At 39.3% G+C, this 72,089-nt stretch overlaps 3 protein-coding genes across 6 annotated transcripts; 2 read left to right on the top strand and 1 right to left on the bottom strand.

The window, feature by feature from the left end:
• Positions 1 to 23,776: 23,776 nt before the first annotated feature.
• LOC115742052 (aspartyl protease family protein At5g10770-like) lies at positions 23,777 to 26,235 on the top strand. The gene is made up of 3 exons (XM_030676136.2): positions 23,777 to 23,992; positions 24,721 to 25,137; positions 25,262 to 26,235. The coding sequence occupies exons 1-3, from the start codon at positions 23,812 to 23,814 to the stop codon at positions 26,083 to 26,085; spliced, it is 1,422 nt and encodes a 473-aa protein (XP_030531996.1). The 5' UTR covers positions 23,777 to 23,811; the 3' UTR covers positions 26,086 to 26,235.
• Positions 26,236 to 62,511: 36,276 nt separating this feature from the next.
• On the top strand, positions 62,512 to 66,388 carry LOC115742019 (probable ribosome-binding factor A, chloroplastic). Of its 4 annotated transcripts, none has more exons than XR_004015514.2 (4): positions 62,512 to 62,901; positions 64,072 to 64,245; positions 64,826 to 65,032; positions 66,072 to 66,388. XR_004015514.2 is itself a non-coding variant. In XM_048279004.1 (4 exons), exons 1-3 carry the CDS (start codon positions 62,545 to 62,547, stop codon positions 64,970 to 64,972), a joined length of 678 nt encoding a protein of 225 aa, XP_048134961.1. In that variant the 5' UTR covers positions 62,512 to 62,544; the 3' UTR covers positions 66,037 to 66,388. The 4 variants fall into 4 exon arrangements, 2 of the variants coding, with proteins under 2 accessions (XP_048134961.1, XP_030531949.1); XR_004015513.2 differs by having other exon boundaries at positions 66,037 to 66,388; XM_048279004.1 differs by having other exon boundaries at positions 64,826 to 64,972; positions 66,037 to 66,388.
• Positions 66,389 to 67,466: 1,078 nt separating this feature from the next.
• LOC115742020 lies at positions 67,467 to 70,244 on the bottom strand. Its single transcript, XM_030676090.2, has 3 exons — positions 70,062 to 70,244; positions 69,847 to 69,912; positions 67,467 to 67,841 (listed from the first exon to the last, which is right to left on the bottom strand). Exons 1-3 carry the CDS (start codon positions 70,107 to 70,109, stop codon positions 67,794 to 67,796), a joined length of 162 nt encoding a protein of 53 aa, XP_030531950.1. The 5' UTR covers positions 70,110 to 70,244; the 3' UTR covers positions 67,467 to 67,793.
• Between the last annotated feature and the right edge of the window lie 1,845 nt (positions 70,245 to 72,089).

The raw sequence follows: 72,089 nt of genomic DNA, 5'->3' as shown, positions 1-72,089 counted from the left end.
CTCTTGGTGTCCAAACTGCCCATGTACGAACGCACCTATTCATGTCCGAAACATCGCACCTATTCATGTCCGAAACATTACCATTCGGACATGACTGTTCGTGAGTGATAACAATCATTCGAACACAACCGTTCGTAAGTGACAACCGCCATTCGGACGCAATTGTTCATGTCCGAACAGTCATGATTAATAATATAGAATATAAATATTAAAATAAAATTGATTTCGAAAAGGAAAAAATAATAATTAAGGTTTATTTCCGTCCGCGGCGCGCAAAGTGCTAAGTGCGTCTAATAATCGCGTCAAAATCGCGCAATCACACGCGCACCCGCACGCGGGTATAGTGGGGTCTAGCCCACTTGCCCATTTCTTTATTCCGAAAGATTATTGTGGCCTTCTAACTAATAAATAGACTTGCACCCTTCTTTCTATCCTATGTGGGATTAAAAAAGGCAGCTTTTGTTTTAACAAACAAACTTCAACAGTTGAAGTACCTCGCTCTCTTTTCGATTTAAGAATCTTACATCATGGGGATTTATGATTTGTCATGTCACTTCTTAGTTAAGTGTATTTTAGAAAAGAGGAATTTCAAAGTAGGAAATGGAATATACAAAATTAAGAAATTAATTTTTAACTAACAAGATTTTGCTTATCCAATTTATTTTCAATTTCACTCTTTACATTTAGCAATGGGAACAAAGGGGACAGGACAACATAACAATAAAGAAGTCTTATATGAAAAACGATGTGTCTCTTGTATTTTTGCTTCAATCCTTTTTCTATCTTTAAGAGAAAAAACCACCAAAAAAATTCCAAACTATGCACACTATTACATATTTACCCTAATTTTTTCTTGTGATACTAAAAGCCCCCATCTATGCACTACTACATATTTACCCAAACTTTTTTTGTGACACCAAAACACTAAACTTATACATGGGTGACGAATGTACCCTCCGTTATGCTTCCATAAAAAATTACCTTTAAAAATCCTGCGTGGCCGCTGACTTGGACAATAGACTTCAAACGGCGTCGACATGGGGCCGACGTGGATTAAGTGAATGAAAACAACCTTACTTTTTATTTGACGTAGCTGAAATATTAAGAGAATATTGCTCATAAAGTTTGCACATACGCTCCTCGGCATTTATCACTTTATTGTACGTCTCATCAATTTCTCACTATCATCACGGCTAGAACAATACTTCACAAAATGCAACCTTTTTCTAAGATCCAAGGCAACCACAATCAACATTATCATATTTACATTTTCTAAACTCTTAACAATATTTGTGAAATATCTCTTTCATTCATATCCATATATTTAAGCTTATAAATCGAATCATTAGCCATATCTATCAACATATTCGTACACAAAAGCTATCATCCCCAAAATAATGAATTGACGTAATATACAAGGTGGCGCACATCCGATTGGTGGTATCGTAAAACCTTTTCAGAAATTTTGAAAATATAGTAAAATCTTCCCGATCTTCATTTTTAGGATTATCAAAGTGAAGCTTATTTAAGAAAGAAAAATAATTTCCTTCCATCATTTTAAATCTTTTTTTTTTTTCACTTTATGGCATCGTGTAACATGAGGTAAGGAAAGTCCTATCTAATGGTGACATGAAGACACATCAAGCCCTTATAAGTGATCTTCTCACTATCAATGCAAGATTCAATTGTTTTACCTCTTAAGGGAAAACCCCTCACATACCTGACCTCATTTTGAAAACGTATTATAAAACCACGTGTTAGGGATATCATCAATGTGGTGATTGTTGGAAAATCCCTTATATTGTTTTGATGATAACAAAGATAATTAAAGGCTACTAATGTGTTTATTGATTGAGTTATACCAGGTGATATATGCACAAGCTGAAATTCATATGATGTCATAAACAACACTAGATGAGGAGTGCTCTCCACTATTTGGAGTGCTCGGTAGATATATAGGGAACGCTGCCGAAATCTAAGGAGAATAATATTAGGCATTGAAGATGTTTATAAGTTGGAAGGATCTTTAGATAATGCGAACATCCGGAAGGGCCTTGATTGAGGGTGAACAAGTCGAGAAGAATGAGGATGTTCATGATAGCTTGGAGATACAAAGATCGGGTGAATAGAGCCATATTGGCGGTTCCTATCTTCCGGAAAGCAGCACCAACGGATCTCTAACGGCTAGTTGATCATCTAAAGCATCTTCAACAAGAAGATTGACGATGGTTACATGATGGAAGACCTTTTAGACCAAAATGTTAGAGAGCACAATGTAGAATCCAAATATTTGCTTCGAGCTGCTTTCCTTGTTGATTTTTTTTTTATTCTCTTGAAAGATCGCAACTGTAGTGATCTTTCTGTAGAGTAATTGTGTGAAAGCTAAAATGTATAAGAGTAAGAGCAGTACCTAAGTCCTGATAGTGTGATCTATCTTGTGATAGGATCATTGCTTGCTAGTTATAACTTGTGGAGCATATTACTATTGCAATCCAGCCCGATGTATGGCTATTAATTTTGAGAGTGGATGTAAGCTTTGGGATAAAGCCGAACTACTATATATTGGTGTGTGCTCTTGTTTCTCATGATACACTTCAGGGCACAATCAACTCACGTATTTCAAACATCTGCTTGACCTGATTTCTATTTATCATTTCTCCCAATGTTTGAAGCTAAACTTGTTATATTCTGCAAATATTTTTTTATAGTTCTTAAACAATCTATTCACCCCCTTTAGGTTATATTATTAGCCCCAACAATTGATATTAGAGCCTCTTTGTTTGTTTTTGAAATTTTGTTCTTCTAAGCATAAAGATCTTGTTATGGCTAACTTTACAAGAAGTAGTTTTGATTTTGCAAATCTCTATTTGTTGTTGATGCATTCTTTCAACTCAATCTTTGTGGAATTACTTTTGTTGCTTTTAAGGATTTCATTGTTCTAAATCAAAGTTTTTTAGGTTTGCATTTTACTAAAGCATCTTTGATATTGTCAAATTTTACGAACTCTTCTTCTTGGCATTGAAAGATTTTTGTTGATTATTTTGATTAAGTTCTTTGGAAAGAAGATTATCCAGATTCAAATGAGCCATCCTACTTTTTGGTAGTGAAGCTTATGTTGATTTTTCTAAACAAATGAATTTGTTTTATCTCGGAGTTCTAAGATTCTCTTGTTCGTTTCTCACCCTGCACAAACTTTTGACAATCGAGAGAAAAGACAACCTAATTTCTTGCTAACACATGTGTTCATCTATGACAATTAGTACATCAATGAAAGATGCAACAAAGGCAATGGTTGTGATGGATAAACATATGGTTCACGTGATGGAACATGGAATAGCAACTCAAACATCAGCAAAACCTCTTGTTCAAGTATTTGGAGAAGAACAACTACTAGTTCCACCAACTCTTACTCTTAAAGAGATTTGGAATCAACTCCAAAGTCACGTTTGAAAGAATCAATGGAGAAAGGAAAATGAAGAGGAACATTCTACTTGATGATCTTGAGATTTCAAGATGGAGCCACATGAAGATATCAAAGAAATGGTCATGTGCTACAACAATTTAATGAGTGGACTTGCTGAACATGTCAAGATCTGCACAAACGAACAACACGAAATCAAGATTCTTTGAGCATTACCACAAGAATGAGTTCACACAAAAATCGTTAATCCGTGAAACTCAAAGATCTCGACACTTGACATTGAATGAGTTTATTGAAACTCTCATGACTTACGAAATCAAATCTAGCAATGAGCAAGAAATTCCAAAGGCAAAAAGTCTATTGCATATGAAGTTAACACTTTTATGCATATTCTGAAGGATATATATTTGGAAAGAAAAAGTTTCAAGCGAATCGGATTGGAAACTAACTGATATCAACAATCAACTCGTATATCATCAAAAGTAGGTATTAGCACTACCAGGATTTGCAGATGATCACCGAATCTAATCCGAATTCTATGAACACGGGACTTCAAATAAGGTTTGATAAATCATTATATTCAAATGTATGGTATTTATTAAACTTCTATCTTGGATAAGAGTACCAAAGTTTCATGATTATCATCTAACTTGCCTTGCAAATTTTTAGATGGATTTATGATGATTCTTGATTCAGTTGTTGTTGATTATACATGATTCATATCTATGATATTTCTTGTCATAAGTATAAGGCATTACATGGATTTATTGTAAAATATGACAGGTGTAATTCTTGTGTAGGGTAGAAGCATCAACATCTCATTTTGCAAATGATGCTAGTGCTAGATGACATATTGCCATTGCATATGAGACTCTTCATGCTAAAGTAAAGTCCCCTGGATGTCGAAAGAAACCATTGTGTGCTTTTTTTTATTCCATTGCAAGTGTTATATAATGAGAATATTGATGATAGTTTGGTAAGTTTGAATGAAAGGCTCATAAATATATGCTTCTTGATTATTTTATTTCTAACAAAGCATACCATGTATCTAACAAAGTTCTGCAAAAAGTGAAAACAGGCTTGAAGATAAGTTAAAAGGTGCACAAGCTGATGATAATGAAGAAATCATACAAATATATGCATCAGCTTGGTAATGAAGAAATTATACAAATATTTGATAGTTTGGTAAGTTTGAATGAAAGGCTCATAAATGTATGCTTCTTGATTATTCTATTTCTAACAAAGCATACCATGTATCTAAGAAAGTTCTGCAAAAAGTGAAAATAGGCTTGAAGATAAGTTAAAAGGTGCACAAGCTGATGATAATGAAGAAATCATACAAATATCCGCATCAGTTGATGACAAACAACATCTACAACAACTAAATGTTGATTCTTCAACTCAAATGCATATTGCTAAGGACTGAAAATTCAAATCAAGTCATGCTAAGGGTCGTGACCTAAATTTAGGCTAATGGATTATCGGGTTAATTAAATTAACTAACCTAATTCGAACCCTCCCAAGTTCTACCAAATCGCAATTTAGGTTCAATTCATGAAAAAATTATTCAATTGGAGCTGCCACTAATCATTTATGAAAGGTTGATTAGACACCCTAATAAAATAGTGGAAGATCTATTTTATTTTTGCGAACCAGAGAAAATGAGTTCACTTGGTTACATTAATTGAAAAAATTAATGCTCTTTCGGTACCAATCTCATGAACAATCCCTTTTCAATTGATTGATGTGAATTGATTTTTGATTTAAAAAGAATGTGACACGGGGACCATATATTACGGGCCCAAAAGATGATTTTTTTTTTGTATTTTTTGGATTAAATAAAGCACTAAAAAAAATAAAAAATTTGAACAAAAATAAACAAAAACGCCCATAATATACCTTTAAATTCCTAATTTCCGAAAAAATGCTCTCATTCCCATAGATCTAGGCTAGAGCTAAATTTTATCTGCTACATCCTCAAATATTCAAGCCGGTATGTGAATAAGTGTATAGAATAACATTATCCCTTTTGCCAAAGGACGGAGCGTGAAATTCTATACTAAATCACCGTCTCATTCCATGAGATCATGGCTAAGGCATGTGATTTATTTTTCAGACACGAAAAGGTACATAGGGGAGCATATATTATGGGCATGTTTGTTTAAAATTGTGCAAACTTTGTAACAAATCAAAAGCAAACAAAAATGACAATTAAATTTGAAATTTTTGAAAATATAGAGGGGTGGCCGAAAATATGAGATTAGGGATCCATTGTTCCTCATCCAAAGCTCAATTTATTTTTGAGAAAATTATCCTTAAGGATCAGAAAATTTAATTTAGATATTTTTCAAAAATTTCGGATATTGCCCACCTCCATCAAATCTTATCCTCAAGCCAAATATCACCATGAAATCACAATAGATAAGATAATTCAATCATAGATGTGCATGAAATAACCATCCAAAGCCCCAAAGATTATCCATGATAAATTCGATGATATCCAATTCAATCATTCCCACAAGATAGACAAAGTTCAACTAAAACCATGGCATGAGATAATCATCAAACAATCATAAGATAGGATCAATTCAACCAATCAAGGTAGGAATCAAAGTAAGGGATCATCCATGTCATATGTCATATTTGGCTAAAGAAGTGAGAGTGCCGAAAATCCACTTTAATTCACCAAAAGTCCAATCTTTTCCAATTTACGTATCTTAATCTCAGAAATTGCCGAACAAGTTTTTTCAGAAAAAAACATTTCCAATTAATCTCATCAACTCTCAGAAAATTCAATTAGATTCGTCCAATTTCATGATCAAATTAAGTTCACTAGAAAAATCAGAATTTTTATGTCACGACAATCCAATTTTCGGTTTTAACATATATTGATAGAAAAAGTTTAATTTCTGCAACTTTGATCACAAATCGACATACATTCATCAATACATGAACATATATGCATGTTACCAATCAAACAAGCATAGATTGATGATTAAAAGTTGAGAAAAAAAAAAAACTTTTTCTGAGCAAATTCAAGCATGCACGCAAGCTGTGAATCACGCCCAAAACCACCCTTTTTGAGCTTGATTCGTCACCAGTTGATCTAACACGCGTAACCACAATGTTAGATCTTCAAGTAATGAGAAAATAAAGGCTAATCAACCTCAAACCAGCACCAAACAATAGCAGTCTTGTGACGAGATCGAGCCAGGGCGGGGGGTTCTTTGGCTGGCGGTTGGAGCCGAGGACGTTGGGGCTAGATGGCGGGCTGTGGTGGCATGAGGCCGAGTCGATGATGATGCCAAGATGCCAGTGGACCTTGGATAGCCGCTGTGGTGGACGACACACGTACGGAGGAGGATTTCGACAAGCTTGAGAGTGGCGCACGGTGGAGGTCTCAGATCGTTAGGAAATTGAGGAGGACTGTTTTGATCGGTGGGAGACAATCAAACTCTCTCGCTCTCAATCTCACTCTTGACCCTTTACTCTATGTGCCAAGAAATTTATGTGCTGCTCCTCATGCGCGATTGTAAAGGGTTGAATGTATAGAGTTCAATCCGACTTGTGACATCCTGAATTCCGACCCACTTTCGAAGCTTTGAATAAATGAAAGGTCTCATTGATGTATTTCAGTCTAATCTCACTCGGAGTTGATCCCTCTCGAGCAGACTAACCAAATGGGAATGGCTAGCTAGGAAAATCAAGTACGTGGACCTAAGAACTTGATCCTGGATTGACTCTTTGGCCATGAAAATTGTCGAGGGAATATTCCGGACCAATATAGGCCGATCCTAGAATGATTAAGGAACGATTTGGATAATACCCTACGCTTGGATCACGGGTGATTCCGTTTGACCTCGTATGGGTTCCGAACGTCCCTAAATTATTTTCTAACGATCGTGTCCATCGGGACTAGTGATTGATCCTCGCAATTGAATGACAACTAAAGTCGTCATGGCTCGAGAAATTCTTAAACGTGGTTTCAATCATGGGTCGATACGCGTAACTCCTAAAAGCCGCCCGTTAGTTTGAGATACGCTGAAAATTCTATTGATCGAGATTGATCGCGAATCGAGCTTCAAAATTTGACGTCGGACCTTCGGGGTTTCAATAAATAAATTTTTGGACGTTTCCTCATCCTGTGTGAAATTCCTTCGCGGTTCGTCCCAAAGAGGTTCAGGAAAAGTATATTTGGACTGGATATGGGAAAGGACCCATTTGCCCTCGAAAAATACCCTATTTTTCACTTGGAACGAAGGGTATTTTGGTCATTTCCCCTTTTGGCCGAGATTGACTAGTCAATGAGAGGAGATAATTATTTTTTCTCTTGATTTTGTGGGCATAATTAATTATTATTAACCTATATTAATTATTATATTGGCATCTTCTTCTTCATTATCCAAAGACTCTCTCTCTCTCTCTAGCTCACTTTCTCTCTCTTGCTCACTCCCTCTCTTGGCCGAACCACCATTGTTGTCTCTCTCACTCTCACCGAAAATTTTTCTAAGCTTCCGCCGGTGTCGCCTTGAACCGCCGGAGCTCTATTCTCTACCGTGAACCGCCTAGAATCACCGGAGTAGCTTGAGCTTTGGCCGACCAAGAGGAGTCGCCGGAGCCGCCATATTGGAACCAATTTTTTCTCGGTTTCTCGCCAGAAAACTTGCTAAAATAGTGGTAAGTTGGTCCCTAACCTTATATTAGGTATCTAGGATGCTAATGGACTTGAGATTTGGTAGATTTGGGTGAAAAATTGGTTGTTTTTGGCCATTTTTATGCCTTGGCCGAGAATGAATATTTGGAGGAGAGAGAAAGCTTGTTCTTGCATGAATAGTAAAGTCAAGAAGATAATAGTGGTCAAAGTTTAACTATGGTTACTTTATGCCCTAACTAGAGTTACTTTATGCTATTGTTTAACCATGGTTAGGTTAGTATTTGACCCTAGTTAATTTTTGAACCATGGTTAGTTAATATATTAACTAGGGTTACTTTTATGTGACATAAAGTCGTTATGCCACGGTGCTAATTAAATGTGACATTATTATAGTATAGTACTATAGTTGTGAATTAGTTATGTGTTAGAAAATTATTATTGTTCGCCCGTGATGAATTTCTACGTTAGTATAATTTTAGTGGCGCGTGATTTATAAATTGTTACGTTAGCATAATATGGACGCATGGCGTGGATTGGATATTATGGTAGTATTAATTGATCGGGTAGTCTGAATTAATATTTGGATTAGTGTGGATTAATCGGGTGATCCCGAATTATTAATTCTCTAACGTGAGTGAATCACGTGGTCCCGAACTATTCTAAGAAAATGATAAGGTCGTATTCAATCAAGTCGTCCGAGGCCAGAGTGAGCCGTATTCGTCCGATTGTCCGAGACCGAGGAAATGTGAGGGTCGTATTCAATCAAGTCGTCTGAGGCCAAAGTGAGCCGTATTCGTCTGATTGTCCGAGACCGAGAAAGTAAGAAAGTCGTGTTCAATTAAGTCGTCCGAGACCAAAGTGAGTCGTGTTCGACTAATTGTCCGAGACTTGATCCGGTCGTGTTCCTATGTGTCCGAGACCGAGATTTGTGGGTCGTATTCCTTTGTGTCCGAGACCCTGGAATATATATATATAAGTAGAGCCGTGTTCTATAAAGGTCCGAGGCTCATTGTTATGAACTTGTATGATGGCGATGGAGTAACGTGGAATATTCTGGAGTAACGTGGAATATTCTGGAGTAGTGTGGAATATTTTCGGAGTAACGTGGAATATTCTGGAGTAACGTAGAATATTTTGGAGTAACGTGGAATATTTTGGAGGAACGTGGAATATTTTGGAGTAACGTGGAATATTCTGAAGTGACGTGGAATATTTATGGAGTAACGTGGAATATTCTGGAGTGACGTGGAATATTTCTGGAGTGACGTGGAATATTTTCGGAGTAACGTAACAATTTTCGGAGTAATGTGGATATTTATATTATGGTCCGATGTGGTTAAAACGTGCCCTGGAGCACGTAGAATATTTTATTGTCGGACCGAGGCGTGGAACGCAGAGAGGGGAGTAACGTAGAATATTTGAGAAGGTGTGAGAATTTTCGGAGAAAGAGTGGAATTTTCTGGAATTGAATTGGGGAATTTTTTGGGTAAGAAAGAAAGAGTTGTTGGAAATTGTTGCTCGCCTAGATTGTGTCTCGGAGGCACTAGCGACCTGATCTAGGGTTAGAGATTTTCCTACTGAGATTTTATCTCACCCCGTCGTGGGTTCGTTGTTTATTTCGGACCCTCCGCCGCAAGCATGAATGATCTGCCCAGGAGATTCGGTATTCCCCGAGGTCATGGTACCGGGAAAAGATGGGAAGGTTGTAGAGCCATCGGATTCGAAACAGCCACTTGAGCTTGACGAGGATGAGTTGGAGGCGAGAGATGATATAGTACCGGATAGCGAGGACGAGGCCTAGGGTAGTTGGCCTATTGACTTTTGTTGGTTGTTTTATTTTGGATGTATAATAGGCTTCGACCACGTAATCGTTTTGTTTTAGTGGTCATAGGCTTGTACAGTGGCCTCCGAAGCCGTAGGTTTGGAAAATTGTATAGAACATGTGGATATGTATATAAGTTTGTTTTTTTTTTTTACCGTCCCAAGTCATCATGATGTTAATTGTTTCTGTACGGGGATTTGTTTTTGCTTCCGCATGAATTTGTTGGCCTTTGGATCCTGGAGAACTGTACATAATCATGGCCAGGTGGGATGTTAACGAGCTCGCAGGATTCGGGTCGTGACATCCCCGTTTGGAGTGGTATCAGAGCAAGGTCCGCTCGATCGAATGAGATTGAGACTTGGAGTAATAAGGAGTGATGGCTTGGGGACGATTAGATACTGGGACCCTTAGGATAAGGCATTGATTTCTAAATCTTGAGGATTATAGGCTTAAACTTGTATTGTATTCTAATGGTTCTAGTATCGTTTTGTTTTATTGGTAAACTTGGGTGATGATATTATTGAGGTTTATAAGTGAGCAAACATGAAATTGAGGAGCCATAAGTATGGATTTTGAGGTTGTACATGTGGTTGAGGCTAATAGAGGATTGCTTTTGAGTGAAGGGTCAGTTGGATTATATGACTATGATTATGGTTTGTCAACGACTCAACTTGAAGAATATGCTAGAACATAGGCAATTGATCTTTGAGACGTGACAGTCGTTGGTGGAATTAGAGATCTTTTGTGGATAAGAATTGATCCGGAAGCGACTATGGTATGTCGAGTAACGAGGATAATCATGCAATACATGTGTTTGTGGCATTAAAACGAAAGTTGATGAATGTGCATGCATGAGCTTATCACGATTGGACTTAATAAACTCTCGCTTGGTATGGGACAAGTGACGGGATACCTATAAACCGTAATGAAGCATGATATGGGTCGTGTGAAACGGGACTCTCTCCATAGAAATATGGCTTAGGACAACCTGCAACGACCAGGTCCGATGAGGGCGAGGAGTGATCGCCGAGACAAAAAGGTCCGGACAAAGAGCGGCTCCCGGCGGGCTTCTAAGATAGCAAGGAGGCGGGAATGACCCAAGTCATAATTTGAAAGTGAGAGTCTAGGTATCGGGTTGAGTCCGATTTTGGTTAAGAGATGTAGTGTACGGAGTTGATCCTCACATTGAATTTTGTAGTGGCTTGACATTTGTAAGGGTGCCTGTGATTGGCGTGATTATGAGTTTTGTATTTGGCGGCGGGAGCCGTTAGAGAAGAAAATTGATGCTTGTGATTGGCATTGGCTAAGCTAAGGCTTGCCTCGTATATAACTGTTAATTGAGAAACTACCTAGTTGAGGCTGGCTTGTTATGTGGTTAATGTTTGAGGATGATTTGGGATCGTTAGACAATGGGCAATTAGTTGAGAGTTGCCTAAGAACCACCGGATGGTTGATTGCTAGTGATAGATAATGAGATGAGCAGCCTGAAACTGCTAGACTCGAGTAGATGACTTAAGTCTTTAATTCCTAGAGGGAATTGTAGTGGTTCAAGTGACATGAGAACCTAATGAGGTTGATCGACCAAAGTACGGTCGCTAGAGGAGCACTTGGCTCGTTTATGTGAGATATGAAAAGATCCAAGAACTGAGATGGATTATGAGAATTGAGTAAAGATAAGCGACTGGAGTATAAGTACTATAAGTGAGTATGGCTCGATTTGTTAATTATGTGAGACCCAAGTGTAATAAGGGGTCGTGAGAATTTTAAATGGAAATGAGAAAAATTGATGGGTAGGCAAGCTCGAGGAGGAGCTGCCATTGTGCCTAAGTCACTATGGTGACAAATATTAGTGCTGATGAGCTAAGTGATGGAAGTCACGAGACAGGTGACTATGAGTTACTCATTTCTGAATTGAATGTGTGGGAAGAACCACGAGGGCTTTGAATAGCTTGTAAGGTGGATCATGAGGCTGAGGTCAACTAATGTTCGATAGAGAAAGTGAATTTGAAACTGTCTCCCTCCGGATTGAGGGTTTCGTGAGAAAACCTTAGAAGTTTTGGGTGCACTAAAGAAAGAAAGTGACCCTAGCAGTTATTAGCCTTAAGAGGCTGTTGATGACCGCCTTCATTGAGTTGTTTAATGGAAGTACTTTCCTGGGATTGCATGAGAGCAAAGATTGTGTAGATCCTAATAATCTTGTAAGGATCTGCAGATGATCGACCAGTGTGAGACAGAGTTCTCAAAGTCGTTTAAGCATATGTTAAATGTGGTCAAGGATCCTTTGAATAAAACATGAAGTCCCCGAGTAGATTTGAATTTGGAAGCCTTATGGCTAGTTGTTATTCTTGAGTCTAAGGAATTGTAAAGGATTTTAATGAAGGGAGCGGATGATTAGAAGACATATGAATAAGAGAACCCTTGCTCATGGATTTCGAGCAAATAAATGTTCATTATGGAACATGGACCGTGCCTGCGAGAAACAGCTATTGCCTTGGTGTAAGACTCGTAATGAGAGATTGATGTTTTGTTTCTTCCGTCGTGAGGAAAATCAAGGAAGAAGTTATGTCAATTGTTTGATCTTGTCAGATAAAATAGGATTGATTGAGGATGAATCGGGACCACTAGAAGTGACATTGTGTGTTATTACCCCTAAAGAGTAGGATGTCATTCTTAAAGGGCGATCGGACCATAAAATGGTCGTTGAGGGAAAGGAAAGCGAATGGACTTGATAGTCCTGGTTGTTTGTAATTCTATTGAATGGTTGAGTAAGCGAAAAGAGTGTCTAGAGTGTAATTATAAAGTGACTTGGGGAAGTCAAATTGCACGTTCAAGTGTGGATTTATGGTGATTAAGGAGGAACCTCGATTCCTTGAAACCATGTCACCCGAGGTGACCGAGTCTCTGGAAGAAGAATGTCGAATATGGTGGCATTTAAATCCTGGAGTGCAGACTCTGCAGTTGACATAGACTCTAAGATTGATGTCCTATGGAATGGGAAAGATGAGGGGGATTCGGAGTAAGAGAATGCCACTGAAGTGTATAGTTTCCTTCATGGGGAAAGAGATCTAGTGTGGAAGGAAGATAAAATACTAACTGTCTTAATATTAAGATTGAGTGTCAGAACCGAGAAAGAGGACACAAAACTTGGATGATTCCTAAAAGTGAAGTCCGAGAAACTGTTTGTGGATGGCATTGAATCTCGGGACATGTGGATGTCTAGTTGAATGAATGAAATCAAGATAGGGTTGCATTAGTTGGTTGTGGAACCAAGAGATTGAGGCACTGATGCTTCCCGAGGAAAGAGTGATAAAAAAATGAACAAAGTGTGGCATGGTCTAACTGGAAATCTATAAAGAAAGAGAGCCAAAGTATAAGCTATCAAGTGGATGGTACGAATGACGGTTTAAACGAATCGACACCTGGTCGCAAGAGCTAACAATAGTCGGATTGTGTATCCAAAGAATAATTGAATTAATCGTTACCGTCTTTAGAGACGATGATCAGACTCGTTTAAGGAGTCATGAGAAGCATGACCCCGAGGAAACAATCATTGTATGCTAAGTGTGAAGAGTACGTGTTTTGAGTCCGATAAGGTGAAATTCATTAGTCGTGTGAAGTCCAAGAGAGGGGATCCCTATGAATCCTTCGGGAGTAAAAAAGTGATGATGGATCGACTAAGGTCGATGTGAGTTATTGAAATTTGAAGTTTCCTGAAATTGATGGATTGTCATAGACGGATCGTAGGAAGATTCCCCACAAGAATTATTCCATTGATGAAAAGGACTAAGGACGAGACGTAGCGCGAATGGATGAAACCGTTTATGAAAATGAGAGCGTTGCTTGTGCAAGGAATGACCTCGCAACTATATGAACTACAAGAGTTAGAAATATTGACTGCACCAAAGGGAACTGAAGGAAAAGTCATGATTGCGATGCTCTTATCGCTAAGGAATGGTGAATTAGGTAGCAGAGGTATACAATTGAAAATTGAGCATCTTGCATTTGGCAACGAAAGGACAGACCTCACCTCGAGGAATAAGAGATTCAACTTCTAAATTGGAAGTTTACCAATTGACTAGTTTGATGGCTACTTGAAGCATCAAGCCCGAATGTCAGAAAGGAATTGAGATGTGGCGATGAATGGACCCGGACTTCTAAGGGTCGTGGAAACGAATAGAATAAGGAGGAAATCCAGACTTCTGAGTACTTGGAAAAGAAATCTCGAAGTTGAGGATAGAAACCTTGAAGTTCAATAGATGAGTGTACGAGTTCAATAGTGGAGAGGAATCTAAAGATATGACCTCATCGAAATTTGAGGGGAGAATTACGGTGTCCAATGGAATGGACTGAATGTTGGATCGATCTTACATGTGGTCAAGGATGAGACATGCCGGCCGGGAAGAGGCATAACCTTGAAAATCGAAAGATTACTATGATCGTTGAAGGTTTTCAAATGGAATTAAGAGCAGATTACTATGAAAGTAATCTTGAACTTGCTTAAAGAGTCGAGAAGGTTACGACTCGATTTGGATAATAGAGGGCAAGTTGATAAAGGCCATGAGTCTTATGCAATGCTTTGGAAAGACCTTTAGTCCAGAATTAGAAAAGATGGATTGTAGTAAGGTATGCATGTTATTCTTGGACCAATAGACAATTGAAGAGGTGATTTGAATACTTGAGGGCATGCTACCAACAGATTTTGCGAATGTCAAAAGGGAAGAGGAAGGTGAACACAGTGGAGGACCAAAGAAAACAAGTTTTCAAGGATGAAAACCATTGCTGTTAAGGACGTTATCGAAGTGTCAAGTGACGACAAGAACTACTTTGGGAAGCGAAGTAGTGATGAGGCGTCGCACCCCCATAAGACGAGATGATTGGAGGATTGCAAATTTCGAGGACGAAATTTTTGTAAGGGGGAAAGAATTGTGACATCCTGAATTCCGACCCACTTTCGAAGCTTTGAATAAATGAAAGGTCTCATTGATGTATTTCAGTCTAATCTCACTCGGAGTTGATCCCTCTCGAGCAGACTAACCAAATGGGAATGGCTAGCTAGGAAAATCAAGTACGTGGACCTAAGAACTTGATCCTGGATTGACTCTTTGGCCATGAAAATTGTCGAGGGAATATTCCGGACCAATATAGGCCGATCCTAGAATGATTAAGGAACGATTTGGATAATACCCTACGCTTGGATCACGGGTGATTCCGTTTGACCTCGTATGGGTTCCGAACGTCCCTAAATTATTTTCTAACGATCGTGTCCATCGGGACTAGTGATTGATCCTCGCAATTGAATGACAACTAAAGTCGTCATGGCTCGAGAAATTCTTAAACGTGGTTTCAATCATGGGTCGATACGCGTAACTCCTAAAAGCCGCCCGTTAGTTTGAGATACGCTGAAAATTCTATTGATCGAGATTGATCGCGAATCGAGCTTCAAAATTTGACGTCGGACCTTCAGGGGTTTCAATAAATAAATTTTTGGACGTTTCCTCATCCTGTGTGAAATTCCTTCGCGGTTCGTCCCAAAGAGGTTCAGGAAAAGTATATTTGGACTGGATATGGGAAAGGACCCATTTGCCCTCGAAAAATACCCTATTTTTCACTTGGAACGAAGGGTATTTTGGTCATTTCCCCTTTTGGCCGAGATTGACTAGTCAATGAGAGGAGATAATTATTTTTTCTCTTGATTTTGTGGGCATAATTAATTATTATTAACCTATATTAATTATTATATTGGCATCTTCTTCTTCATTATCCAAAGACTCTCTCTCTCTCTCTAGCTCACTTTCTCTCTCTTGCTCACTCCCTCTCTTGGCCGAACCACCATTGTTGTCTCTCTCACTCTCACCGAAAATTTTTCTAAGCTTCCGCCGGTGTCGCCTTGAACCGCCGGAGCTCTATTCTCTACCGTGAACCGCCTAGAATCACCGGAGTAGCTTGAGCTTTGGCCGACCAAGAGGAGTCGCCGGAGCCGCCATATTGGAACCAATTTTTTTCTCGGTTTCTCGCCAGAAAACTTGCTAAAATAGTGGTAAGTTGGTCCCTAACCTTATATTAGGTATCTAGGATGCTAATGGACTTGAGATTTGGTAGATTTGGGTGAAAAATTGGTTGTTTTTGGCCATTTTTATGCCTTGGCCGAGAATGAATATTTGGAGGAGAGAGAAAGCTTGTTCTTGCATGAATAGTAAAGTCAAGAAGATAATAGTGGTCAAAGTTTAACTATGGTTACTTTATGCCCTAACTAGAGTTACTTTATGCTATTGTTTAACCATGGTTAGGTTAGTATTTGACCCTAGTTAATTTTTGAACCATGGTTAGTTAATATATTAACTAGGGTTACTTTTATGTGACATAAAGTCGTTATGCCACGGTGCTAATTAAATGTGACATTATTATAGTATAGTACTATAGTTGTGAATTAGTTATGTGTTAGAAAATTATTATTGTTCGCCCGTGATGAATTTCTACGTTAGTATAATTTTAGTGGCGCGTGATTTATAAATTGTTACGTTAGCATAATATGGACGCATGGCGTGGATTGGATATTATGGTAGTATTAATTGATCGGGTAGTCTGAATTAATATTTGGATTAGTGTGGATTAATCGGGTGATCCCGAATTATTAATTCTCTAACGTGAGTGAATCACGTGGTCCCGAACTATTCTAAGAAAATGATAAGGTCGTATTCAATCAAGTCGTGCTCGAGGCCGCAGTGAGCCGTATTCGTCCGATTGTCCGAGACCGAGGAAATGTGAGGGTCGTATTCAATCAAGTCGTCCGAGGCCAAAGTGAGCCGTATTCGTCCTGATTGTCCGAGACCGAGAAAGTAAGAAAGTCGTGTTCAATTAAGTCGTCCGAGACCAAAGTGAGTCGTGTTCGACTAATTGTCCGAGACTTGATCCGGTCGTGTTCCTATGTGTCCGAGACCGAGATTTGTGGGTCGTATTCCTTTGTGTCCGAGACCCTGGAATATATATATATAAGTAGAGCCGTGTTCTATAAAGGTCCGAGGCTCATTGTTATGAACTTGTATGATGGCGATGGAGTAACGTGGAATATTCTGGAGTAACGTGGAATATTCTGGAGTAGTGTGGAATATTTTCGGAGTAACGTGGAATATTCTGGAGTAACGTAGAATATTTTGGAGTAACGTGGAATATTTTGGAGGAACGTGGAATATTTTGGAGTAACGTGGAATATTCTGAAGTGACGTGGAATATTTATGGAGTAACGTGGAATATTCTGGAGTGACGTGGAATATTTCTGGAGTGACGTGGAATATTTTCGGAGTAACGTAACAATTTTCGGAGTAATGTGGATATTTATATTATGGTCTGATGTGGTTAAAACGTGCCCTGGAGCACGTAGAATATTTTATTGTCAGACTGAGGCGTGGAACGCAGAGAGGGGAGTAACGTAGAATATTTGAGAAGGTGTGAGAATTTTCGGAGAAAGAGTGGAATTTTCTGGAATTGAATTGGGGAATTTTTTGGGTAAGAAAGAAAGAGTTGTTGGAAATTGTTGCTCGCCTAGATTGTGTCTGGAGGCACTAGCGACCTGATCTAGGGTTAGAGATTTTCCTACTGAGATTTTATCTCACCCCGTCGTGGGTTCGTTGTTTATTTCAGACCCTCCGCCGCAAGCATGAATGATCTGCCCAGGAGATTCGGTATTCCCCGAGGTCATGGTACCGGGAAAAGATGGGAAGGTTGTAGAGCCATCGGATTCGAAACAGCCACTTGAGCTTGACGAGGATGAGTTGGAGGCGAGAGATGATATAGTACCGGATAGCGAGGACGAGGCCTAGGGTAGTTGGCCTATTGACTTTTGTTGGTTGTTTTATTTTGGATGTATAATAGGCTTCGACCACGTAATCGTTTTGTTTTAGTGGTCATAGGCTTGTACAGTGGCCTCCGAAGCCGTAGGTTTGGAAAATTGTATAGAACATGTGGATATGTATATAAGTTTGTTTTTTTTTTTACCGTCCCAAGTCATCATGATGTTAATTGTTTCTGTACGGGGATTTGTTTTTGCTTCCGCATGAATTTGTTGGCCTTTGGATCCTGGAGAACTGTACATAATCATGGCCAGGTGGGATGTTAACGAGCTCGCAGGATTCGGGTCGTGACACGACTAGTCCTAGTGGGAGCAGGAGTCGTCGTAGGCCGTCGGATTAAGAGTCCTAACCAAAGTGGGATCTATTGTAAGTCCTTAGATTAGAGGAGCCTTAATCCATCAAAATTCTCTGTTATTTGCTGCACAATGGTTGAGTTTTAATTTCTCAGACCACCTACTAAGATAAAACCTTCTAACTTAAAAATTCTGAATCCGATCTGAAAATTTGAGAGTCCAACTCAACTAGGACTCTAGCAATTTTCGGCCAAATGGATTAGGAGGATGGGATGGCCGAATTCTCCATGTCTCGTGGGCTCGTGACGACATCTCGGGCCTAGTCGGGCTCTAATTAATTGAATGACTAATTAACTAAGGGCCTTCCATAATTTAAACGATCAAAATGAGCTGAATTGTCATCAAATTAAGGTCCAAACCCATGTGATTTTTCAGCACACTCACCATCCAAGCTCTGGCCGATTTCTGCTAATCAAATTGTAGGCTTATTCCAAATTTCTGAGCTCAATCAAGGCTCTTTCTTAAATATTTAAACTGTTAATAAAAAAATTCTCCAAAAAAAAAAATAGTTAATCACAAAGCATTAATTAAATAATTAAGCTTGAAGGAGCTGAAATGAATTCAAAAGTAAGTCCAATTGTCTTTAGTAAACTTGGCACACCCCCCCACCCCGTGGTTTTAGTCGAAAATCTTAGAAAATCTCATAACTTTAGGTCTTGTCACAATTTTACCGTCCAATATCAATTTTACCATAAATTTTTTGCGGTCTCATAAAAGCACATATATATTTTGCTTGAGTCACAAATCTGTTCATTGACCCTCCATCCAAAATTTTTCGTTGACAATCGAGAAATGAAAAACTCCCAAGCATAAGCTATTCAAGTGTCCTGAGCTCGAGCTCTCTGATTGCGAAAGATGGAGCATTCTCAAGCACGAGAGATTGAAGATCGAGCGCAAATCACTTAGGACAATTTTAACGGAGGGTTGATTGAGGTAGATTTAAGACTCAAGTAAAAGTTGATGATCTTTTATGAAACAAAAAAAATTAGAGTAAAAGAAAAATTGGACCAAAAGTTGGGATTTCTTTTACGAGACAAAATAAAGTTTAGGGCAGTATTGGTACTAGACCTAAATTTGAGGATTTTTTATGCGATAAAAAAAATTTAGGGTAGAATTGAGGTTGAATCTAAAGTTGGGGGTTTTTAATGGGACAAGAAAATGTTTAGGGCAGAATTGAGACTGCACCTAAAGTAGGCCTTTTTAATTTGATGAAATTGAAAAATCCATTTTCTGAAATTTCGTTTATTGCTTGGTTATGAAATTACTCGTGACCGATCAATTGAAGAAAATTCTTTTGGCCAAGATTTCTCTTGTAAGTTTGAGTCTTTTGAGTTTCTTGACTTACCTCGCAATAAAAATGCTAATACAAACCTTACCCAAAAAAAAAAAAAAATTGCTAATACAATACTGAAAGTTGGGAAATTTATGCCTAATTCTTGAACTGTTACATATGCTTGACAAAATCGACTATAATTACATAGGTAGACAACTGGAACTTAGTTGACGGGTCATTGATTTTAGGTGCCGGTGGGGCTTTCTCAATTAATCGAGCTTATTCTCAAAACTAAGATTGATGTTGAAAAATTGACCAAGAATTTCATCGGTTTCGCAAAAAATAATTGATTTGAAAAAAAATTTAAAAATGATCGTTTAAAATAACTAGCCAATAAAAAAAAAGTTTCCATTCTAGACAATAATTTATTTTTAACTATTTTCGTTCACGAAAATATTTATTTTTCATGACCAAATTATCTCGACCGATCATTATTCTGAAAATGCTTTTCAATTTATCCATTTGTCGCTGAGCATTGATGAAGAACTTGGGAGAAATATTTAAACATGAAATAACAAGAAGAAATAAGATAAGGGATGTGAACCAAGGGGGAAGGTTCCAAAGTTCATGTCAAGGAAAAGTCATTTGCGACGACCGACGTAGAGACTCCGTCCGATTTGTCACCGAACGTATCCTAAGGGCTGAACGTCGGTCTCTCGCGTGACGGCATGTAATTGGTCATATCAATCAGGACAAGTTGATTAAAGTGTTTGAGCCCCACATGTCTTATGCTTTTGACTTGAACAGTATTCCACGTTTGGCCCACAAAGAAACTCCGGGTAAACGCCAGTCTCGTGGACTGGATGTGGTCTTGCTTTGCGTGCAAAATGGTCCATAGAAGTGTCAATATGAGTCATTGATATATATTTTAACTTATTTTTATATACTTATATTATATATAGATTCATTAAATTTAAAAAAATAAATTAAATATGGATCTCAGATTACAAAGCCTATTCAAATATAAATTTTAGTGGGTTTTAGCTCAACTCATTTTCGATTTATTTTTTATCCATGGACTATAGCTTTCCAAGCCCTCGCCGGGCCCACCACCACCCACCCACCACCGCCCGCCATCGCCTCCATTGTGTTCCAGTCGTGTGACCCAAGCTACTCTCGATTGCTGCTCGACAGAGCCGTTAAGGTACGTCCCCGTCTCACTGAATTTAGACTCAGTCACACTCTGTTTTCTCTATTTCATTGAGGAAATACATAAGACGACGGAAAATCAAAATGCGTCGAGCTTTTTCTTGGTTTTGATTGGGTGATTTCTGTTTTACTTTATCTTTCATTAAGATGGGAACGTAACGATGTGATGTGGTTGGAAAAAAGGTCGTCGTCGCCTCTGCAAATGATTTCTTTTTTTCATTTTCTTTAGCACACTGCACGAGTTTGTTCAGGATTACGGTAATAACATAGATTACGCCGATGGACGTTTAGAATTTTCGTAAACTCGTAATTATCGGTGAACTTGGTCATCATTTGCTTATGACAAAACAAGAATGTTTACCGGGCATCACCCATTGTTCCGCAGTAGCCCAACATTCTTTAACACTTAAAAGTTTTCATTTTGCTGCATCATCATTTGAATATCGTGAGAAAGAAAGTTGCTGACAATTACGAAATTAGGGCAAAAGAATACTTTTCCTAACAAGCACTTGAATATATTTGCTAAGTAATTAAGTAAGCAAAAGTTGCACTTTTTTAAAATGCGGGTTTTGATATTTTTTTGTGTAGTGTTGCTGCTCTGCAAAATTAAGTCATTATAATTGGGTAAGTGAAACATTACTCGAGAAGCTACTTGACAAGGTTGAAAGGGACCAACAACGTTACCAGATCAGAAACATTCATCGCAAACAAAAACAAAAGAAGAAACGAAAAAGAAAATATTGAGTGACTCGCGTGGGTAGGCAATGCTCACGGTGGGCAAGCGGGCGGCGAGTAGGCGGTGGCAGCAGCAGGGGTGGCGGCGAAGAAGGGTGAGAGGTGTTAATATTGGTTAGGTCAGCTAAGGGTTAAGTGTGGGCCGAATTGGGTGTGGGTCATTGAATATTCATTGCATGAATATGAGTCAAAACAGGTTAAATGGGTTAATATGGGCCGGACCATATTCGACCCTACCCAAACTCGACCCAACCCATCAATTTGACACCTCTAATGGTCCAATAATATCTATATTTGTGTATGACACTTACTTTGGTGTTGATATTTTTTGCCGGTTCACTTAAGTGCCAACGACAAGAAATTCGACAAAATAAATACATGTTATTTATTTTTATTTTTTTAACATTACGTGACTTTTTTTGAAAAAAGGCCATGTGGACTTTCAAACTTAAAAATAAGTTTAAAAATTAAAATTAAACAAAAAATAAAGCTAAAAAAAAAAAAAAAAAAGTTGCGGTGCCGCCGCCGTCACCCCACCACTGCTGGCAATGGCCGGCAAGGGTGGGGAATGACCGAAGTGGCTCCTCGGGCCTCAACGACCCCTGTCAAGGCCTCACAAACCAAGGGCGAGGCCAACCTCGCCTAGTGGCTACTCGGTGAGGTTAACCTTGTCATAGGTCTAAGGGGCCTCGGCCATACCTTGTCGAGCTTGGCAAGGCCTTGATAGGGGTCAATGGGGCTCAGCAACCCTTTTCAGCCATCCCCCACCCTTGTCGGCAATGGTGGGGCGGTGACGGTGAGGGCTGTCCAGGCCCTCACTGCTGCAACTTTTTTTTTAGCTTATTTTTAGTTTTTTAAATAAAGTGATTTTTTTTAATTTTTTTAATTTTTTTATTGCTGATTGAAATCTTCCGGCAACCCACATAGATGCTACATATGATTCCGGTGAAACTCGTTGGAGTTTGCATTGAAATAACCATTTTTCGAAAAAAAAATTGGCTCTTTAGTAATTCAAAAACCAATTTGGCATCAAAGTGAGTGTCGTACACAAATATTGATACTTGAGATATTCTTACGCCTTGATAAAAGAGTGGAGTATACAGTTCTTTCCCTTTATTTTTGTTTAGTGTAATGTTTTCTTAGAACTCTAATTGAGGAAACTCCCTCAAATTATATCGTTGATCGGTGGGTTACTAGTGTGGCCATCATTAATGAGTAACTTTGGCTAAGTTTGCATTAGAATTATTAGTGACTCACCAACCAGCTGTACGATCGGACTCCCTCCCACCGGGTCGGAGAAAAAAAGAGTTTTTTCTCTCTTCAAAGTTTTGAAGGCTTAATACTTTAAAATATCCTCAACTATAAATCCATCCTAATTCTACCCCAAACTTTTTTTGTCCGATGAAAAATCCCTAACTTTAGATCCAATCCCAACTCTAACCTAAAGTTTTTTATTTGTATGAAAACTCTCAACATCATGTCATGTCCTAATTCTGCCAGTCAATGCAATTCTGCCTTAAAATTTTTTTAGTCTCATAAAAAAACTAACAACTTTTACTTGAGTCATAAATCTACCCACGTTTACCTTCCGTCCAAAATTTCTCGTTAACAATTGAGAGGTGGAAAGCTCTCAAGCACGAGCTATTCGAGTGTCTTGAGCTGAGTGTTTCAAGCACAAACTCTTCGACTACGTGAGATGGAAAACCCCCGAGCATGAGACATTCAAGACCAAACGCAAAATCGAAGATTCAAGAGCAAGATAGAAGGACGACCCTATAAGAGCAATTGAACAAAACCAACCATCATTGCTTTAGTTTTTACTAAATTTAAGATCCAGGAGGACATCGTTTGGACTGATAGGGAAATTCGTCTCCGAAAGACATCTTGTTGGATATGATATTTGGGGAAAAACTATAGCAATGACCTAGAAATGCCACCACTAAGGGAGATTTTGGATGAATAGTTTATGAGGGCAGATTTGTAACTCAAGTAAAAGTTAATGATTTTCTATGAGACAAAAAGTTACTGTTAAAATGGAAATTGTCCTAAAGCTAGGGTATTTTTATGAGACAAAAATACAAGGTAAAATTGGGATTAGACCTAAAATTTGAGGTTGTTTATGAGATAAAACAAAAGTTGAGGGTAGAATTAGGACTGAACCTAAAGTTGGAGACTCTTTATGAGAAAAAAAAAGTTTAGGGCGGAGTTGAGACGGTAGTTAAAGTTGGGGTTTCTCGGTCAACAAAATTGAATTTGAGCGGAGGAAAGCGTCCAATGCCAACTGGTGGCTCGTTCCTCCAATAACTAATTAGTACAAAATAAAAAAAAAAATGACCGAATTTACGGAATGATGTAATAAATCTTAAGAAGGACGACGCGTATGGCTTTGTAATCTGATGCCCTATTGCCGGCCGAAAATCCTATATAAAAGGCTGAACGAGAGAGCATTAGCGGCAATAACTTGGCAAAGCAATTCATTTCTTTCTCTTTCATATTGATGGAGAGCTCCTATTTCTGCGCGTTCAAGGGGGCTCGCCTCTTTCTCTCTCTCCAGATCCTCATGATCTGCTTCATGCCCAAAGGCCATACATATGGAGTGGAAGGGAAGATTGCAAGCCACACTGCATCAATCAGCTCTCTATTGCCTTCTCCTTCTTGCTCGTCTTCCACTAGCAAAGGTCTCTCTCTCTCTCTCCACGGAATTGTTCGTTGTTTGATTTATCGGTAATGCATGGATGTGTGTTGTACTTATGTTCGGCGGGAAAGTGATGTCTCGGATCATGAATGAACTTGAACATGAACGAGATTGGTTAAATTTGGCGCTGGTGATAATCATCGAACATGAATCATAGGAAAGGAGGGAAGGTGTACTGCTCTCCACTGAGTCCTAAAGAGTCATGCTTTGCACCTGTGAGTGACTACGGATTCTTCCTATTTAACATAGTGTTTTTTTTAGTTTCAATCCAGCTCGGCTTAGCTCCCCGACCTTGGGAGAGCTCGTCCCTTGCATGTGGTCGGTCGCTGGTAATCGCTGTTGCAGGCCGCCCTCAAGGAAAAAGAAAAAGCAAAAATTAAGAAAAGAAAAATAAAAAGTAAAAAATATCAAAAATTGAACTTTTTTTTTTTGGTAAGGTCAAAAAAAAAAATTGAACTTTTTTTACTTAGATAAATTTATAAATTTAAAATTATTTTTCAAATAAGATCTAAACACAGGAACGCGTTTTTGTCATATATTCAAAAAGCTAAGTCTTTTGCTACATTTAGTGGACGACTTGGTCCCCAGTCAACTTTCATCCCAATTATTTAAGAGTTGTCCGGAAAAGTAGAAGGATCTTTTCTTTTACCAACGCGTTATCATCTTACGGTTTCACATGATCTCTTACCCTCACGTTACGTGCTTTTTTAGCTAGCGACCGAAAGTCGACCTTGGAAGTAATTCACAAGCATGGCCCATGCTCTCACCTTGTTCAAGGCCCCAGTCCTCTAAATCACACTAAACTCCTGCTCCAAGATGAATCAAGAGTCAACTGGATTCAGTCCCAGTCCTCCAACGGCAGTGACGGCCTAGAAGATTCGGCCGCAGCCAGACTTCCTGCGAGGTCCGGCATCACCATCGGCACTGGCAATTACGTGGTGACAATAGGCCTCGGCACGCCCAAAAAGAACCTCACTCTCGCATTCGACACCGGCAGCCCCCTCACTTGGACCCAGTGCGAGCCATGCGTCAGATCATGCTACAATCAGTCCGAACCGCGCTTTAACCCATCTCAATCGTCGTCCTACGCTAACATCTCGTGCACCTCGACGTCTTGCTCCCAACTTGGTAATAATATGTCTTATCAAAATGTTCTTGAAGCATAGATGAGGACTCAAAGTTTCTTAGAGTGAAAAACCATCAAAAGAATAACTAGAACTAATTAAAGCAATGTGTTGTGCTCTATCTTTAGGTCATTTGGAATGCTCCGGAACGACATGCCTATATTTCATTCGATATGGCGACCAATCAACTACGACCGGCTTCTTCGCAACCGAGAAGTTGACTCTAACACCGACGGAGGTGATCGACAATTTTGAATTCGGCTGCGGAGAAAAAAACCGAGGCCTTTTCCTTGGAGCAGCAGGTTTGATGGGACTATCAGATGACAAGATCTCCATCGTGCAACAAACCGCGGCCAAATATGGCAAGCATTTCTCCTACTGCTTGCCCTCCTCCCCTAGCTCCACCGGACACTTGACTTTCGGCAAAGACGGTGGTGCATCAAGCTCGGTTAGCTTCACCCCGTTATCAAAGATCCCACCAAGCTCGCAATTCTACAGAATAAGTATCGAAGGAATCAGTGTAGGAGGGAATCGCCTATCGATACCATCGACGGTTTTTTCAAGTGGAGGCGCCATCATCGACTCGGGAACTGTTATTACCCGATTGCCCCCAACTGCTTATAGTGCCTTGAGAGATGCATTTAGGACAGCAATGGCGAATTACACGAAGGCACCGGCATTTAGCCTATTCGATACTTGCTATGACTTTAGCAAAGAGAGCACAGTCGTGGTCCCATTCATAACGTTCTCTTTCGCCGGCGGAGTCGAAGTCAATTTGGACCTTAGCGGAATATTATACCCTGTCCAGTCCTCTCAAATTTGCCTAGCCTTTGCAGCGAATCCTGCTGACAGTAATCTGGGCATCTATGGTAACACGCAGCAGAAAACGTTTGATGTTGTCTATGACGTTGCCGGAGGGAAGCTCGGTTTCGGTTCGAATGGCTGCTCCTAAGATGGATGTAATAAAACGAATGCTACTTATAGATATACTCGATGACAGTTAGGAGTATACAAAATGAATGTGTCATCGTGAGTTAAACGTTCTGAATAGTAACTATTGCAAATTGAGAATAATGGAAGTGCTCTCTCTTACTACGCCCTTCTTTGGTGTCGTTCAACGTCAACATGTATGAGTTACAAATTGTAGACATAACTTAAAGGAAACGAACTCTAATTCTACAACCAAGAAGGTGAGGAAAAAAATACGAAACATGCCCAACGGAATCACAAACTTGTACCAATGATCGTAAAAGTATATCACATAACGGACATATCTCGTTTTCCACAGATTAAGTGCCTCCGAAATGCGGCCTTGCCAGAATCGTCATCCGTTCGAATGCGAGGGAGTCTTAGGAGAGTTACTGTTCCTTTTGAGAGTGTTCGGAAAATAAGTGGAAACTGACGTTCTGAGGAACTAACTCACGGTCCTCTTTTCTCTTATTCAAACAAAAGATAATTGCTCTCCAGTAATCTCCGATAACCGCCGTGGGTTATATGCCCATTATGGGCGTACCATATGGGATCACGGGCATCATGGGTGGATTAATTAATTCAAATCAATTCATTTCAACATATGACTACTATGAAAATTTGACTAAACATAAATGTGAGTGATGTCCATATATATTTAAGAATTTTTTTCAATCAGAGATGAAGGAAAACATGAAAAACTAGAGAACGAATTACGATCTTTCCTATGTGCTTGCGAATAATTTTGAAGCTTATGAAATAAATGTTTATCATAGTACATGAGAAGAAATCTCCATTTGCTTACAGTAGTGCTCCTTTTACGCTTGTAAAGTAAAGCTTGCCTTGCATTTTATGCCCGTCCATCGTCTCGACAAGTTTCTCTACTTCCTCAGCCCAATCAAAGAAGGATTCAATCGCGACGTGGATCTTCTCATAGTCCATATCTTCTTGCCGTTGGATGGTTGCGGTTCCTTCTTTGACCGGTCCCGTACCAAATCTCTCGGTTTTGTCCTTTAACGTACAGATGGACACCTTCCTAGAAGATCACCCCCACCCATCTCGGGAGTTCTCTCAACTGAGCACCAAAAGACAAAATCTTGACGCTACGTATGGAACAGGTCAAAGTGGATAATATCTCAGTTAGTTAATTCTAGGATGTCACACCTTCCATTCCCATCTCCATCTCTGTCTCCCGATTCTCTTCCGTAGACTTGCCTCCTTGGTCGGTGATTTAGGTACAACTTATTTTCATCTTCATCTTTACATAGAGTGAAAGCGGCATGGAGTAGAATTGATTTGGCAAGCAGCCGCCAAAACCCGAGGAATAGAATCTCCGGCACGCCGTAGAGACATTTGATTCTCAAGTGTAGCACCTAATTTTTAATCTTTATGTGTTTATCTGAACATGACAACATAGTTGTGTAGAGCTTATCGAGAGCTTTTTGACAATATCCAATTTGTCTAAACTTGGCAGTCGGATCTCAACATACACCATTTTGTAAGAACTTAAAGGGAGATGCATATGAGATTTTTCTCATCAATTATCAATGAGCTTCATTCATCTCTTCTCCAATCCAATGCACGTAGTGCCCTTCGAGGTTTAGGGCCTATTTGGCAATGTTTCTGTTCAATGAATAGTTTACGAGCAGAAATGATTTTTTTCTAATTCTATTCCTAAGAATAGTTTCTGAGCAAAATAACACGTTTGATGATTACATAAAATTTATATTCCCGAAATAGGAAAAGAACATAAATTCGTTTAGTACAACTCTAAAAATTTATATTTCTAATTTATTTTATTTAATTATAAAAATAGTCAGTAGAGGTGGCAAGGACCAAAGATCGGTGGCATCGGCCTGCAATAGCAACCGATAATCGGAGACCGGCAAGGGCAGTGGACTCGTGGTTGTAAATACGAATATGATGTTCTGAGCTTGTTTTTCTAAAATGATATTATTTCTTTTTTTGATCCCGAGAACATAGCACCTGCTTTTTTTTTCTTCTTCTTTCTATTCTCAGGAACAATATTTGTTCTCAGGAACAGAAATAGAAGCTGACTTTACCAAACAGATGTCTATTTTTTTTTTTTTTTGTTCTTGAAAACAAAAGAACAACAATTAGAGAATCTGGAGTACCAAACAAACCCATACTAGCTATATGTGTCTTTACCACTTAAAAGGTCAACTAAATTTACTATTCTCTCTCCAAAAGTCCAAGATACTCCGAAAAATCTATTTTTTATCATCTATTATCTTCTTAAGCTCCTTTTATTTAGTGAAAAATGAATAATTTAAAAAATATCTTCTAAAAAAACAATTGCTAGTATTGTTTGAATGAATAATTTGAAAAGTATTTTTCAAAAAATGATCACTAGTATCACTTATAAAAATAAATGAACGAAAAATACTTTCATTGTCCACAAAAATGTGTACATATTACTTGTGGTCGACAATGAAGACATTTATTTCAAATGATAACAGTGATCATGTTTTCAAAAATCATTCGGTTTTCGCGAAATAAATGGAGCCTTTAGTTTTAAACATTTTAACCTTGCTGCCAAGGGAGTCTCACCAGGAGGAGAAAATTCCATTATAATTGGTCCTTCTACGCAATTCGCTGAGATAAGTTCCGAGATAGCTACGCTCCAGGTATTCCTAACGTTCCTTCTTACAAGTTACTTTTTGAAGTCCTATGGTATGCTACAAGTGAATATTCCTGACAAAAAACAAATCATAATTTTAGGATGACATGCCCCTTCGATGCCCCTTTTTTTGTGATCTGAAGGTAATGCATCTTAGGTACACCAATTAGATCCAACAGCCAATAGAGTGTCGGGCATGATTTGTTCATTAGCTTTTTTATTCAATAACCACCTAAAATCTCAATCGGTTCTCTTTAGCCCATGTATGCAAAAGTCCCCAAAATAAAGTCCAAAGAGGAAGGCCTACAAGTTCCATCGTTTCACTGACTAGTAATCGGATGGGAAAAAGCAAAGGATTTGGGACGGTCAAAACCGATCTAAAACAGGAAAACCGGTCAAACCGTTTTGGTTTGAATCGAATGAGATCTGTCCTTTTGGAATAATTGTTGAGCTTCGTAAAAATTGTTTGAAGAATAGTAAATAATATGAAAAAATAAGACTAGTCGAAAATCTGTCGTAAAATGAAAAAAAAAAGATCAAATATCTAAGACGTGCAAGAATTGTTTTTAAGGATAATTCTGTCCATCGAAATACGAAATTTATCATGATAGGCTCTAGTGGATATACTCCTAAGATACAAAGACCTTGTTCCTAATTCCGCACAGAATAATAGAAGGAACATGAACAATGTTATGTGTATGAACTATTAAGAAAATGATAGCTTTAAGAAGAAACTAGAGTTCTCTTTTTCAATGCGGTGTGTTGTGATTATTAGGATAAATGGCTCAATATTAGTGACATGTTAAAGAAAGTAAAAGAAAGTTTGAAATTTGATTTTCATTATCTTTCTATTGATGTACAAAATGAGTTTAAATAGATACATAGTTATAGATGAGGCCAAAAGTGATTCCTCAAATTAAGGAAAGAATAATTCTTAAAATCGAGGAATTCACTCAAATCAAGGAAAGAATAATTCCTAAAATTAAGGAAAGAATTTTAAGTACAAAAATTTCAAAGTTAGGAAAGTGTCCTCAAGATTGATTTCATGATGATATGTTATCATCCCCCATAAGATGAGCACGATTGGCTGAAGGTGAAGCTTGTTCTGCAAAAATTTGATGCAATTAGAACTTAGACCTTTTGTGAATAGATCTGCAATTTGATATTTGCTGGAGATAAACTAAACAATGAGAATCTTAAGCCCAACTAGTTCTCCGACCTAATGAAAATCAAATGCGACATGTTTCGTTCTTGAATGAAAAACTAGATTGTAGGCGAGAGAGATTGCGGAAACATTTTCACACCAGATGGTGGGTGGTGTAAGGAGTGGGCAATGTAGTTCACATAATAGGGAGCATAACCAAACTAATTCAATTGCAATGTGAGCTCGACACTAGTACTCGGCTTCGGATGAAGAACATGCCATCGTGGCTTGTTTCTTAGCAATCCAAGAAATTGGGTTGTGTTCGCTCGTTTATCTGCGACGACGAATATCTTTCACCAAAATTAAGTATTCGATTTTTATTAAAAAGGTTATGTGGCTCAATCGCTTAGGAGAGTTTTGGCGAAAAATAGGGGATGTCAGAGGTGAAGGTGTAATGGATACGAAACTGGTGGATTGAATGTGAATATAAGATCAACAGGTGTTTCGGTTCAAACTACTTTACAATACTCCTATGAAAGCAATAGAGTGCAAGGAAATAAACTGCAGAAATCGTAGATACCGGAAATAGAAGACGCTAAGCAAACCGAAGTTGAAATGAACTAGGGTGCTTTTGCATGTGTTGTTGATCTCCTTCTTCTCTTTTCTTCAGCATATTTGTATCTTCTCGCATTTCGTAACCACCTCATCGGTTATCCTCGTGCTTTTCAAATCTTGAATCTTGGCACCTTCGATAACTTCCCTTTTCCCACGATTTATCCGCCAAAACTTGATCTTCAACTGTCAAAATGGTTTTGAATTTGAATCTCTCCAAGTAACTCCCCACGATTCATTTTATGCCCACTACTTCCGTATTTTGCTCGTAACTTCAATTAGATGTTATCCACGTGCTCGGTTCCCGATTTGTCTCTTACCTTAACTTTTGTCTCCGCCGGTCTTTTTGCATTTTCGGGACTCTCCCGATATCACAACTTGCCGAACTTCGGGAAAGAGTCTGCATTTCCCGACTACCGAATCCGAGACACGATGGTTTTAGCATTCTCTTCCCATGCATTCCCGAATCGCAATCCATGCTTTGGGAGTTGTTTCGTACTTTGTGGGTTACCGAATTTGAGACACGACGCCATTAACGCTCGGCTTTTCGGTACGTTCTCGAACTCAATTAAGAGCAGTGAATTCGGGAAGCAATTCATTCTTCCTATTTTACCGAATTCGAGGCCTATCAGTATCGATTTGGTGTCTACGCTAATTCCCATTTTTGGTATCAACAGATGCCCCCTTTTAAAAGAATTAAAAGAACTTTAATTCTTTTAAATGCTAGAAAATCGAAAGGACACTTACTTTTTGCTCTAGCCGCCATTTAGTTGCTTCGTTTCGCGCGCTTGCTTTTTCACCCCCTTTTCGACTCAATCTCACAGATATATAGTTGTTCCATTTTATGACCCTTGTTCTCCACTTGCATTTCCTCTGAAAATCCTCTTCTTTGCCGTTTTCCTCCTCCTTCGTCTTCCTAATTTTCGGTGATCCCTCTCGTTTTTAGCACGAACTCCGTGGCGTTGAAAGCTTCCAAGGATCAAGATCCTTCTTTTTCCGCATCAGGTGCCCTCAATCAATACCATCGGTTCAGAGAATCCGAAGATTTCAACGATCAATTTCATCTATTCTCGGTGCAGAATGATCATGAGGATTCTTACATCCTTGGTCCTGCAGTTCATAGTCTCTTTTCTGTTCCAGAATGCCTCTCCAATCGCTTCCCGCGTCATCAAACTGAGGTACTTCCAATTCATGACTCATCGATCTTGGCCTATAACTAGCATTCTTGCCCTTCCCGTGTTAGGGCTTTGTCTGATTTTGAACCTGATTTCCGTCAATGGTATCTTCGACTTCTTCCGACTAAGGGCGCCCTTTGGGATGAACTCCTAATTCACAATGCCCTACGTCTTTGTTGTTTTGATTACCGCCTAAATCGCAGGTTAATCAGTGCCCTATCCTGTTTTTGGTCGTCTTCTACCAACTGCTTCTTTTTCCCATTCTCTCCTATGTCGGTAACTTTACTCGACGTGTACTGCCTTACTGGACTTTCACCCTTAGGTACTGATTCTTCCACTCTCTCCCTTGACTCTCCTTCAATACTCGACTTCGAGCTTGCCTACGGGGCATTCATGAAAAGGTATTTTAGGAGGGACAATGTAGTCACCGAAGAAGAGCATACCGCTTTTCTTTTGTATTGGCTTTGCAAATTTCTTTTCAGTCATCCCATTGTGAGGGTTTCCAATGACTTTGTCGGCATAGCTTCTGCTCTAGCTTCGGGGACCCAACTTGCTTTGGGCAAAACCCTGTTAGCCTTACTGTATCAGTGCCTAGCCCATGCTTCCTCCTCCCTTGTTTTGGATGAAATTCGTGGAGTTTATGGTGGTCCTCTTTGGATTCTCCAAGCGTGGGCAGCCTTCTATTTCCCCTCTTAGTTCTCTGCAGACCAAGTTATCCAGCCTCTTTCCATTTCAATTCCAAACCATCCAGTTTGTCAGGCTTTGGGTAGGAACTTAGTCTCTATTCCCGATGGGCCATCCTCTTCTCTTCGATATTTCATTTCCCAACTTTTTTCTGTCCAGAACCAACACTCTTTCTCTCCTTTTCTTGCCCCCCAATTCAGTTCATACCTTCCTTCTTTCCACAAGAATAAGAGCGATTTATGGCAGGTAGTCTTGACCTCTATGGACCTTCCCATAAGGTTTTCTATAAAGGGTAGATTTGTTGCTGGATTTGAGATCTACTCTCCCCAATATTGTGCTAGGCAATTTGGGTTAGTCCAAAGCGTTCCTGTTCCAACCCTTTATACCTTTTCTTTCTTCTCTATCGATAACGCATTCTGCAGGCTGAAGGATAGCCAAACCTTTAACGAGCTGGTCATTTTAAATCGGGACGTCTTCCGATCATTCCGAGTTACCGAATTCGTTGGCCATTCAGATCATTCTTCAGCTGAGTTCGACTTCTGGTGGGAGGATTATAAAAAAAATGTATTTTCAAATCCCTTAGACTAGATCCTCCTGAAAATAAAAGATACCATTCCTCTCGAACTCCCGAAGGCAACCGAAGATGCAAACGCTCATCCCACCGAACCAACCAAGCCTCATAAAGGTTATTTGACCCTTTTGCTTTCTGCACTCATGTATGCATCTTTATTCAGCGTTTATTTTTATATCTGATTACCTGCTTTCGCAGCAAGCAAGAAAAGGAAGAATTTGGTATTGGCAGCTCCACCTCAACCATCGAAAAAGTTGGCCATAAAAAGAAGACTTGTTTAAATTCCTGAATCATCACCTGAAAAGTCTCCTCCAATGGTTTCATCTCCTGAGCCCACACTCCGTACCATGATGAAACCACGTACCCCAAAGGGTAACTGCCATATTTTGTCATTTGGAATCATGGGCATAATCCATTGGTACTAACTTTTATATTCTCAATTGATGTAGGCACTCTCAAGACCTATAGGTCCAAGGTGGTATCTCTTGCTTCTACTCTAGCCAGGAATTCCCAAACTGAGGCCATTCCCGATCCTTCACCGACAGCCCCTGTCCCTTTTACAGGTATCACTATAGAACCGGAACAGGATCATCCCCTTATAGTTACTGACGATCCATCATCTGCATCGAAGAGGATTCTCATTCCCGAAGGGGAGTCTGTTGAGGGCCCGTCAACTATTTCATTGCCTCTTGCTCATCCTTCAACAATTGTTCTGCCTCCTCCAGAAACTCGCGCTGCCACTGGTTCTTCTGCTGCCTCTTCTTCTTCCACGACCAGGGCGACACTTTTATCACAAGAGGAAAGAGCTGAAATAGAGAGAATACTGTCAGCCACAGCTTTTGCTCCCGACTCTCCTGTAATTGGCGAACCTTCAGAGTTCATAGATCCATCATCGCTCGCCACAGTCTCTAGGAATGTAGCCAAAGCCAAGTGGGAAAGGCTTCTCGGGTTGTTAGAATCTGGTTATGGCAAACTAATTAGCGACCCAGTCAGAGAACGCCAAGCTCGGACTCTCTTTCAAGAGGTATGTTTTGGCAATCCATCCTTTGTGCTGTTTGAGGACTTCCAAGACAAAAGCGACATCTTCGCTGTTAGCTTTGTGGGCGCTGTGAACACCATCAGGATCAATCTCGATCTTCTCCCTAATCTCCTCTTTAAGGAAAATCGAGGATTGGCCATTGAAAAGGAACTAACTCGTAAGCGTGAAGATGCTCGTACTTTCTTTGATAGCTACAAAGCTGAAGAGAGCAAACTTCGTGGCTTGATGGGTCGGAAGGCAGAGCTTGAAGCGGAGTTGAAGAAGGTTGACAACCAAATAGCAAAGCAAGAGGTGACTATGTCCAATTTCTATCCCTTTATTAAGCGCAGAATGGAGCAATGTCGGGAGTTGGGGAAGGAATATGAATCCGTAAGGGGGATGGTTAAAGTTCATGAGAAGAGGAGAACAGAGATCTTGGAAGAAGACCATCGGCTAGAATTTGAGCTGCACTCTTTTGTAACTGAGGCCAAGGCCCTTTTATCGAAATGGAAATGAAATGAAAGCCTTTCTTCAACTTCAAAGCGTGCTCAATTTACCTTGGTTTCTTTTTATGCCATTGCGGGACCTCCTGATAATGAAAAACTCTTAACGTTGGACCTTGTTGAGAATGTCCCGATACCAACAAAACTCCCGATACTATGCTTTGTCATTAATATCCCGATGCTGAAAAACTCCCGACGCTTGACTTTACCGAGAATATCCCGATGCTGAAAACTCCCGATTTAACTCTTATTCTCATCCGAAATCTTTAGATGAGAACCGCCATGTCGCGATTTTAACAACTACTAACCCATATGTGCGAACCATGTCCTATCTCTTTTTCACTTTTCCGAGAAAACTTCAAACATGTTGCTACCCACGAACTGCTCCTTATCCTTGATCTTTATAACTACTCCGGGAGTGAAACTTACGCTGTGAATTTGCAATTCCACTTATGATGTCTTTGCATGGTTCTTCATCTCAGCTACCTCTCTGGCTTCTATCAGAAAAATGTCCTGATGCTCATAGAGGTAGCCTTCTCGCTGCATTCTATATGCCGGTTAACCTTAGCTTTATTCACTTTCCGCGTTCCATTTGGCACGAACCATTCCCTTCATCTGACTTTCCACAGGTAATCAATCTCCATGGAGGCGGTTACATGAGTTGCTGTCCTAAGGACACTATGCTTTGTTGCTGAATCCCAAACACAAGCTGGAAGTCACCGAACTAACAAATATTTTCAGGTCAAGGGTGTTCATATCTGAAAATTCAGATTTTCTCGACTTAGTGTGCGAACTGTGCTCTTTATTTTCTGCCGGTTTTGATGAATTTGAGCACAATGTAAAGGAAATCTGGAGTCTTGAACCCTCTATTATAGAAGCCGACGCTCTTAAGCTCCCAATTGCGGAGGAATCCTCCCGACTGGGCAACTCAGAAGAGAGATATGCTCAAGCTCGAAATTCTTGCCTCCAAGCTGGAGAGGATGTCAAGATGAAGCGTCACCTTCTCAATTTCCTTTCCAGTCATACTCGCGTGGAGCGACGATTACTCAGGGAAGAAATCTCTCAGGTTGAGTCCATGGTTGAGACCTCCTCAAATCGATACAGACGGTTGCTTCAAGAGGCTTGGGAAGAGTTTAAAGCTATTGACTTCCACTCTCATCGTCTGACATCTCTCAAAGAGTGGCAATCGGAGCTCCGTTGTGATCTTGCATTGCACTTTGACCTTATAGCCCGAAATCTCAAACTTGTTAGAGACCTGAAGGCCTTTGTAGTCAAGATCAGAATGTATTTTCATTGCTGACAAATATGTCAATCTCCATGTGTTTCCCAAACTGATGGATAATATTTCTTTAAGAATTTCCCATTTATGGAGCGAGACAATTCTTTTCCGTTCACATCCATCAATTTGTATGCGTTTCCGTCGCAGACTTCGGTAACCAAGTATGGACCTTCCCAGTTTGATGACCACATACCGAATTTTCTATCTTGGGAGTTGAACGGCAAGATTGCTTTCCAAACTAAGTCTCTAACGGCAAATCGTTTGACTCTAACCTTTTTGTTAAAAGCTCTAGCTACTCTTCTCTTTTGGGCCACCAACTGATCTAAGGCTACTGCACGGACTTCATCTAACTCGTCCAACTTTATGTGCATCCAATCTCTATAATCCTCGGGTAGCATCTCACTCTGTAATTGCACCCTTAGAGACTGCACGGTGATTTCCATCGGTAAAACTTCTTCCTATCCGTATGTAAGCATGTACGGACTAACCCCCGTACTTGATCTTCGCGATGTTCGGTATGCCCATAACACTGTTGATAACAGAACATCCCATTCTATTGGGTTTTCTTCCAAGTGTTTTTTAATTAATCCAATTACGACCTTGTTAGTAGCTTCAGTTTGTCCATTGGCTTGAGGATAATATGGTGTGGAATGCATCATCTTGATTCCTCGCGATCGCGTAAATTCCATCACTTCACTTCCAGTAAACACCGTTCCCTGATCCGCAATGATCGACTCGGGCAAGCCGAACCGGTGAATTATATTCTCCTCAATGAATTTGATCATGGTTTTCTGCCTAATGCTCTTGTATGGAATTGCTTCCACCCACTTTGTGAAGTAATCTATAGCCAGCAAAATGAAACTGTGCTTACGAGAAGAAGATGGATAAATCTTACCGATTATGTCCATTGCCCATCCCCTAAATGGCCAAGGCTTTATAATAGAATGAAGTTCCATCGCCGGCACATGTTGCAGTGGTCCATGCTTTTGACATGACAAGCAAGCCTTGGCATATTCAATACAATCCAACATCATTGTTGGCCAAAAATACCCATACCTTTTCAAGAGCCACCTCATCTTAATCCCGGCTTGATGTGCTCCACATATGCCTTCGTGTGCCTCTGCCATGACTATCTTCCTCTCTATCAAGGCAACATAGGAGTAGACCATCTAAGGATTTTCGATACAACTCATCCCCTAGTATCACGTATTTCTGGGCTTGTCTCCTCAACTTTTGGTCCCTTGAATCGGGATTCTTTAAATACTCAATAATAGGTCTTCTCCAATCTTCTTCCCGAACTACTTCATTGACTGATATCGGTACTTCTCTTTGTTCAATGGAAGGTACTAGGAGTGTGATAGTAGTTGCAATGTCCACCAATTCTTCTGCTACTCTATAACCTGAAGCTGCTTGTGCTAACTTGTTGGCTTCAAAATTGGTCTCTGTTTTAACATGGACCATGTCATACTCTCTAAACTGCTATAATTGTTTCTTGGCTAAATAACAATAGCCAATTAAATTCTCATTCAAGCACTGATACTCTCCTTTTAGCTGTTTGACTACTAATTGTGAATCACCGAATACTTTGATGAACTGTGTCTTCAATTCGATCAATATCCCTAGGCCGATAATTAATGCTTCGTATTCGGCTTGATTATTTAAACATTCGAAATCTAACTTACAAACACACCTTGTAAGCTCTCCAGTGGGAGAAATTATCACTAAGCCGGCCCCAACCACGTTTCTAGCACATGATCCATCAAAATACATAGTCCATGGTATTATTTGGCTGAAATTCTGTTCAATTTCTTCAACTTGTGAACACGGATACTCGGTAAGGAAGTCAGCAACGGCTTGACCTTTGATTGCTTTCATCGGTGTGTATGCCAAATCAAATTCGGACAAGATGAATGCCCATTTGGCTATACATCCTTTTATGATAGACCGTAACAACATGTACTTTATAACATCGGTTTTATCGAGCACGTGTACTGTGGTTGGCAACAAATAATGTTTTAACTTCATACAAGAAAAGTATAAAGATAAACATAGTTTTTCAATTGCGGTGTATCGTTTTTCAACGTCGGTTAATGTTCTGCTCAGATAATACACCGCTTGTTCTTTTCCATTTTCATTCTCTTGAGCCAACAAACTCCCGATAGTTGTTTCGGTAGCAAATAAATACAATTTTAAAGGTTTGCCTGCTTTTGGCGACATTAATACATGAGGATTGGTTAGATAGGCTTTGATTGAGGCAAATGCCTTATGTTGCTCTTCTCCCCATATGAACTCCTCCCGATTCTTAAGTCGCAGAAACTGTGTCATCGGCTCTATTTTCCCAGACAAGTTGGCGATGAATCTCCTAAGGAAATTAATCTTCTTGAGCACCATCTGCAACTGCTTTTTTGACGTAGGGTGAGGAAGCTCAATGATAGCCTTTGTCTTATCCTTGTCAATCTCAATTCCCCTCTAATTAACCAAGAATCCCAGGAAGTTTCATGCTCTAACCCCAAAGGCACACTTAGTTGGATTCATCTTCAATTTGTACTTCCTCATCCTAGTAAACGCTTGCTCGAGGTAAGGCGGATGATCTTCTTGAGTTGATTTGACCACCACATCATCAATATAAACTTCCAAGAATTTGCCAATCATGTCGTGGAATATGAAATTCATTGCCCGTTGATATGTAGCTCCTACATTCTTCAATCCGAAAGGCATGACAATCCACCGAAAAGTCCCGATTGCACCTGGACACCTAAATGCAGTTTTCGGGACATCTCCCTTAGCAATAAAGATCTGGTTATAACCTGAATGACCATCCATCAAGGATAACATCTCATTTCCCGATGCTGAATCCACTAGCATGTCCGCCATGGGCATTTGGTATTCATCTTTTGGAGTGGCATTATTGAGGTCTCGAAAGTTAATGCAGACTCTCAATTTTCCATTTTTCTTCCTCACATGAACAATATTTGAAAGCCACTCTACGTACCTAGCTATTTCGATGAACTTTGCCTTTAACAACCTCTCGATTTCTTCCTTGACTTTATCAACCACATCTGGAGCAAACCTTCTTGTCGGCTGTTTGTGCGGACGAAATCCTTTCTTAATTGGAAGGCAATGTTCCACGATGTCTCTCGATAAACCAGGCATTTCATGGTAGTCCCATGCAAAGCAATCTTTGTACCCTTTGATCGGGTTGATTAAGTTTTCTTTCATATCCCCTTGCAGAAACATACTCATGTACACCGGACGGAAACAACCCGGTTCTCCAATGTCAACTTCCAGCAACGGGTCTTGAGCTTCTATTGTTCTATGATCTTCTTTGATTGGTGACTCCTCTCATTCGTCGATATAGTCCGACGCCTCAACATTCTGCCGAGCCATCTCTACCAAGTATGCGAAGTACCTTTCACATACTTCTTGCAACAAGGACTCGCTTTCCATACAAAGTGTGTAACTCCTCCGATGCCAAGCTAGACTTAGGGATCCATTCGGTCTCCGTATCCCCGAAGCGGCAATAAGCAAAAAATCATGGATCCGTCTTCGGGGGTCCGACGATATGACCCACACGGGGAAAGTTCCGATGCTCTTTATGCACGTCGGCCCACCCAATTGAAGCGAGTCCTAAATCTGCCCCAATGTATTCTACCTTCTCTCCATTCCAGAACGCCAAAACTTGATGAAGGGTTGAAGGCACACATTGATTGGAGTGTATCCAATCTCTTCCCAATAGCAAATTGTATGAACCATCAGACTCTATCACGAAGAAAGTAGTCTTTGATGTCCTGGATCCTATAGTTAAGTCAAGCACAACTGCCCTTGACCTCAGGTAACTTCTCCAAGAAAGTTAGATAGCTGAACGTTAGATGGGATTATATCGTCCTCATCTTTTCCCAACTTCTTGAAATATTTATAAGATATGAGATTCAAGGTAGCTCCAGCATCTACAAAGATTTTGGCGATAGCTCTACCATTGACTTTGCCCGAAATAACCAAAGACCTCAAATGCCTAGCTTCCTCCGGAGCTACCTTGTCAAACTTGATGGCTTCTTCGTCGGAAAATTGGAATTCTGCCATCGCTATCTCTTTTTCTGAAACATGCCCGAGATTTTCTTCCACTACCGAATAAGCACCGTATTCGGCTGGGAGTCTAGCATGGACCATGTTGATACTCATTGGAGAACAGCGCTCTTTCGGCATTTTCGAGTGCCCTGTTCGGCAACTTTTACTATCTTCCCGTGATGCTTTGAGATTCAAATTTCCCTGCTCTATTTTCACTCGATGCTTTGGGTTGAGGGCTACAATGAACTGCCCAAAGTTAATTGTTTGTGGGACCTGTTGGGTTTCCTCTCTTTTTTTCTTAGCTTCGGTATATGAACCGCTTCCCAAATCATACATGGAACTTTTTCCCGACTCCACATGTTTCTTATCATCGGGATTCCTCCTCCAAACCCAATTACCTCTTGTTCGTGAGGATGCATATGGCGACGTCCGCCATGTGGTACCCGGAGCTCGGCTGTTCTCGAAGTTCCTTTGTCTGCTTCTCATTCGCCGAAAGCGCCTTTTAATAGTTCAAGAAGACGCTTAACTTGGTGGCTTGGCTACCGACCATTTTCCTTCGACTGGATTGCATGGAATCTTGACTGTCTTCTTTCTATGAACTTCTTGGGGAACTAATGGAGGCGGATCATCAAACTCATTTCCCCAACCAGTTGATTCAGCCGGCAATGACGGTGGTGGGTAATCACTTGCGTCTCCATAGTATACCACATAGTCAAACTTTCCACTCGGTTCTCCAAGCAATCCGACCTTAGGATCCCCTTCTTTATATCTCTGCCATAAACTTTTTTCCTTTCCCGGCTTTAGTGGAACTTCTTTTCCTTTATGGGATTGTGATACGATTTCTTGAGTTGGAAGAGTTTGTTCTGATTCTTCCCTTTGGGCTCGCAAGTAGCATCCCTTTCTTCATGCCTCGGTGCTAGTTGGCTTGGCTAGACTTCTTCCTCTCCCGCCTAAGTCGACGAACTCTCCGTCGCTACTATCTCGGATCTTAACCGCGGTCCACCTACCCTGCGGACAAATGATCCCGACATATATCTTCCCTTTGTTCCTCTCATGTATTGGAACCCGGGAATTTCCGAATCTTGATGGGTCAATTCTTGGTGGCAACGAGTACAGAGTTGCCTGCCGCCGTAATCTGCCGACTCATGCGCGTTGACCATACCGATCACATTCGGGAAAGGGTCCGTATCCACTTCCATTGGAGCCTTACCTTTGTCTTCGGCAAACTTAATTTTACCTTGGCGAATTGCCTCCCGGATTGTTTTCCTAAAGACAATGCAATTCACCGTGTCATGAGTCGTGGAGTGATGCCATTTGCGGTACATTTTATTCGTCGTTTCTTCTTTAGACGAGATTACTTGCTCCTCAGCCAACTTGATCATTCCATCCTTCAACAACAAGTCGAATATCTCATCTAACTTGTAGATGTCGAAGGAATAATTATTTGTTTCCTTGGCCTTAAACTTGGACACATCTCTAACCCTTGTTGGTTTAAGGGTTGGACATACTTATGGCTTCTCGAGCAAGATAGTTTCTACCGCTATCTCATTCTCTTCTTCAGTTGGTTTGCCATATTCGGTACTCTCCGCAAGTGCTACTATCTGCCGATTGTCCTTATGTGGTTTCTTATCCTTCTCTTTCAACAGATGCTCGTATTTAGAAACCCGAGCATTCAACTCAAGTAGATCATCAAAGGGTTATCCTTCAAATCTCTCCTTAAGGTTGAATTTCAACCCGTTGAATGCTAAATAGGTGAACTCTCTTTCAGTAAGAGAGGTTAGGCAGCGGTTTCTAGACTTCTTAAAGCGTGCAATAAATTGATCTACCGTCTCTGTGCCATACTAATACATCCTGGCCAAGTCGGCTACAATTACCTCCCGAACCGTGTGGTAAAATTGGCAATGAAACTGTCTCTCCATCTCTGTCCATGTTTGGATAGAATTCGCAAGTAGGTTTGTATACTAGGTAAACGCCGTCTTTAACAAAGATAGTGGAAATAACCTCAATCGCAAATATTCATTGGTTCCTGCTTCCCCACATTGTGCTAAGAACCGACCTATATGTTCTATAGTTGATTGATCTTCCTCTCCCGTGAACACAGCAAAATCTGCCATCTTGAAACCTCTCGGATATGGGATATTGTCAATCCAATTGGGATGTGGCTTCCCGTGAACGGGTCTCGGTGCCCCCCTCTCTGCTCCCAATTGTTGCATTACCAATTCCGCAACCCTATCCGGGTTCCATGGCCTTAGGTTTTGTTGACCTACCCAAGGATCATGCCCCTTAGGGTCAACTTGCTGAGGTCTGTTCATCCCTTGTTGTTCCACATTAAAGTTCATAGGCGGTGGTGGCCTATAGAGGGGATTTTCCATCACATGTGGATATGGATACACCCCAGATTGCCTTATATAATCAGCATTAGGCACATTTGCCGGTGGAGGTATGTTCAACACTCGTTGCACGTTCCGGATCGTAGGATTGGCCATATTATGCTCGGCGGGACTAGTTTGAAGGAAATTATGACCATTCACACCATTCACCAGGTTTGCTGGTGTGGGATTTTCTGGCCTTGGTATAATCCCGACAGAAGGTTGTAAATTTGGTCCCCCACTAACATTATATTCGACGTGGGGAGGTCTCGATGTTGGGGGAAATGACATTGTTCCAAGGGAACTCGCATGAAAAGGTGGAACTTGAGAAGACGAACTAGGACGTGATATCACCTCATTTATAGCGTTGATCACCATAGGCTTTATCACGTCCGTGACATGGCGCACCATATGATTCGTGAGTTCGTTCTACTGTTCTTCGAACATTCTCTTCATTGTGGCTACCAGGGTACCATCGGGTTCTACTGCACGGGCTTGTTCTTCGGTTAATCGCCGTGGGATGTCGACGTTGTGACCAGCGACCTCCTCACCCCGGTTAGCCAACGAGTGCTCGGTTTGCACTCCCTCTTCTAGGTTATTAACATTTCCGGCCGATACTCCTTCTAGGCGACCTCTGGTTCTTGCCATTTCTCCAAATCTTGCTACGCGAGTCCCACCGGGCGTGCCAAAAAGATGTTCGCTCGTTTATGTACGACGACGAATATCTTTCGCCGAAATTAAGTATTCGGTTTTTATTAAAAAGGTTATGTGGCTCAATCGCTTAGGAGAGTTTCGGCGAAAAACAGGGGATGTCGGAGGTGAAGGTGTAATGGATATGAAACTGGTGGATTGAATGTGAATATAAGATCAACAGGTGTTTCGGTTCAAACTACTTTACAATACTCCTATGAAAGCAATAGAGTGCAAGGAAATAAACTGCAGAAATCGTAGATACTGGAAATAGAAAACGCTAAGCAAACTAAAGTTGAAATGAACTAGGGTGCTTTTGCATGTGTTGTTGATCTCCTTCTTCTTTTTTCTTCAGCATATTTGTATCTTCTCGCATTTTGTAACCACCTCGTCGGTTATCCTCGTGCTTTTCAAATCTTGAATCTTGGCGCCTTCGATAACTTCCCTTTTCCCACAATTTATCTGCCAAAACTTGATCTTCAACTGTCAAAATGGTTTTGAATTTGAATCTCTCCAAGTAACTCCCCACGATTCATTTTATGCCCACTACTTCCGTATTTTGCTCGTAACTTCGGTTAGATGTTATGCACGTGATCGGTTCCCGATTTGTCTCTTACCTTAACTTTTGTCTTTGCCGGTCTTTCTGCATTTTCGGGACTCTCCCGATATCACAACTTCCCAAACTTCGGGAAAGAGTTTGCATTTCCCGACTACCGAATCCGAGACACGATGGTTTTAGCATTCTCTTCCCATGCATTCCCGAATCGCAATCCGTGCTTTGGGAGTTGTTTCGTACTTTGTGGGTTACCGAATTCGAGACATGATGCCCTTAGCGCTCAGCTTTTCGGTATGTTCTCGAACTCAATTAAGAGCAGTGAATTCGGGAAGCAATTCATTCTTCCTATTTTACCGAATTCGAGGCCTATTAGTACCGATTCGGTGTCTACACTAATTCCCATTTTTGGTGTCAACATGTTGTGATCAAAGAAAACACAAAATCTACTATTAGAGCATTGATCAATGGGGTAGCTCGCCTAGTCGGCGTTGCGGTAGGCAGTGAGCTGGTATTGGGCTAGAAAAAAGTGAAGATTGTGAGTGATTGTGCCTTTTAAATAACACAAAATCCATTTGACCACCACAAGATGATCCTTGGTGGGAGACTTGAGGAATTGACACACTTGATTGACGGAAAAAGAAATGTCATGATGCATTAATGTAACATATTGCGGTGCTCCAACAAGGCTTCAATTGAGAGTGGAATCTGATAGTGGGGGTCCATCATCTTGGCCAAGTTTTTAAGATTAGTAGGTGTTGGGACAAGTTTACATCCGTCCATATTTACACGCTTCGAAACATCCATAATATATTTCGACTAATTGAGTTGTATGCCTTCGGAATTTGGTGTTATCTAAGCACCAAGAAAATAAGAGAGAGGTCTGAGGTCTTTCATGTGGAAATGATGGCCAAGATATTAGATTAACTATTGCAAAAGTGAAGTACCATTACTGTTGACACATGAATTTTAATCCCTTTTAATTTTAGACAAAATAAAAAAAAACACAATAAGAATTCATAAAATTGAAAAATCAACTTTGGAAACTTTGGTTAAGCCTTAGGAACTAATTTTGAACAAGAAATATTTTTTCAAGTTTTTTGAAATTTTTGGTATTTCTTTATATTAAAAAAAGCCAAAATTAAAAAAAAAAAGCATTTCTGGCCGAAAAATGGAATAATAGTTTTATTTTAATTCTAATTACATTTTGGTCACTTTATATTTTGAAAATTCGATTTGGGTCCTAGAAAACCTCAATTCATGACTTTTACACCCAAATCGAACAAAAAATTCAAATTGAGTCTTTTTTAGTCATTTTCTTTTCTTGAATTAGTTGTGACATTAGATCGAAATACCTTCAATTTCATTTTAGTAAAACCAATTTCACATTTTGAGCATATCGAAAATGTAACCTAATTTTGGGGACAATTTTGGATCTAATTTGGGGCTTTTGATCAATTGGTCATTTTCATGCAAAACTAAAACAAAACCCAAGGGTAATTGACCATTCAAAATCTATCAGTAAAGTCAAATTTGCATAATTTTGTCGTTAAGGACTTTGGGAGTTTTATAGATAATCAAACCAATTGGACCAAGTGGTACCATATCCAGGTTTTAGACATGTCCTAGAATCGATTTATAGCTTCAATTTGATGAAAACAAGTCAAACCGGTGCCCAATTTGAGTAAAAATGCCTAACCGGATCGACTAGGTTGGGTTGACCCGATCCGATCAACCTGGTTGACAAAGTCATCCACAGAACTAGTTTTTGGTTCCCTTCTTCCGGCGTGCGCAGGATGCCTAGAGGAGGAACTTCTTGAATTTGCTCATACTCCAACCAACATTGATTATCGGTTAAATGTCCAAAAGCTTCCTCGAGCCTTCCCCGACGGCTAGCTAGCTCTGGCCGGCTGGCAAAACTATTTTGGCACCCAAAAAATAGTTATATGATGGGTTTTAAAACAAAAATCGAGTTTGCTAGGAGGGGGATGGCATCTAGTTTCAAGGACTAAAATACTTCAATAGAGAGAGAGAGAGAGAGAGAGAGAGAGAGAGAAGGGAGGGGGGGGGGAGGGATCGAACGGAGCCACCGCCGCGTTATCGTGCCGCCGTCCCCCGACGAACTCAAGTTAGTCCTTGCTTGGTTTTCCCCCCTATTTCACGGCTGACTTGTGGATTGGTTTTATCTCAATCAAACCGATCAAATCCGAACTCATAGCAATGTTGATTTGAGGTAGAATAAATTTGTCACAACCTTTATTTCTCTCAATTCGGTCAAAATATGAATTTCGTTTTGGATTTCGTCCTTTTTTTTAATTTTGTGCACACCATATGTTCGATGAAAGGTCCGCGCGCACGTTTTATGTTTTAAATCTCAACTGAGAGCTATAAGTAGTGTTATCCGTCTGTTTCTTATCTTGAACCATGTCTAGAACGTGTCTTACGCTCGTTTTTCACACTTTTATGCATTGATTCAATGAAAACCAATTGGGCCAAATTTTGTTGGATCTCGTTGGAGCCGTGAATTTGCTGCCTTCAAATGGGCGACTACCGATAGTGGCAATGGTTCAAGTAAGTCTCTCTTCCTTTAGATGCACGTTGTATGGATAGAATTGAGTTTAAATGGCTAACAATGGAGAAGCTTGAGCTCGTCGAAAAATCAAATTTGGTTGGAGCTTCGGGAAGGCTTTTAGACTTCTGTGTGGTAGTTTATATCATTTGTTAAAATGTTGTCTCTTAATGTTTGTCTTTAGATATATTTTCATGATAAATACTTTTATCGGTCATCTCTTCTATATTATAATGAATTATGATTGGCTCTATTATTCTTTGATAATTATAATCATGTTGAGACACAAAAAATCTGCTGATGCAAATTGTTGAAATGTACCTATTGAGCAGGTCTTTCTATTCCCTTAGCAATATCATGTTTTTTAATAAAGGGGAATGATTGGATGCATCCATGTTCCTTGACATTTATATTGTTCTGCATATGATGTTTGATCCACCGGACACAAGCTTTATTGCATATCATAGTGTTTCACTCCTAACATATGTGATGAAGATTGTGGGAAAATGAGCTGAATTGTACATAGCTTATTAGTGCCTTTTTGATTTTGACAAAAGGGGGAGAGAATAGATAAATATGTATATGTGTTTGGAGAAGTATTAGCTTACATGATGAATGTTCATTCCTATTTGAAACTTATGTGACTTGAAGAATATAGAGAAAAGAATTATGACAATTCTCATTTCATCTTGTACCACAATTACAAAGCTATATATATGACTAATTTAAGTACAAACTAGAAAAAAATAAATCTGAAAAATATAGATATAAGCCCACAAATTAAGGGACCAATCCTACAAATTAAGGGATACTAAGAAATCATTTCCTCACTAATTATTTACAGCTATTTCCTAATTATTAGGACCTAAATATCAGGATAATTTAACACTCTCCTTCAAGCTGAGGAACGGATGTCTTCCAGTCCCAGCTTGGAAATTATTTCATGAAAGATCCCACCATAAGTTGTTTGGTCACCCTATCCGCCAATTGATTTTTGGAAGGTTTGTAGGACATGCAGATCAGCCCCACTTCTAACTTTTCTTTAATGAAATATCTGTCAATTTCAATATGCTTCATCATATCATGCGGTATGGGGTTATGAGCAATGTTAATTACCGATTTAGTTATACAATACAGCTTCATTGGACTCTTCCACTTGATTTTCGAATCATTTAAGATGATTTTGAGCCATACAGCCCGCATATTCCTTAGGCCAATGCTTGAAATTTTGATCCAACACCCGATCTTGCAACCACATTCTGTTTTTTACTCCTCTAAGTCACTAAATTTATGCCAAGAAATATGCAATAACCAAATGTTGACCTTCTATCCAACATGGATCCCGCATAGTCGGCATTGGTATAAAGTTGTAGCACCAGTTTTTGATGTTTTCCGAATATAACTCCTTTCTCAGGACTTCCTTTCAAGTAATGTAGCACTCAATTGATGGCTTACAAGTGTGATTTCTTGGGTCATGCATTAAATAACTAATCACACTCCCTATGTAACGACCCAGGATAATCCCCCCGCTTAATTACTTATTTCAATATCATTTAAACAAAGTCTTGCGTGATGGAAACCTCCCCACAACTTTTGCCAATGGATAAGGAGCAACCAAAACATTAGGAAATAAACTCCATCGTTAGAGACTAACAACCCTTCTATTTACTAAACAACATCTATTATTTAAACATTACCCAATTTTCCCTACGAAAACAGATCTGGCGAGGAAAAGGAAAGGTAGACTCACAACTTCTCCAATAAGCAAAAGCATATATCAACTTCCCGCCAGACAATTTAGCCTACAGGTCTCACAATGCGACTATCATAATCCCCGGGCTGGAACTCCATGGTAACTCACTCTCGTGTAGGCGACTGTCCTCCCTAGAAACTCGGGGGTCCGTTAAAGTCTTGGATAGGCTTGGCAAGTTTGCCCTTGTTATTTAGGAACCAAGCCATGAACTGCACTGGGACCTATTCTATCCTACCCACGTTAAGCCATACTACATATTTTATTCTAGTAAAAACAACACCGGAACTACCATACTCTATGTGCCTTTCTTGAATATCCACTCCAGTAACCATGCTAATGCGCAAGACCTACTGAGTCATTCTTAATTCCCTGAAAAATGAAGGGATGAGCCATAGCCCGATGGGAAAAAGCACTAGCTCCAAGATAGGGTAGAAGTTATAACACCTGATGTCGTAAACCACAAAGCTATCCTTTGATCCATTACGCAAATTCATCAAGCAAGACATTAGTCATAATATCAAGCATACACTTAATGAATGCCACAAGCTCTTTTTTTTTTTTTTTCACTTTGGGTTTTGGTTACCTAAACCTTTCATTTCTCATAAAAATCTTATTCGATATCGATCAAAATGTCAAGCATTAGTCAATAAAAGCAATTTCTTTTCTTTTCACTTTTTGAGCATCCTTTTCCGGAGGTTATAACGGGACTTTTGGTACCGGGCAACGTCGTCACTGCATGTGTGCGAAGACACTTTCATTTCTTGTCAATTGATAAATGACGTTTATGCCATCGCCTCAAGTAAAAATTTTAACGAATGATGACACTCAATTCCATTGTCGTGAACAACGGCCTCTTAAAACACATCGTTTACTCCCGAGCCCCTACACCGTAGCTTTTCTAGCTAACAGTGGTGATCATCGTCTTTTAATGGCAATCACATACTTGCACACATATGATCTCTTTGTTATTTTTGGTTAGGATTATCATACCATCCACACGTTCTAAGAAAATTCCTATACCACATGTAATAAATGCTTCCACATATCATAATGGCATAATTTCTAAACCTATCTTTAGCAAGTTTTATGCATACGATCCGGCACACATTTTACTTCATTCATAAAGAATAACCATGCATCCACTTCAACAAGCATTAAACTAACATCACTATGTCAAAACTAGTAATACTCCTACCTTTTCTATGTAGAACTACCCGACAACACACGAGGAAAGAGCAATAATGCGTTTAAACAAGAGAGAACAGTTGAGGAATGAGGGAGCTAGGTGTGAGAAAGGGAGAGGCGCGAGAAGGAGAGGCAGAAAGAAGAAAGAGGGAATGAGGGAGCTAGGTGTGAGAAAGGGAGAGGCGCGAGAAGGAGAGGCAGAAAGAAGAAAGAGGGAATGGTTGGGCATGGAAATTTGATGAGACCATACCTCTATTTATAGTGATTTTCTAGCTTCCTCCTCAAGTTTCTTCATTAATTAAGTCTTACTACTAATGTGAAATACATTTATTAGATCTTGACTTTTCCTAACTTCTTTTTCAAGTTTCATTAATGAACTTACTTCTCATTGGTCCACTTATTAAGCTAGCTATCTTAGATTTTAGAGTTGCTACTTATCCTCATTTAATTGGTCCACTTGTATAATCAATAATGATCCTTATCTTCTATATTTAACGCTTGAAAATGATATTGATCTTATCGCTACATTTAATGCTTGAAAATGACAATAATCTTGTCCTTCTCTAATTGACTTTGTATTGAGTTAAACATCGACTTACCAATTGACTTATGCATTGACTTGTGCATTGACGTACTTTCTACCAACGACCTTAACTACTAAGCATTAGGATGGAAACGGAACCTCGGCGACACAACTAAGCGATCGATGTCGGCCAACCGAGTGATCGATCGTGGACAGTTCGACTTGGCCACCTCGGCGTCATGCCGGATGGGCATGACCAGCCATGACCAGGCATGTGTCCAACCCCACTGTGCTGGGTCGGATGGGGTCGGCAACTCTCGCTTTGGCTCATCTCGTCTTATTCGTTGCCTAGATCGTCATTTACAAGTTCTCAATTCAAGGTTAGATTAGAAATTCAATCAATATTCGATTTATTTATTGCTAAAACAGTAGATGTCACACACTAAATAGGCAATATCAAGCCTATTATGAGCCAGATTGATGAGTTCCCCAATCAATCTTTAATACATTTCTTGATCTACAGCAGGTTCTTCCTATGCCTCGCTGATTTTTTATTAGGTTTAATAGGTGTAGCTACTGGTTTACAACCAAGTCTTTCAATTTTCTTCAAGAGATCGATCACATATTTCTGTTGTGAGACAAAAATTCCTTATCTAGTGTAAGAAACTTCAATGCCATGGAAGTATTTGAGTCTTACCAGCTCCTTTATTTCAAACTGTTTAATCAAACACTGGTTTATGTCCCGTTTCTCCTTATCATCGTCACTTGTGATAATAAAATCAGCAACATACACTAGAAGTACCGTTACTCTCCCTATTCCCGAATGCTTAATGAAAAGGGTATGATTGCCTTGGCTTTATTTGTAGCACAAAGCTTTCATATCTCTAGAAAATCTTCCAAACCAGGCTCTAGGCGATTGCTTGAGCCCATATAGTGCTTTCCGTAATCTACATGCTTTTTTGTTGTCCTTTCTCCTTCCAAGCTCGATGAAATAGTCATGTAGAAGCCCTTTTCCAGGTCTCATGTAAGAATGCATTTTTCACATCCGACTAACGAAATTGCCAACTAAAGCTAGAGAAAGTAAAATTCTCATAGTGTTCATCTTTGCCACATGAGCAAATATTTCCTGATAATCTACTATATAAGTTTGAGTATAACCCTTTGCCACCAATCTTGCTTTATATCTCTCAAGAGAACAATTACTTTTGTATTTCAAGATGAAAACCCATTTGCAGCACACAAGATTTTTTCCCTTCAATTTTTCGATAATCTCCCAAGTCTTTTTTTTTTTCTAGTGCATCCATTTCTACTCTCATTGCATTCCTCCATTTTTCTTTAGAAAATGCATTAGATAAAGTATTTGGAATAGCAATGGTGTTCAGACTCTAATGAAAGTTTTATGAGATGGTGATAGGCATTCAAGGGATACATAGTGAGATAGGGAATATAAGGGTTGCTTTGTGCACTCTCTAGTACCTTTTCTAATAGCAATGAGAAGCTGTGATCATTTTCTAGCATATCAACTGACTATTTATGCAAAGGAGAGTCGAAAATAACTAGAAATTTTTTTGCAAAACTCGGATGGGAATCTTGAACCCGTGTTTGGTCTAGAACAACTTCCTTTCTTGACACTTGATGAAATCTCATAGAGTCATATATACGAGTATATACAGGAGTGGACGTTTTTTTTTTTTTTTCGAAATAGACTTAGACGTAGAGAGTGAGTCTAGGATTGAAGTAGTAGGACCTAATTCATCGGAAATTGATTGGTCAAGAGCTGATTGATCAAGGACAGGTTGATCAAAAGTAGGAGATCATATTGGAAGATTATCTAGAGCTAAGTCAAGATTAAGGTCTTCAAAGTCTTTATCTTTCACTAATGATTTGTCCCCTTGAACTTATGACTGTGGAAAATAAGGTTTCCTTTCCATAAATGTAACATAGACTGATATGTAGGTCTTTCTAGAAGGAGGGTGATAACATTTATACCCCATTTTGTGGAGAGGAATAACCAAGACAAACACACTTGGTTAATCTATAACATAGTTTTTCCCTTTGTTGATTAAGAAAATGTACAGATGAGGTGCAACTGAAGACTCTAGATGTGAGATCATTTGTTGTCTTGAAATGGGGATAAAAGCTAGAAAGAACTTCCATAGGAGTTTTGAAATCTAATAATTTTGATGGAAGTCGATTAATCATGTATGTAGATGACATTTGAGGTCTTTGATGAGCTTTTGTATAGAGAGACAAGATTAGCTGATAGTTTTGGCACATTGAGGAGACCTTTAGGAGTGAGAATGGGCGTGATATATTATCACCAATTCTTTCAATAGTGGCCAGAGAATAGTTTGCCACTACTATTTTTCTATTACTTGGACATGGGGTATAGGTACTAAAAAAATGTGGAGTGTGAGTCAAATGATCAGTAGCACCTGCGTCTATCATCCAATCTTCACTAGAAAGTATTTCTAAGGTATTTTGACCAAAAGAGAATGGAGAGTACCAAAGAACATACACTAGAGGACTTTTCAAGAGGCTGGTCTGTTCAATTAGATGAGCCTAGGGCCTTAGCTATCCCCCTCTATTTCCCTACTCTAGGCTTGAGGTTGTTGGTTTGCTATTCAGCTTCCAATAACGCTCCTTTGTATGCCTTGGCTTCTTACAGTAGGTACACCGTATACTGTCTCGCTTATCCCTCCATTAGACTTTGAAGCATCCATCCTTTCTCTTTCTTGTGTTGATGCATAGTGAGTTATTAACATTGAGCCTTCCACAACTTGAGGCTCTAACTTTACTTACCTTCAACTTTCTTTTGCTCTGATTAGAGAGATTGTCTCTTCCAAAGAAGGGATTTTTTTCCTTTCCAAGTATTTGAATGCTGACTTGATCAAACACAGAATTGAGACCTACCAGGAATCATATACTCGACCAATTTTTTCAATGAAGATCTTTAGAGTTGTAGCGTCATCCATGCACTTCACCTCAAATACTTGATAATGATCGAGTTCTTGCCATAGATTTTGAAGGCAAATTGGCATATATTCTGTCGTGGTTTTGCTCTTTTGTCATGTTACCCTTGTCTTTACCTTGATTTCCTACACTTGTGCCTTTGAATAAGTATTGTGAATAGAATCCAAAATCTCCTTTGCAATCTTGAGAAATATAACTCATGGCCAGATCCATTGATCCCATAGCCATAACATGATCATTGAATCTACTTCATCCCATGCGTTGAATGAGGGATCTCCTGATTTTGGACCTGTTCCGAGAAGATGGCTGAATCTTTCTTTACCCTTCAGGTAGGTCTTAATGAATTGCAACCATTTGAGATAATTTTTCTCATTTAACCTATAAGTTGCCCTCAAATTTTGTAGATCTCCAGTCATATGGTTGGTATTTGTCTCCTCAGCTTGAATTTTTATCTCAGACATGGATATTTTCAAGCATAGGGAAAAACAAGGAAAGTACTCGGAAAGGAAAAGCAAAACAAAAGCAATGGAGTTTGCAAGTCAATAAGATTTTAGGGCAAAAAACTGAGACAAGATTAGAGACAAAGCGAGAAAATAAAGCTAAAGGGATCACAACAATGACGGTTGCGATCAGATTGTTAAGCACAAAAATAAATACAGCAATGAAAGCTATGATTGGAAGATTATTACGGCAATGAAGGCTGCACTATAGCACTGCCCTAGAAAAAACTAGCCTAAAGCTCTGATAACATGAAGAATTGAGAGAAAAGAATTGTGATAGTTCTCATTTCATGTTGTATTACAATTCTACTTTAAGTACAAACTAGGAAAAAATAGATTTGAAAAATACAGCTATAAGCTCACAAATTAAGAGACCAATTCCACAAATAAAGGGATACTAAGAAATTATTTCCTGAGTAATTATTTACAGCTATTTTCTAATAATCAGGAACTAAAAATCATGATAATTCAACATGACTAAGTGGCTTGTGTAGAAGCATGCACTATTGATAATTTCTGTTCTTTACTCATGATGTTTTAACTTGACATCTCCTATTTATATTAATTGAATAACTTGATTTTTGGAGATTGCATTGCGTGCTTGCTACGCCTTGAGCTTAATTCCTATCTTTGGCAAGATAAGCAAATATGTTCTACTTTTCACGCACTCAAATTCAATATCTTTTGTTGTGTTTTAAGATATCTGCATATTTAAAATATAGTATTTGATCATAAAAAATGGAGAGTTGTTGGGGATGTCACCAATGTGGTGATTGTTGAACACTTTCCTATCTTGTTTTGATGATAACAAATACAATCAAAGGCTACTAATGTGTGTATTTGTTGAGTTATACCATGTGATATATGCATAAGCTGAAATGTAGATGATGTCATAAACAACACTAGATGAGGAGCTGTTGACACATAAATTTTGATTTCCCTTAAATCAGTCATTTTTGCATAAAATAAGAAGCAGCCTTAGTTCTCACCAAAAATTAATTTTCATGCATTGCATATTTAATTTTCTTATTCATGCATTTCATTTTCATTTTGATTGGACCGCGGCACAAGCAGAATTAAGATTGACACACGAGTTGGGCTAGAACACGTTGAAAAGTTAGGCTAGCATAAAAGAGGAATGCTAAGGTAATCTCATTGGGTAAAGGCCTCAGTTTATTAAAATTCGTTGTTCAAAATGAGGTCCAAATTAAGCATGAGAAGATGAATTCGGCCAAACTTTGTTATACAAGGACTGACCTAATTCCACAGGGCCCAAGGATCTCATTGGGTCTAATTCACCTAGTGGACAGCCCTTTTTTAAAGCTTGACCCTGTGATCTGACCTAATATAACACTATATAAGCATATTAATGCTTCACCAATTGGGGGGTCGGCAATTTTTCTGCACAGAGGGCAATTTTTCTATTCACAAAAAAATCTCAAAAAACACGAAAAGGGGAGGGGTAGAGAGCTTCGGTGGTTCAGCCTGCTGCACCTCCATTGACGCCAGTTTGCTGATCCAGCATCGTCCTCCGGTCGTCCATAATCACCAGCTGGCCGGACGCTCTTCCAAGCACCATTCAGCACCCCTGACGTCGAGCAAGCAGCCGTTCCGGTCCGCCTAGCAGCCTGATGTCTTGCTGTTCATCCATTGATTACTTGCTGTCCCGTGTCCCTTGTAGTGGCCTATAAGTGTTCATATATGTAGAATAACGTTGATGGACAAACCTGAAACCAAACGCAAATGAGTAGTCTGAATATAGAGGGAATAATCCGAGTCCAATGAAATGACGTTGTGTCCTTAAGACAAATTTGTCCCCTCAATCGGTACCCAAGGGTATTGGACAATTACCTCCCAAGATAGAACGGATCGCCTTTCCTCTAAACTGGTACTTCTTCAGAGGAAACCTTCGAATGCGGTTCGTAGAATAATCGTACAAACGATGAATAATGAAGTAAAAATGGCAATAGTCTCTAATGCGACGGTCAATGCTTTATTTATAGACAATGATGCGAAGAGTCACAAAAGAAGAGATTAAGAACGAAGAGTCACTAATTCGAACAGTTCTCTTTCAAATGAATGAAGAGTTATGAAAGTCACGAAACCGAAGGATTACAAACCGAAACGCCTTCTTTCGAACAAACATGTTCGTTCAAAGAAAAAATTTCCAAATAAACACATTTGTTCGGACGAAGGAAGTGTTTATAAATTTCAATAGTGCCTGTTCGAATTGTATCCATTCGGTTTAAAAAAGAATAGAACAAAATAAAAATAAAATAAAATAAAATAATGGAACGTGCGGGCCCGGTCCTAGCTTGAATCGAGCCGAGCCGGCAGGCGGCGGCGGCGCGTGCCTATGGGTCGACCTAGCTTTGCGTAGGTCCTCTCCCTTCCACAAAAGTGGTGTGCCCCTTGTTGCCCAAACCCATTTGTGAGTTTTCACTATTTAAACTCATCTCTCATCTACTCTTTTTTCAATGTGGGACTCTACATCCCTCATTTCTTATTCAACTTCTTATGGGACTTCGAAACCAAAGTCCCAACATCCCTTTTGTGCTGAAAACTGGGGTTTGAAGCCTCCGCTATAGACATGGCCACGGGCTGTGAATCGCCAATTCCGGTTCATGAATCGGCGGTTCCAGTTCGTGGCCATGATGGAACCGAAACCGGCCCTTGAAGGGGCGATTCCAGTTCCAAGCCGGTTCAAGGCCCGGTTCAAGTTTTGAATTTAAAACTTAATTTTAAATAATAAATTATGAAATAAAAAAATAAAAAAAAATTATCAATTATCAATTACAATCAAATTGTACATTGTAATCAAATTTGGGGGGAAAAAGGGGAGAGGGAATGGGCTTGAACTTAATGAATTATCATTAGGCGCCTACATATCTTCTCGAGGATAGAAGAATCAAAATCCATGTAATTCTTTTACCTTTGATAATCCCAACTTACCTCATCGTCAATCGTCGCTACCCGTTGTGATACCCGTGGCGGTAGTATCTCCACTATCATCATTAAAGAATTCGTCGTCTCGATTCAGCTTTTGTTGTCAAAATGTAGCCTTTGTCCAATCATGGATAAAAGCTTGAGCCTTCACAGCATTCGGATTTAATCTTGAACGGCGGTCGTCTAAAATTAATCCTCCAACGCTAAATGATTGTTCAACTGCAACTATTGAAGAAGGGGTTGCTAACATCTATCTTGCGATGAGAGCGAGGACTAAGAATTAGGTTAAATGAGTCTTCCATCACTCCAGAATTTTAAAATCTTTGCTGTATTCGGAATCACAAAACTCAAAAGCAATGGTTAAATAATTTTGTAATTCGAAAATATTACCCATTGCTCCCTTTTATCTTTTTTGTCTATTAATGAGCGGATTGTACCATCTACTAAGTCTATCACTCTCCTCCTTTTATGAGGCACTAGGTTGGGAAGATCCACTATCACATAAACCATATCTACTATAAAATTCATTATATAATGCTACTATAGCGTTTTTAGTCTCTACTTGTATAGTTTTAATATCAACTTTTTCATTCAAATGTAAACAATCATAATAATAATCATTCGGATAATCATACAAACCATCTAATTTAGTACGTGGATCGAAAACAATAGCAACCAAATAAATAAGAGGAATGCGGGGATAATAATGCAGCCATTTTGCTTTCATTGCTATAATAGTCAGAGCTAATTGAACATCTTGCTCATATTTACAAAAAATACCAGCAATTTTAACACACTCTATTAAAAATAAATGCGTAGTAGGATAATAAACACCATATAAAGTATAAGTTGCATCATTAAAAACTTTCAAAAAGTCTAAATTTTTTTTTTAACAACCCAATCTTGCAGGAGTAAAGTAATTTCGGAAACATTAGTTGAAATAAACGTACATAATAAATCTTTATAAGCAAAAGATTGATGAAGCAACTCGTAGGTAGAATTTCAACAAGTCGGAACATCTTTTAAAAATCTTTTTGGTTTTTGTCCATGTGATTTACAAAATTTGCCCCATTCTTTCATAACTTGGGGACAACTCCATAAAAATTTAATTGCTCTCTTTATTGGGGTGAGAAAAGCTTCAAGAGTCCGTAAACCATCTTGCACACATAAATTTAAAACATAGCAAGTGCATCTAATGTGAAAAAATTATCCGCCAAAAGAGAGTTTACAAGTATTTTCTAAATCGGGAATGGAAGCAGTATTTGACGCGGCATTATCAAAACCAACTAAAAAAGTTTTATTAATCAAATTATATTCTCCTAAAACTTGCCTAATTATTTTATAAATATTATTGGCGTATACCTTTCATCAAACACTCGAAATGCAAGTACTCTTTTTTGAATGTTCCAATCGTCACCTATCCAATGACATGTGATATCCATATAAAAATGAATTTGCCAAGGATCACTCCAAATGTCGCTACCTATATGCACACATCCATTGAAATCCGTAAAAAAGTTTTGCAAAGCCTTTTTTTGTTTTTTATAATACCTAAAAAATTCATGTTTAAGAGTAGTTCTCGGAACAGGTTTTGTTTGCGGAGTACATGCTGTGTTGATCAAAAAATTCAAATCAAAATTTTCACAAGTAGTAAAAGGTAAATGTTCAATGACAATATATTGAGCTAATATTTCTTTATAAAGTTCATCAAGATAACGAAATAAAGGAGAAGTGTTAGGATTGGCGTACTCAGAAATTTGTTGTTGCCTGGTATCGATCTCCGCTTGCGTTGCATGTTTTTGCGTCGGATGTCGATGGTATGTTCAATAGACGTCTCCTTTAATAAAATTGTATGATTTCGTACAATATTTACAGTTTATCTTGTACTTGTCTCCGCTTATATATACCTTGTCGAAGTGTTGCCATAAGTTGGATGTACTCTCCCGAGCCTGCAGTTTCGGCTCCTTTGCGGCCGACGTTTCTTCGACGCCGGTAGGAGGATGAAAAATTTCTTGTATTGGGACGTGCTCAGCGTTGAAAACATAGTTAATATTATCATCATCGTCTACCTAACATGTAAACTCACGAGGATTATATTGATCATGAAGTTGAGGATAATCGGATTTCCTCATCCCCATCAGCATCGGGCTCTTTCCCCTGTCACCAACTCCGCTTTTACTTGCCATTTTTGTCAGAAAATTGAGCGGAAGCCGATTCAGAAAATTAACAGAATTGAACCGGAATTGAGCGGATTGAGAAAATTTGAAAGAATTGAGAATTGTGAGAAAAAAATAAAAGGGGAAAAATGGTTCAGAACCACCAGTCCCGGTCAACAGGCTGGTTCCGGGCCCAAACTGGCTTGTGGCCACGTCTCCTCCGCTGTTCGGTATCCAATACCCTGTTGTTTGGTGCGGAATTAGCTGCTGTCCAGTGGTGTCTTGTTGCTGTTTGGGGTCCTAAACAGCCCCGTTTTGGACCTTTTTTCAGCAACTTTTAAGGTGCAGGTTTTAGTTCGCTGTTTAGTGGCGTTCCCTTGGCCTTTTTGGAACGATTTCCTCATCGTTTTGTGCTGATTAAAGTGCAAACTAGCTGCTGTTCAAGGTCAAAAGACTGCACTTTTTTCGTACGATTTTCACTACTTGTCACGCGCAGGTTTTGCTTGTGGTTCTGGAGCGATTATCACATTTTCTTAGCACAAAATACTTGCTGTTTTGTGCCGATTTAAATCCAAATTGCTTGCTGCAAATCCCTCTTGGCCGAGTCCCCCAGGCGTGTGCACAAGCTCCCCACCGTTTGGTCCGAGTGCGGTTGTTTGGTGCTCAAGTTTGGCCTCAAGTTCAAATTAGTAACTACATTATCCCGTAATATTCTGAAAAATTAGTTGCATGATTTTGAATATTCAATATGTGAAGAGATCTTCGGATAAACATTGGTTACCTAGTGAGGTGATTTTCGAACTTAGAACACTCATGGAGATAATATGCATATTTTTGGATGAGGAATCTTGTTGCCTAATCAGGACTTGTTTGGAATATTTTGAGTAGATTCTTTGGATATGATGCCTATCTTGTCACGTATTTAAGATATCTTGTGGGTTGAATAAATTTGAGATCTTAATCTTAACCCAAGTGATTAAGAATTTATTTGAAATATTCAAATTATCTCATAGTTGAATTGGATCTAAAGATACTGGATAAGCTTTGGAATCTCTGAACATATCTTTTAAACTTTGGGAATTATATTAATTATTCTGAAAATCTCAAGAGATAATCATTCCTATTTTAAAATATATGAATATCCTTTGCGGATAAGGCCATATGCCCTTTTAAAAAAAAATGGTAATCCCTAGGGACTTTCGAAATTCATGTGGCCTTGATTGATTTTTATTTTTTTTTACTTCTATGTTTAGCATGTTTATTTATTGCATATTGTTTACTATTTATTCTATGTTATAAAGTTTGAACTTTAGTAAACAATATTGTCCATAACACATGCTCCCTAATTGTGCCTTGTCCCTCAAAAAACGTACATTAAAAGCAACATATGACTTTGATCTCAAAGTACGACCGTGCCCGTACATGTGAATTAGACATTAAATCCTCGATTTCGATGAGTGGATTGCTAATTCCTAAATCGAATTTCAAGGTTTATCCTATGTATATAGAGACGACGGCAATTCTATAATATATTCATTTGCTAGCCCCAATATAGGGGAATGTTGTGAATAAAAATCGGAATTTGGATTTAAAGGTTTTTTTATGGGCAACATTGTTTACTTTTGTTCATATTTCATTATTTTCATGGTTTAATTAAATTCATAAAAAATCTCAAAAAAGATGTCACATTTTCTTAAGTTAAATCATGTTTTCTCATATCTTTTGCATATAAAATAACATCTAATAAAATTTAAGACTTCGGGAAATCAATTTCTTAAATCAAATTGGATGTTATTTCACTTTAGGATAGCTTTTTACCTCAATTTTTCATAAATCCGAAAATGCATAAAAAATACCAAATATATCATTCGCATTGCATATTATATAATTGCATGTCATATTTTCCATGTCATTCATATTCGCCATGTCATTATGTCATGTCATCATGTCACGTCATTCATGCATACTTCATATCATGTCGTAATTGCCATGTCATTCTTTTATGTCTTTGCATTTCACTTGTCATATAGTTAATTTACATTAGCATTGCATTTAATAAAGAGAAAACCCTAAAAAATTAACTCAAATCACCCATCAAAGGATCTACATGAAAATTGGTACCGAAAGGACATTAATTGAAAAATTAATGTAACCAAATCCCCGAACTCATAATCTATAGTTCGTAGAAATAAAATAGTTCTCTCACCATTTTATTTATGTTTCTAATCAACCTACCGTAAAATGATTAGAGGCAACTCCAAGATAAATCTTTGTATGAAATTGAACCTAAGTTGCAATTTGGTAGGGTTTGGGAGAGTTCACATTAGGTTAGTCGAATATAACCAAATAATCCATTAACCTGTAATTTCCTAATTTTAGGTCGCGACAGGAGTTCTCTGCCAATATCTAGGGGTCGCTGCTGATATCCGCGGCGAAGAAGGTTGCCCCCGGCCGGTGCAATGGACTAGACAGTGAGGGGCGACACACTCGAGGAGGCGGGCTCGTTCCTAGGGATGTGGTGGCCAGCGGTGGCGCCGGAGGGAGGGGGATGCGGGCAGACTTGTAGGTGCAATGGAGACGACGGTGGTGACTGGTGAGGGAGATGGGGAGAGGAGGGAAGAAGACAAAGAAAGAAAATAAAAGTAAAAAAACAAAACAAATAGCAAATAAAAAGTAAATGACAAAAATGTCATTTGGTTATGCCCTTTTTTGAAACAATATAAGCACTTCATGCCCTTATTTGAAATAAGATCCACTTCAGGCCCTTATTTGAGAAAATGAGTGTACTTCTGACCCTTATTTAGAATTTTTCTGATTATTTATTATCCATCCATACATGGGACACGAGGAACACATTTACCCTTTTCTCACATGGAGTAACTGTCAACGAAAATAATGCCCAAAATGTAAATATTGATGAATTACATTTTGTAGAGTGATTCTAAATTACAAAACTAGGATTTTTTTTTTAGTGTAAGATATCAAAACAACTTATTTTAAGAATTAAATAAATCAGTTTGGGATATACGCTTGTATTTATTTTTGTATCACGTGAAACGAGCTGTTTTACGCGAATATTGTCTATACCGCAACTAGACCTTGATTAGTGAGATTTCTTGATAGGAACATCGATACTGGACTTTTGTTAGTTCCGATAGATATGTCAGTTTTAATTGTTCAGCTTTGGAATCCGGCAGATTTCAGTAAAAGGGTTATGCGAAACCAAAAACTTAAGTAAGAGAAATTAAAATTTTAAGGATTTGATTGGAAAAAAAAAGGTGCATAAGCTCAAGAAAAATTGTCAAAGTATACCTTGAATTTTCTAATTTTAAAGCTACTCACCGACTTTCCTGCTAAAGCCGGAAAATATTAGATAATGCAATTATTTTATAAAATAGTTCTGTTCATTGCCTTTCATAGATAGATTTACAAAGGTTTGTAAATGCAAATTCCATATATTTATACCAAAAATCATCGTATATCTCAGTTTGTCAATTATTTCAAATTAGAGAAAATCGGATTTAGAGATTTATCATCGTACATACAAAGGTTTTTTTTTCTCTGCTTTTTTATTTTTTTCTGTCAAATACCTAAAATATGTTTTTTTGCAACATTAAGAAATTGTGAGAGCTAAGTGTTGATATTTTCTGGGTGTTTTCTCTTTGTCAAAAAGAAAGTGGAGGAGTAATATACGAACTCTTTCATGCGAAATTACTTAACCGGTGGCACGTGTGTGGTGGCTAACACGTGTTGCCCCTAGGGTTTATCCCCCGGCTGCCGGCCGTGCGGGGTTCCCTGGGTCACCAAAAAAAAAAACCCTCTTTCATGTGAAATTTATCTACCTCGCGTCTCTCTTCCACCTTGAATTGGGAATACATTAAAAGCACTTGCATCTGGATAATAATTAATGATTTGGAGCATCGCTAAGCTGCAATTTCACGTGCTTTTGACATTTTTATTGTAATTATATACCACTTTACTATCGTGTTTATTAATTTACCTAAAAGTTCCGGGTAAGTAATTTTTATCCTCACTAAAATACCTTTAAAATTGCGATATGGCTTTAATTGATCGAATAATTAAAAAGCAATCTCACACACAAATATGAAAAATGTACTTGAATTTCTGTTTTTTTTTTTTTTGTCCAATGTTCTCCGATTCACGGAATGAGAATTTGAGTGAGGATGGACTTCATGGGAAAAACAAGGAAAATGAAATAAAGAGGAAGAACAATACTTTGATTATGTCATTTAAAGGCACGTTAAAATACGAGATAATGGCATAAATGGTCTCTAAATTTTAATTTAACGTGTGCATTCGTCCCTAAATTTTTAAAAATTTTAATTTGATCCTTAAACTTTAACATAATATATAATGTAGTCCCTGAATTTTTTAACCGGTTCAATTGTGGTTGCCAATTGATAAACAGTCAAATTAATTCTAGACGATATGGAAATATCTAAAATGACCTTCTTCGTCATCGTCATAATCAATCCTCAACAATCATCGTCCACTTGCGACTGGCCACCAGCGATGCCAAGCCTCATCCTCCACAATGCGCCGTCCATCAGACATCCTCTCCCGCTGGCCGTCTCTCCCCTCGGCGCGACGTCTCCTTCGCACGTCCGCTTCGCCAAACCGCTTGGCGAACCTCGTCCGCTCGCCTTCCCGGCCGCCGCGGGCGCGAGGGCGGCTGCGGCGGTGAAGTGCATGGCGAACCCGAGGAGGGTGAAGATGGTGGCGAAGCAGATAAGGAGGGAGCTCTCCGACATGTTGCTCACGGACAAGGTGTTGCAGTACGCGATTCTGCCCGAGGCCGCGCTGGGAGCTGATCGCTACCTGTCGTCGCTCACTACCATCAGCGACGTCGAGGTCTCTTCCGATTTGCAGGTGAATTTGTGGGTGGAATACGCTTTAATTTTTGAATGCCTAGTTGATTTTTAGCTGCAATAAGCCCTGATCATCTGCTTATATTAGTTATTGTCCTGTAATAAAACGAAGTAGAGAATTAGCGTTCCTGAGATTTGCCAAATGATTGATGTTTTGACCCTTCCAGAGGGGTCTATAGGCTGTTCATCAGTATGTAGCAATGGAATCAGTTTCAGAGGTGATTTTTCTAGCAATTATATCTAAATGCTTTGCAAAGATGGAGTATAGGGCTTGCGATTAGTAGCATACAGAGGCGGAAATAGCAGTGCCTGGTTTGTTCTCCACCTCAATCTTCTTTTGCAACGAACTGAGTTGGTGGATTGTCCTTTGGACTCTGCTCCTGCCTTTATCGTTTAAGCTGGATGAGTCAGAGTTCTACAATAGCTAGTAATCATTTGTCTTTTGGTTCTTTTTTGGCCGGTTGGTGCACCTTGGAGGATTGGAATATCGAAAGATAAGCTGGCTAGTGGGTTGTCTTCCCCTGCAGTCTTTTGTTGTTATAGGATAGCGCGACTTGGTTCGTAATGCAAGCTTGTTTTTGTACTTGAATTGTCTGATTGTCGGTCTAATTCTGTAAAATGCTGCATAGTATTGGCAATGAAGATATCTGCAGACTTGACTGGAGAGCTAATTTGCGTTCTTGATGTTTAGGCCTAGATTGATCGCCTATGTTGCATCTAACTCTGCAAATGCGTTGTTGGCCTTCATTTTAACCCGCTTCAAAAGATTTTCTTTGCACGGTTTTGTGTATCTGTTGACCTATCCTAGTGGATCAATCAGATGAGCCTGTTCTTTGAATTTCCATCGTTTCATTGAAGATAGCTTATACTATCTTAGACGATGTATATAATGCATCTTGTGCATACTATACTTATGTGTATGTCATGAGTTACATGAGGGCACTGTACTTGATCTCATCTTTCCACTATTGTTCTTCTAATTATATTCTATGGGCGGGGTTTTCATCAGAACTCCGGCTGCCACACATGCAAGGTGAAAATTTGGCTTAATTTTTAGAGAGTTAACGTTGTTGTTAGGTTTACGTCATTGTACTACTCATGTCTCCATTTCTTAATACAAATAAGATCTGGAAGCCTCTGAATTCTTCCCTTTGTTGCCTGACTCATACAGGTGGTTAAAGTGTATGTATCAGTCTTTGGTGACGAAAGAGGAAGAGAGATTGCAATTGCTGGGTTGAAATCAAAAGCTAAATATGTTCGTAGTGAGCTGGGAAGACGTATGAAGTTACGTCTCACTCCTGAAATACGTTTCATAGAAGATGAATCTCTAGAAAGGGGAAGCAGGGTAAGAATTGCCTTATTTACAATGGGTCTATGTTCTTCTTGGTTGGTGGAATGCAGGTTTTACTTATGTAAGCTCTTTATTCATTTCTATCGGAAGCTTCAATTATCTACAATCGAGCTTCTTATTAATTGTTTCGATGTGTAAAGACATTAAAACGAGCAGAAGCCCTCTTGTATTTTTGCAATATTTATTTATTTAGAACATGATCTACTGTTACAATTACCGCTCCCAGATTGTCAACTTAAGCCTTAATTTATGTATATAGTAGGTGCTTTCTCAGCAAGATTACACTGCCTTCTGACGGTTCTCTTGAAATGTCTTCTGATAGACAAGATGTGGGGGATCTTGGAATTTCAGAAACTTCTTTTGATTTATTTTGTGACACAGTGTTTCGAGGCAGCAGAGAAAATAGTATAGTTTCTTCTCAACTGCCTTATCTATGGTGATCTCAGTATTCTGTCATTCTCCTGTTATATATTTTCTTGAATAATATCATCTGACAAATTCCCAGATGAAGTTCAATTTCCATACATCTGCTTTCAAATTTTTAACAGTCCATTTAATTATTATTTTTTTTCAGGTTATCGCTATACTAGATAAATTAAAGGCGGAGAAAAAGACAGCAAAAGGTCAGGATGAAGAGCGAGTTGAGGCATCGGATGATCCTCAAGATGATGGAGATTGGGAAGGCAACGACCCCGATGGAGACATTATTTATGTGGAGTAGGTCTAACTCTGCATATCAGCGGCACTATGTTGATGGACTGGGCATACTGCGGCTTCACTGGTTAGTTTGGAGTTGTCTTTATAGGGCAGAGAATTCTTTTTCTCCTGTTCAATAACAAAATACAATGGCCATCGTATTGTAGGTTGCAGCTTAGCCATATTCTAGATCTTGTTGGAACAAGTTATTTATGTACCATACTTCCATAAGATATATAGTTTCAAAGGTTTGAATAAAATCCTCCTGCACGCGGAGAGCGGTAACTCTCAGGTTTAGATATTCTTGGTAAAGGAAGGAAGAGAGAGAGCCTTGGGGTTTGAGATAGAGTGTAAGTCCTTGTCCCTTAAGCAAGTTAAAAAGCAGGTTCTGGGGCAAGCAGGTCAAACCTTTTAGTCTTAGTCGAGTCATTTCATTTCTTTGGCTTTTGTAAGCTCCTGTTTCTTTCGATTAAGGTCCAGTAACGAAGAAAGTCTCTTTTTTCGATTGTATTGGCCGTCTGGCTTTCAAGGGAACTTGCTGTAAAATGAAAAGAAAGGTTTGAAAATTCACTCGTTTACCCTACTTTGCTTTTTCTCATTGATCTTTTAAATGAGTACTGAAGGAATAGCCAATGTGCGTATCTAAATTATTTGCCACTCTACTCAACACTGCCCATTTGGAATCATGAATCTTCAGCTAATATTGATGTGTCCATCTTCTTTTGCCAGCCTGAAATAGGAAAGAAATTATTGGCCATTTGATTCTCTAGTTCAATGCCAAAGCCAATAAACAAGCTGAATCCTTCTGTCGAGCCTGTCTGCATAGCATGCAGTCCAGGTCACAGAACACTTGTTAGCGTGTTCATTTTGTCGTAATTGGTAAATCTCAAGCATCTTACTAAGAAAACGGCGGTTTTTGACATCTTTCGACGCATTTGCAAGTGTATACTTGTCCTGGGATACATACATTCACTAAAGCATCATATGCATGCTCTTGTTGGGTTTTACATTTCAAGTTGTTCTTTCAGTGATGCTACAATATTATTTCCAGAATGACGATAACCGAAAAGTCAGTCTCTCTTCATGCAGGTTTAAGGCGGTAACAGTAACAGCTCCTTGTGCAGGAAAGGAGGTTTTATAACATCATCTGGACTTGAAATATATCCTGCTGATCTTCCGTGCAGCCCTCACAGTTTTGTCCTAGCATTCGCTGACCACACGCCATGGCAAGCTATATTAAGCTTGTACTTTATGTGTCTGAGCATGTTGCCCTAACCTCTGAGGAGCGGATAGCAACCTTAAAGAAGGCAAGAACCTGATTTGAATCCCACCCGTTGAGAATGGCCTGTACTGAAAATTCAATTCATGTATAACCAATCGTTTTATGTGGTGAGGAGAAACCAAATTATATTGAAGCATTGGGATATACGCCTTTTGTTTTGATCTGGGTCATTAGTCCCCTTTTGATCGATTGGCTTTTAAGCTTCTTTCAAGCGCAAGTTCAAATTACAAGAGGATCGAGCAAATCTCTTTTGGGCATAAATGTTCAGTGTGTATATTCATCTAATTAACAACGAAAGGGATACTGCTACAGTGCTTGGATGGCGCGCGCTGTCTCTCTCTCTCTCTCTGGGCCATCAGATGTGGTCAGGTCACAACACTCGCGGCCTAGATAGATATGAAGCACCAGACCTTGTGAGCGGCCATGGCAGCATCTCTCCACTTCAAGCCCACACATCAACCCAATCACACGCTCTAAGAATTCCCTCACTCATTTTCATCTGTGGATCCTCTTGCTCTTCGCCCACAATCTGAATCGGGTTTCCCTTTACCCGCCTGCAATTGTTTTTCATCCAAGTAAAAAAGCATCACCCTGTGCACACACATGGACCTGATTCAAAGTGCAAGCAAATCCTACGGGGCGACCAAGGCCACAGCCGGACACAAAGCAATGGCGACCACAGCACAATGGTCACGAGCACGTGCACTCTCACAAACATATACACATCCACAGGTGGCTCTCGAATATGAGATCTAAGAGCACGAAAACCACCTCACAGTGGCCGCCTAAGGAATGCAGCTGCAGGAGGTGATTGAGGGCTCAGGCAATGGCTGCCGTTTCTCGCTTGTGCTCTTACTTTCCTGAAGTGGTTTGCACCACGTAACTCACATTAGTACAGTAGCAATGCGTGGCAACGGGTATGTAACACACGTTCTCGATTTGTCCAACTCAGTGCTCAGACGTCCTCCTCGGCACTCCTGTGGGAGATCTTGATAGAGGGGCGGCAACACATTTTTGAAAATACAAGGACCATTTTGAGTAAAAGAAGAATACAAGTGTGATGTTGGCTTACGAGCAAAAGTGCCAGGGCCTCTGGTAGAATTATCAGCCCACGAAAAACTAATCTTGTAGATCGTCTCACTGTGACAATATCTTGCATTAAGGTGCCAGAAAATGGGCTTAGGAATTTGTGCACAAGCCATGCGCCGTAAGATAAAAATGCAGGGCACGCAGGCAATATGAACCGATACTTCGCAACTAATGCAAACAAAGTATGCAAATTCTCCCACCATTCTAAGCGGGAAACAACTTCTCCCAACTCCCAAAATTTCTATGGCAAAAGCAATTATTTTCCAAGGGAAAGGACAAATATGTCCATCCGGACAATTTGGTAAGCCGTGAAAGGTGGAATGCCATGACAGTAGCCAAACCAAGATTTAAGTAAATTTCACGAAACATGTAGACAGTGGGAGACGCTGCAAATGCTCACGGTAAAATCTACCAGCGGATTATTCAATCCCTAATTCTAGCAATTGAGAATTCCAATCACAAGGAGCTGTAACAGTCAATGATGAGCCTTGGCCTCGGCTTTCCTTTGGGACTTGGCCTTCGCCTGGAAGCACAACAAAAGGTTTAGTTACCAAAACAGATGCTTACATCATAGGAGAGGGTACTAGAATGTCTGAGGGAAACACTTCAACGATGAGCAACACTCTCTAGATTTAAAAATTCTACAGGGTCTTCTTGGTCATTCATATGTTTTACATGACATTAAAAAACGGGTGAGGTTTTGCCTCCTGATAAATTCTTCCCTGTTATACTGAAACTTGAAACCTAACGGAAACCATGATACGAGGTTGAGCACAGCAAAGGTCAAGCACCACATGCGAAAAGCATTTTTCATTTGTCCTTTATGTCATAGGCCAATTTAGTTATACGTCATGATTACCCTTTCACTTACTTCAACACCAACGCCAGTTCTAGTTAAACAACAGTACCTGCCCTTCAAAGGAACAGAGCCAAAGAAATGGTGTCCCTTGCATACAAAAGCTACTTCTACATTCAAAATCGGATAGTTTTGAGACTTACATCCACAAGGAACAACATCACGATATAGAAAATGTAACCAGGACATTGTGGGGATCTGATTCTGCTTTCGTAATAACAATATTGTCCTGAAACTTAAACTTTAGCAATTAACTAAGAGGTCTGGCATTTTTCAAACCACAAAGTAAAATGAGAAAAGTATAGTCCAAGTTCTCAAACTATTTTACAAAGTACATTCAATCATTAACTCCCAAAACTTTATAAAGTTTGGCTCAATGAACTATCTCCAGCAATTTATCTTACTGGAAAATTCTCCATTCATCCTTATGAAAGTACTTTCTTCACCAGAAAGAGAAGATCAGAAAATTAAGGAAAAGAATGATCCCAGCATGCCATCTTCTGCATCACCCACCACCATTTCTACATTGTTGGCACCACCAACGCAATTTCCACCATTTTCAGAAAAGAAATTTATCTCCAAAAGACAAGCACCAAGAACACCAAAAGAATTTGAGCAAAGAAAAACAGGAAGAAAATTGTAAATTTCTACATGAAGGGTGAAATCACAGAGAAATTTTCTTTCACCTTGCGCCTATGAACTGGAATTAGCTGGACTTTAGGATGCTCGGCCAAGAGTTTTGGCTTTAAGCCTTTGGATAGTGTTAATGTGAACATTTATCACAGCGAAAAGTAAGTGTTCCTTCACTGCTACTTCTCTCGTTTAATTCTTCAAAGACTATGCCATGCTTAGTTTCCTTCCTTATCTTTTCTTGCCTCAAAAGTTAAGCACACTCTCATTTGACCTAAATGGTGGCTCACAAGTGCTAGATTTTCAAAATGTAACGATAGACAGAAATAGGTTAATTGGGGTGTGGTATTAGTTATTCAACCACCATCCAAAGTGTCTCAGGTGTCCTTCATCGCCCAGTAGCTTGCTGGTAGTCGTGTTTTGAGCTTGTGGTGGAGCCATATAGATGGTAGGCGAAGGAAAGAAAACAAAGACGAAAAAAGGCAAAGCAAAAGTTCTAGAAAAACGCAAAACTACAATATTCCATTTTTTATCCCTTCATGAGAGAGAGGAGTTCCATTTTGAAGCTATAGGAAACTTGTAAAATGTGAAGCACATCTACTATGACATAAATGACTTTCCAGAAACCACAAATTACGTGCCAGAACAGCCTGAACATTCAATGAGGACTTCGCTCTGCAAGCAAGAAGTTCTCAGGCAAAAAATGAAAATCAAAGCATGGGATCGCGAGCACAGCCGTGTAGATCATGCCACAGGTCATTTACGCGCGCAATGAGGTAATGTTAAGCTCATATTTTGGTTGTGCAATTACTTCCTGAATAAATATTGAAGCAATATAAACAAGAATCCTTCAATTAAAATCCACTACCTCACTAAAGGAGAACAAATTCCAGAAAATCTACACTAACAGTCATTTCCACAAGCTACTCTTGTGCTTCCTAAACACCCATGAGAACACTGACCCACAAACCCATCAATCATTATAACTAAAAATTATGACTTTATACTAAAAAATGAACAGCAGAGTCAAGTTCTTCCATACCTTGAGATACTTCAACTTGACGCTCCCATAGACGACTCCGAAAGAAAAGGCCGAAACACGAGCCACCTATCCATCGGCCCCATCAAATACAAACAGCCCAAATCAATCAAAGCGTAGATCACTTTCTCGTTTTTCTCTCCCATGTCCCTTTCCCTTCTCCTATCGCATTCACAGAGAAATTAACCTCAAACCAAAGGAAGGCGAATTCGGCTTACCAAAGCGAGAGTGCTGGTTCCGGAGTAAGGTCCTGGGGGCGGCGCCATTGGAAATGCCCGTGCTCGGAGAACGAAAGCTCGTGGCTTGCGAGATCAATCGGAGAAACAAGAGGAGGGTAGAGAGAGAGAGGGAGACTGCTTTGCTATGCGCACCGTACGTCCCCAATGAATTTTCAGAAGCTACGGGGCATTGGTGTTGTTGGGCTTTAGGAATGTGTTGATATGGGTTTACCGTGAAATGTCGCGGGCGGGCCGAATTCCCGAAACCCGAATTTGACCCGGATCGTACCGACCGTTTTATGAGAAGAATGGAAACGGGCCGGGTATGAGACCGCTGAACATGACCAAACCCAAGTCCACTTCTCCCCAACAATAACCCAAGCCCGTCCGAAATCTAAGATGAGTTTTATAGATGACTTCCCAAACCCTTCTCTCTCTCTCTCTCTCTCTCCCTTTTAAATTAATTTAAGCCGACTGAAGGATATAATTGCCGGACTGAATGGCTTGATTAAATGATTTCAAAAAAGTAGGGGCAATTTAGTAATTTGTTTAGTTAACTGGGTTCGGATTTGAAAATCGGTCTTTGTTAACGAGTGTTCATAGGACCTGCGGTCAAATTAACTAGAAATAGAAACAATGTTTTTCAAGACGCCTTGAGAACGAAAGAAATGCGAGTTTTAATAAGTTAAACTTATTTCGAATAAAAATATATATATATCAAAAACACGTTTAATAAGACTTTAACAAGCGATTTAGAAATAAATACCCTTCATCATTTTCGTTCACAAAAATATTCACCGATTAAATCACCATCAAAGGCTTTCTTAATGAGATCATAGCGGTTTGCCGGAGACAAGCTATCAGTTGCATGGATGGCTTCTTCTTTTTTTTTTGGGTGGTGGGGGGGTCGAAGTTGCATGGATGTTGCTGGCTTCTATAGTCGCGATCGCAATGCTTTTCGGGGGCACAACACGGCACGAGCGACAACCGGAATAAAGAGGTCGGGAATTACTATTAAGTGTAGGACATTTTGGTTAGTGTCTATGATTATGTTGCGCAAGTCAAAGCGAACGGATAGTACAATCGAATCTTGGCGTTTTAGTATTTAATTATCAATTTTCACAAAAGAAGAAGAAGAAGAAGAAATTATTCAATTATAAACCAAAAGCTATTCCGAAAGGCACATCGCAAAGATACCTCGGGACCTTAAAATCACAAGAAATATTTCACGCTATTGAGAATTGATGGAAGAGATAATGGGAGTGATGGGTGGACGTGGAGTTTAGTTTATCCTTTTTCTTATTATTCTTTTATTATTTTTGTCATATTTTTCTTATCATTCCCTTTTCGATATATATATTTTTTTTACGTGTGGACCGTTACAGCTAAACGACAAAATTGCTTGATCAGCATGGAATATGAACAAACGTTTTTTTTCCTAAAATTCTCGGTCCGTGCGAATGTTAGCCATGTCTCTTGGCGCCCCTTGGGTCGGCACTCGCTTTCAAGAGAAAAGAGGAAAGAAAGGGAAAGGGAATCCATGGAATAGCTTTATAGCTTCCCACGAAATAGGATCTAGCTTTATGGGTGCTTAAAAGCAAGAGATCTCGTCAAATGGGGCGCATGACAATATTAAATGAATATATTAAAGGTAAGAGATCTCTTTAACGAGATCTCTTAAAGAGATTCGTTATATGATAAATGATCATTTTTATGGTTATTTCTATCAAATTAATTTGATTCAAAGTTAAAACTAAATAAATAATAAAAAAAATTATTTACACTAAAAATATTAATCCACTATTTATTAATATCATTAATTGTTTCAAAGCACTAATCACATGTCGGATGTCTCACATCTATTGATCATGTGTCAGCAACGTGGCGAAGTGTGTGTTCAACACCCGTCACTGACACGTGTCCGACACGGACGTGGAAGCCCCGAAAAGTGTACATGCTTCCTAGAGTAAAGACGGAGAAAAAACAACATTCGAGTTGTATCTGGACTATCTTATTTTTCATAAGTCG

This window comes from Rhodamnia argentea, chromosome 5 (assembly GCF_020921035.1).
Source record: "Rhodamnia argentea isolate NSW1041297 chromosome 5, ASM2092103v1, whole genome shotgun sequence".
Lineage (NCBI taxonomy): Eukaryota > Viridiplantae > Streptophyta > Magnoliopsida > Myrtales > Myrtaceae > Rhodamnia > Rhodamnia argentea.
The sequence above is the reverse complement of the archived record's forward strand: the minus strand, read 5'-3'. Positions and strand labels throughout refer to the sequence as shown.

Coding starts and splice junctions, on each gene's coding strand:
- LOC115742020 (XM_030676090.2), bottom strand. CDS start 70,109: ATGGCGCCGCCCCCAGGACCTTACTCCGGAACCAGCACTCTCGCTTTG. Junction 69,913..70,061: donor GAACCAGCACTCTCGCTTTG/GTAAGCCGAATT, acceptor GCCGATGGATAG/GTGGCTCGTGTTTCGGCCTT. Junction 67,842..69,846: donor TCAAGTTGAAGTATCTCAAG/GTATGGAAGAAC, acceptor TTGTGCTTCCAG/GCGAAGGCCAAGTCCCAAAG.
- LOC115742019 (XM_048279004.1), top strand. CDS start 62,545: ATGCCAAGCCTCATCCTCCACAATGCGCCGTCCATCAGACATCCTCTC. Junction 62,902..64,071: donor AGGTCTCTTCCGATTTGCAG/GTGAATTTGTGG, acceptor TGACTCATACAG/GTGGTTAAAGTGTATGTATC. Junction 64,246..64,825: donor CTCTAGAAAGGGGAAGCAGG/GTAAGAATTGCC, acceptor ATTTTTTTTCAG/GTTATCGCTATACTAGATAA.
- LOC115742052 (XM_030676136.2), top strand. CDS start 23,812: ATGGAGAGCTCCTATTTCTGCGCGTTCAAGGGGGCTCGCCTCTTTCTC. Junction 23,993..24,720: donor CTCGTCTTCCACTAGCAAAG/GTCTCTCTCTCT, acceptor GTGCTTTTTTAG/CTAGCGACCGAAAGTCGACC. Junction 25,138..25,261: donor GACGTCTTGCTCCCAACTTG/GTAATAATATGT, acceptor CTCTATCTTTAG/GTCATTTGGAATGCTCCGGA.